General features: G+C 47.4%; 3 protein-coding genes across 4 annotated transcripts; 2 read left to right on the top strand and 1 right to left on the bottom strand.

The window, feature by feature from the left end:
• The first annotated feature begins 37487 nt into the window (after positions 1–37487).
• Positions 37488–45756, top strand: LOC125525241 (wall-associated receptor kinase 3-like). 2 transcript variants are annotated; one of them, XM_048690246.2, is made up of 3 exons: positions 37488–38523; positions 41992–42135; positions 44402–45756. In XM_048690246.2, exons 1-3 carry the CDS (start codon positions 37569–37571, stop codon positions 45610–45612), a joined length of 2310 nt encoding a protein of 769 aa, XP_048546203.2. In that variant the 5' UTR covers positions 37488–37568; the 3' UTR covers positions 45613–45756. The 2 variants fall into 2 exon arrangements, with proteins under 2 accessions (XP_048546203.2, XP_087384594.1); XM_087528468.1 differs by lacking the exon at positions 37488–38523 and having other exon boundaries at positions 42015–42143.
• A 195-nt stretch (positions 45757–45951) lies between these two features.
• On the bottom strand, positions 45952–49481 carry LOC125525249 (YebC-like protein). The gene is made up of 7 exons (XM_048690255.2): positions 49242–49481; positions 49042–49157; positions 48636–48697; positions 48117–48273; positions 47352–47632; positions 46955–47075; positions 45952–46454 (listed from the first exon to the last, which is right to left on the bottom strand). Exons 1-7 carry the CDS (start codon positions 49336–49338, stop codon positions 46362–46364), a joined length of 927 nt encoding a protein of 308 aa, XP_048546212.1. The 5' UTR covers positions 49339–49481; the 3' UTR covers positions 45952–46361.
• Positions 49482–52348: 2867 nt separating this feature from the next.
• Positions 52349–54206, top strand: LOC147992195 (uncharacterized). The gene is made up of 6 exons (XM_087538960.1): positions 52349–52573; positions 52666–53024; positions 53120–53193; positions 53277–53380; positions 53588–53704; positions 54162–54206. The coding sequence occupies exons 1-6, from the start codon at positions 52349–52351 to the stop codon at positions 54204–54206; spliced, it is 924 nt and encodes a 307-aa protein (XP_087395086.1).
• Positions 54207–72089: the final 17883 nt, after the last annotated feature.

The following is a 72089-nucleotide window of genomic DNA, read 5'->3' as shown; positions in this document are numbered from 1 at the left end:
TGGAACATCTCATATGCTCCATGACGTTCAAAACGTCGTTGAAGACTCGGTTCTAAGCCGTAAAGCATGGCACATTGAACTATTGAGTAGTCATCAGCTTTGCTCTGCCAGACGTTCATAACATCTGGTGTTGCTCCTGCAGCAGGCTTGGCACTTAGCAGTGCTTCCAGGACATAATTCTTCTGTGCAGCAATGAGGATAATCCTCAAGTTACGGACCCAGTCCATGTAATTGCTACCATCATCTTTCAACTTTGCTTTCTCAAGGAACGCATTAAAATTCAACGGAACAACAACACGAGCCATCTATCTACAATCAAACATAGACAAGCAAGATACTATCAGGTACTAAGTTCATGATAAATTTAAGTTCAATTAATCATATTACTTAAGAACTCCCACTTAGAAAGATATCCCTCTAATCTTCTAAGTGATCATGTGAACCAAATCAACTAAACCATGTCTGATCATCACGTGAGATGGAGTAGTATCAATGGTGAACATCAATATGTTGATCATATCTACTATATGATTCACGCTCGACCTTTCGGTCTCCGTGTTCCGAGGCCATATCTGTTATATGCTAGGCTCGTCAAGTTAAACCTGAGTATTCCGCGTGTGCAACTGTTTTGCACCCGTTGTATTTGAACGTAGAGCCTATCACACCCGATCATCACGTGGTGTCTCAGCACGAAGAACTTTCGCAATGGTGCATACTCAGGGAGAACACTTATACTTTGATAATTTAGTGGGGGATCATCTTAAAATGCTAGCGTCAATCAAAGCAAGATAAGATGCATAAAAGATAAACATCACATGCAATCAATATAAGTGATATGATATGGCCATCATCATCTTGTGCTTGTGATCTCCATCTCCAAAGCACCTTCATGATCACCATCGTCACCAGAGCGACACCTTGATCACCATCGTAGCATCGTTGTCGTCTCGCCAATCTTATGCCTCCACGACTATCGCTACCGCTTAGTGATAAAGTAAAGCATTACAACGCAATTCCATTGCATACAATAAAGCGACAACCATATGGCTCCTGCCAGTTGCCGATAACTCGGTTACAAAACATGATCATCTCATACAATAAATTTAGCATCATGTCTTGACCATATCACATCACAACATGCCCTGCAAAAACAAGTTAGACGTCCTCTACTTTGTTGTTGCAAGTTTTTACGTGGCTGCCATGGGCTTAGCAAGAACCGTTCTTACCTACGCATCAAAACCACAACGATAGTTTGTCAAGTTGGTGCTGTTTTAACCTTCGCAAGGACCGGGCGTAGCCACACTTGGTTCAACTAAAGTTGGAGAAACTGACACCCGCCAGCCACCTGTGTGCAAAGCACGTCGGTAGAACCAGTCTCGCGTAAGCGTATGCGTAATGTCGGTCCGGGCCGCTTCATCCAACAATACCGCCGAACCAAAGTATGACATGCTGGTAAGCAGTATGACTTATATCGCCCACAACTCACTTGTGTTCTACTCGTGCACAACATCAACGCATAAAACCTAGGCTCGGATGCCACTGTTGGGGAACGTAGTAATTTCAAAAAATTCCTACGCACACGCAAGATCATGGTGATGCATAGCAACGAGAGGGGAGAGTGTTGTCTACGTACCCTCGTAGACCGGCAACGGAAGTGTTGACACAACGTAGAGGAAGTAGTCCTACGTCTTCCCGATCCGACCGATCCAAGTACCGAACGTACGACACCTCCGAGTTCTGCACACGTTCAACTCGGTGACGTCCCTAGAGTTCCGATCCAGCAAAACCTTGAGGGAGAGTTTCGTCAGCACGACGGCGTGATGACGGTGATGATGTTCTACCGACGCAGGGCTTCGCCTAAGCACCGCTACGATATGACCGAGGTGGAATATGGTGGAAGGGGGCACCGCACACGGCTAAGGAACGATCACAATGATCAACTTGTGTGTCATGGGGTGCTCCCTTGCCTCAGTATATAAAGGAGGGAGAGGGGGAGGTGCGACCGGCCCTAAGGGTGCGCCTGGAGGAGTCCTACTCCAACCGGGAGTAGGACTCCCCCCTCTTGCCTTGTTGGAAAAGGAAGGAGGAAGGGAGAAAGAGGAAAGGGGGGCGCCACCCCCCTTCCTTGTCCTATTCGGACTAGGGGGGGAGGGGGCGCGCGGCCAACCCTAGCCAGCCCTCCTCTTTCCCCTTATGGCCCATGTAGGCCCAATAACCCCCGGGGGGGGGGGTTCCGGTAACCCCCCGGTACTCCGGTAAAATCCCGATTTCACCCGGAACGTTTCCGATATCCAAATATAGGCTTCCAATATATCAATCTTTATGTCTCAACCATTTCGAGACTCCTCGTCATGTTCGTGATCATATCTGGGACTCCGAACAACCTTCGGTACATCAAAACACAAAAACCCTAATTACGATTGTCACCGAACTTTAAGCGTGCGGACCCTACGGGTTCGAGAACTATGTAGACATGACCGAGACACGTCTCCGGTCAATAACCAATAGCGGAACCTGGATGCTCATATTGGCTCCTACATATTCTACGAAGATCTTTATCGGTCAGACCGCATAACAACATACGTTGTTCCCTTTGTCATCGGTATGTTACTTGCCCGAGATTCGATCGTCGGTATCTCAATACCTAGTTCAATCTCGTTACCGGCAAGTCTCTTTACTCGTTCCGTAATACATCATCCTGCAACTAACTTATTAGTTGCAATGCTTGCAAGGCTTGAGTGATGTGCATTATCGAGAGGGCCCAGAGATACCTCTCCGACAATCGGAGTGACAAATCCTAATCTCGAAATACGCCAACCCAACAAGTACCTTCGGAGACACCTGTAGAGCACCTTTATAATCACCCAGTTACATTGTGATGTTTGGTAGCACACAAAGTGTTCCTCCGGTAAACGGGAGTTGCATAATCTCATAGTCATAGGAACATGTATAAGTTATGAAGAAAGCAATAGCAACAAACTAAACGATCAAGTGCTAAGCTAACGGAATGGGTCAAGTCAATCAAATCATTCTCCTAGTGATGTGATCCCATTAATCAAATGACAACTCATGTCTATGGTTAGGAAACATAACCATCTTTGATTAACGAGCTAGTCAAGTAGAGGCATACTAGTGACTCTCTGTTTTTGTCTATGTATTCACACATGTATTATGTTTCCGGTTAATACAATTCTAGCATGAATAATAAACATTTATCATGATATAAGTAAATAAATAATAACTTTATTATTGCCTCTAGGGCATATTTCCTTCAAGAGAGTCTTCACATAGTTGCATAATTATTCAACTACTCATTGATCTTCACTTATATCTTTCGGAGTAGTTCGTCATTTGCTCTAGTGCTTCACTTACATCTTTTAGAGCATGGTGGTAGCTTTATTTTGAAGAAATAGATGAACTCTCATGCTTCACTTATATTATTTTGAGAGTCTTAAGTAGCATGGTAATTTTCTTAAAATCCTAATATGCTAGGTATTCAAGAATAATAAATTCTCTTATGAATGTGTTGAATACTATGAGAAGTTTGATACTTGATAATTGTTTTGAGATATGGAGATGGTGATATTAGAGTCATGCTAGTTGAGTAGTTGTGAATTTGAGAAATACTTGTGTTGAAGTTTGTGATTCCCGTAGCATGCACGTATGGTGAACCGTTATGTTACGAAGTCGGAGCATGATTTATTTATTGATTGTCTTCCTTATGAGTGGCGGTCGGGGATGAGCGATGGTCTTTTCCTACCAATCTATCCCCCTAGGAGCATGCGCGTAATACTTTGCTTTGATAACTTCTAGATTTTTGCAATAAGTATATGAGTTCTTTATGACTAATGTTGAGTCCATGGATTATACGCACTCTCACCCTTCCACCTTTGCTAGCCTCTCTAGTACCGCGCAACTTTCGCCGGTACCATAAACCCACCATATACATTCCTCAAAACAGCCACCATACCTACCTATTATGGCATTTCCATAGCCATTCCGAGATATATTGCCATGCAACTTTCCACCATTCCGGTTATTATGACACACTCCATCATTGTCATATTGCTTAGCATGATCATGTAGTTGACATTGTATTTGTGGCAAAGCCACCGTTCATAATTTCTTTATACTTGTCACTCTTGATTCATTGCACATCCCGGTACACCGCCAGAGGCATTCATATAGAGTCACATCTTTGTTCTAGTATCGAGTTGTATCATCGAGTTGTAAATAAATAGAAGCGTGATGATCATCATTCAATAGAGCATTGTCCCAAAAAAAGGAGAAAGGCCAAAAAAAGGGAGGCCAAATAAAAAAAATAAAGGCCAAATAAAAAAAGGAAAAGCCAAATAAAATAAATAAATAAAAGGGATAATGCTACTATCATTTTTCCACACTTGTGCTTCAAGTAGCACCATGATATAGCGAGTCTCATATATTGTGCTTCAAAGTAGCACCATGTTCTTCATATAGAGAGTCTCATATGTTGTCACTTTCATATACTAGTGGGAATTTTACATTATAGAACTTGGCTTGTATATTCCAATAATGGGCTTCCTCAAATTGCCCTAGGTCTTCGTGAGCAAGCAAGTTGGATGCATATCCACTAGTTTCTTTTGTTGAGCTTTCATACATTTATAGCTCTAGTGCATCCGTTGCATGGCAATCCCTACTCCTTGCATTAACATCAATCGGTGGGCATCTCCATAGCCCATTGATACGCCTAGTTGATGTGAGACTATCTTCTCCCTTTTTGTCCTCTCCACAACCACCATTCTATTCCACCTATAGTGCTATGTCCATGGCTCACGCTCATGTATTGCATGAAGATTGAAAAAGTTTGAGAACATCAAAAGTATGAAACAATTGCTTGGCTTGTCATCGGCGTTGTGCATGATTTAAATATTTTGTGTGGTGAAGATGGAGCATAGTCAGACTATATGATTTTGTAGGGATAACTTTCTTTGGCCATGTTATTTTGAGGAGACATGATTGCTTAGTTAGTATGCTTGAAGTATTATTATTTCTATGTCAATATGAACTTTTGTCTTGAATCTTATGGATCTGAATATTCATATCACAATTAAGAAGAATTACATTGAAATTATGCCAACTAGCATTCCACATCAAAAATTATCTTTTTATCATTTACCTACTCGAGGACGAGCATGAATTAAGCTTGGGGATGCTTGATACGTCTCCAACGTATCTATAATTTTTGATTTCTCCATGCTATATTATCTACTATTTTGGACATTATTGGGCTTTATTATCCACTTTTATATTACTTTTGGGACTAACCTATTAACCGGAGGCCCATCCCAGATTTGCTGTTTTATGCCTATTTCAGTGTTTCGAAAAAAAGGAATATCAGACGGAGTCGAAACGGAACAAAATCAACTGGAGAAGTTATTTTTGGAAGGAAACACACCTGATGGACTTGGACCCCACGTCAAGGAAGGAACGAGGTGCTCACAAGGGTGGGGGGCGCCCCTTGTCTCGTGGGGCCCTCGTGGCTCCCCTGACGTACTTCCTGCACCCATATATACCTACGCGACCTAAAACTTCCAGAACGCAACAATAGATCAAGAGTTCTGCCGCCATAAGCCTCCGTAGCCACCGAAAGCCAATCTAGACCCGTTCCAGCACCCTGCCGGAGGGGGCAATCCTTCTCCGGTGGCTATCTTCATCATCCCGGTGCTCTCCAAGACGAGGAGGGAGTAGTTCTCCCTCGGGGCTGAGGGTATGTACCAGTAGCTATGTGTTTGATCTCTCTCTCTCTCTCGTGTTCTTGAGATGATACGATCTTGATGTATCGCGAGCTTTGCTATTATATTTGGATCCTATGATGTTTCTTCCCCCCTCTTCTCTCTTGTAATGGATCAAGCTTCCCCTTTGAAGTAATCTTATCGGATTGAGTCTTTAAAGATTTGAGAACACTTGATGTATGTCTTGCCGTGGATATCTGTGGTGACAATGGGATACCGCGTGCCACTTGATGTATGTTAAGGTGACCAACTTGCGGGTTCATGAACCTATGCATAGGGGTTGGCACACGTTTTCGTCGTGATTCTCCGGTAGATCGTTGGGGCACTCTTTGAGGTCCTTTGTGTTGGTTGAATAGATGAATGTGAGATTGTGTGACGCATATCGTATAATCATACCCACGGATACTTGAGGTGACATTGGAGTATCTAGGTGACATTAGGGTTTTGATTGATTTGTGTCTTAAGGTGTTATTCTAGTACGAACTCTAGGGCTGTTTGTGACACTTATAGGAATAGCCCAACGGATTGATTGGAAAGAATAACTTTGAGGTGGTTTCGTACCCTACCATAATCTCTTCGTTCGTTCTCCGCTATTAGTGACTTTGTAGTGACTCTTTGTTGCATGTTGAGGGATAGTTATGTGATCCAATTATGTTAGTATTGTTGAGGGAACTTACACTAGCGAAAGTATGAACCCTAGGCCTTGTTTCAACACATTGCACTACCGTTTACGCTCACTTTCATCACTTGCTACCTTGCTGTTTTTATATTTTCAGATTACAAAAACTATTATATACTATCCATATTGCACTTGTATCACCATCTCTTCGCCGAACTAGTGCACCTATACAATTTACCATTGTATTGGGTGTGTTGGGGACACAAGAGACTCTTTGTTATTTGGTTGCAGGGTTGCTTGAGAGAGACCATCTTCATCCTACGCCTCCTACGGATTGATAAACCTTAGGTCATCCACTTGAGGGAAATTTGCTACTGTCCTACAAACCTCTGCACTTGGAGGCCCAACAACATCTACAAGAAGAAGTTTGTGTAGTAGACATCAGTAGCAGAGAGGCACTTGACATGTAGTTTAGGGAGGGCCTGCAATTCATCTTCAACCTGCACCCCTTGAGCCGCCAGCCACCACCGGCCGAACCGCCGGCCCCAGCGCCGCCTCGCCGCCCCGAAACAACTCGCCACTGCCGCCCCGGCCAGCCCTCTAGGCCCCCCGCCCCCCACCCGAAACCCTAAGACAGATAGTGGGGTACCTCTCCGGCCAGCCCCCGTCCCCGCTGGGGGTGGTTCTTCCTTAACTCCGGCGTGCCCCCCAACCCCTGAAAATCGACTGACCCAAAAGTCGATTCAGTCGACTGAAGTGTGGCTTAATCGGAGCAGAGCAGCAGCACGAGCAAGGGGGAGAGCAGCAGCAGCACCTGGGCTAGCGAGCGATCGAGCGAGAGCCGGAGCAGCAGCAGATCCGGCTGGTATGGCCGCCGCCACCGAAGGGGCCTCGCACTGGGGGAGAGCCGCCGTGGAGATGTCGCCCGCGGCGCCGGCTTCAAGGTAGCCGCTCCATGGGGGTGCGGGATGGAGCACCGTCGGCGCCGGGAGGTCGAGTTAAGGAGAAGGCGCGATGCGATGAGTGTACAACCTCTTTGGTGGCGCCGAGTAGGCCTCGACTTCGTCCGAGGAGTCGGTGAGGATGCTGCGGTTCCGGTGGAGCAGGTTAAGGCGGCGTTGTGGGGATGGAGCAGCCGCGATAGACGAGGCGATCGTCGGAGCAGCTCCTTGGAGGTGGAGGACAGGGCGGCTGAACCGGCAGGACAACGGGATGGACGACGGATCCTCATCCGGGGAGGTGGACGAGGGACGTCGATATGTTGCGGTGGACGACGTCGTCGGGGAAGAGGCTCTGGCTGGGCAGCGGTGACGTGGCGGACGGAGGAGGGTGGGGTTTCGCGGCTGGAGCGGAGAGGTTATGGCGGCCTAGGATTTCAAATGGCGAAAAGGGGGCGATGGGAGGGGGTGAAGCATGACTTAGGAACGCGCTTGTCCAAAATGTAGGGCGTGTTACAAAAGTACCCCCCCCCCCCCACCGATTTGAACTAGCGGCCCTTTCGGCTCAGGGTTAGAAGGGGGATTTCGCGTGTCGGGATTTGGCAGCTGGAGGGAGTTTTCGCGCGCGTTGTAATTTCGGGATAGCAAGGCGCGGGTTGTGAAGGCGCCAGTTTGCGGAGCACGATATCTGAATTTTCGGGATATAACAAGTCGCGGGTTGAATTTTAGGGACAAGCCTAACGTGTAGTAATATTGTACTTGTACGTACCAAATCAATTCGCACTTTCCTCAACCAAAAAGAAAACAAAAAATTAAAACTATTCACACCACATAAAGAGAGAGTCTTGCCCCGTTTTACTATACAAATGCTATTCAAAGCTACTCCCTCCTTCCATCTATATAGGGCCTAATGCATTTTTCGATGCTAACTTTGACCAAATATTAGAGCAATGATATATGACATGCAACTTACACAAAGCACACCGTTAAATTCGTTTGTGAAAGGTTCTTTCAATGATATAATTTTCACACTGTGCATGTCATGTACTATTAATCTTGTCAATAGTCAAAGGCGGTCTTAAAAATCTCATTACGCCCTATATAGATGGAAGGAGGGAGTATGAATCCATGTTATGTCCGATTAAATTTTTTTGCTTGCTGTATAATGCATGTAACCTACTCATACCAACATTTTAGTGCATTCCAAATGTCTATACTACCGCTGCAATTCGAACTAAATTTGAATTCGTTTCTCTATTTCAATAAGAATCTACAATCATGATTGTTGCCAACTTCAACCATCATAGTTTCCTTGCTATCCGCCAGATATAAATCAGACGGCCTATAATGCAGGATGGCAGGCACATCATCATCAACAACTCTGTTTTTTATAAGAGTAGAGATAAAATATATTAAATGTAGTATACCATGTTCATAACCACACCATGTGTATCACCGTTATATATATTCACACATCCGTCGGTTTGAAACACTATGATAAATTCTTCAAATATCCGAATTCGCTTTTTATAATGAAGTATATATGATCTCTATTCGTCTTTTACACCCACACAACCCTCTTATCTTTGTAGCTAGCGCTAACTTTCTCTTGTGCATGCACACGCCCGCATCCCTCTCACCCTCCCTCAGCATTCTCTAGCTCCATCGCGCAAATTCGTCTTTTCACTTTAGGTCGTTCACCCACGATGTGTGTAGGCCCCCAGCTCCTTCTTTACGGCACACATCGATCGATATGCCTCTCTAGCCAGGTGTGCCTAGCACAAACACAAGCTTCCCCTCTTCTCTTGTCACCGTCCATGCCTCACTCCCACCACTCTTTTCATCGTTCTCGTACTCGCACACTCCTCCCCCTCGATATAGTATGCCTCTCGTACCACCTCCTACATGCATCCCTCTCTCTCTATCCTTCTCCTCGTGCCTCATTTGCTTCTAACACACACATGCATGTATACCGATCGATCTCCCAACATATACCTAGATCGACTTGAACTACCCCTCATCGATCGACGTACCTCACAAGTTATGTCTCTCCTTTATCTTACCACAGCCACATCGTCCCCCCTCATCATTCGTGCATGCCTCCTGACCCGTCTCTCACACGCACGTGCACAGACAACAAGCAGCCATCTCCTCTCTTATTGATATTGCGGGCGTGCCCTCCGTTTGTCTAGAAAGCCTATCCCACCATTTGTTAGAAGCAACTCCACTACCACCCCCTCCAACACTCTAGCTCTGGCTCTCTCCCAACCTTATTCATCTCCTGCACATATGCATGGATGCCGATCGATCTCCCTTAATACATGAGGCAGATCGATCTCCTTAATACATGAGGTAGGCCTCTCTCCTCCTCCACACATATACCAGCCATTGTACCTCTATAGTTAATTGGGCCTACCTCTTCCCCCACCACACACTGATAGTCGAGCGCTGTAGGTAGGTATCCATGCCACAGAGACAAACTGCACATGTCCCATCTCACGTTCTAGTAGGCCAGCCACTCTATATCTTTGATGTGGGCACACACAAATTCGATGGCACTCTTTATCGATCGCGCGCGCACACACACACACACACATCATCCCTCTCTTCGATTCTATGGACACCTCAAGCCGATGATACCTCCACTCTCTTCTCGTGGATCGCCCCCTCTATATATATGTTATATCCAGGACTCTATTTCACACACATTGCATATGTTACATTTTTTGATTGACCCCCCCACAAAAAAACTCTCAAGAACCCACACACTATATCTCTCTAGGTTTGTATCTCTCTCACACAACCCCACGTAGGTGGTGTACGTATACAAGAAGAGAATAGGTGCACCGTGCACGTACTCATGCTTCGTGCCCAGCCACACCCGCGCGGGTACACGATGAAGCTCATTTCTCCGCAGAAGCTGAATTTGTTTTTGAAACATCAAGTGGCCAGAGACTCGAAAACTTATTTGCCCATTAGTGACTTGTCAGGGCGGCGGATTTTAGTTTGTACGATAATGTTGCATCCACCTAAAGTAACGAAAGTTCTTACGTAAACTTCCTAGTAATTCCCTCTTCATAGGTGCAACATTACTCCTAACATTTGTAATGTCAGTTTGAAACTTGTAATATTGCCGTGTCCTATTCCTGCGTTTTCAAAATCCTGCGAATCAAACAGGTCCTGAGTTGGTGATGATGTTGTGCCTCCCATCTTTCACCAATAGCCATCGGATCTAGATCTCATGCATAAAAACCAAGCTTCTCCATTTTTGCAAAAAGATGCCTGCACTTGTTCCCTATTTACAAACAACTCCTTGTCTCTCACAATCAGCTTCATCTCCTCCCCACCACATCTAGGAGTAGAAGGCCGTGGAAAAATCTGGCGCGATGGCCGCTGCCGGAGCCGTCCACCCCCAATCTTGGTGTTCCGTGCAATGCACGGGCATCTACACACGGGAAATTATGTCGAACAGGGCTAGTTGTAAGCAGGCTAGCTCTACAGCCATGATGATAGTGACTGCAGACGGTGAGGCTGACTATGGTATGCCGAACACGGCGCCTATACTCAGGTGTCATCTCCGGCGCAGGGTCTTGTCACTTCACTGTGAGGAGCAGCACGTAATAATTTGACCAACGGATAGTACAGTGCTAGTACTCCTACTACTACTCCTACATTGGTAGTACTACTACTAGTACTAGTAGCACCACCGTCTGGATTTAGGAGTACTACCACATCCATCTGGATTTTAGTATTTGACTAGCAATATCTAGTAATGCATGTCACCAAAAATGTACTACTCCCTCTGTAAATAAATACATGGTGTTTTATTCCTATCGGCGAGAGAACTTAATGTTTTTTTGCTACTCCTAACTAGAGTACTAATAGGATTACATGCAATGAACTAAACACTGCATGTCATGTTTGGTAGTCTCAAGTCATTGAAAGCATGCACGGCCCACATCTCTCATTGGTTGATATGTCATGAAATAAGAAACAAGGAGGGAGTTAATGCACCGTGCCTAAGTATTTTGGGATTATTTGGTTTTCGTAAGGTGACTTACACAACATTTTTGTTTACATGCATTAACATTTTATTAGTTAAATCAAAGGTCAAAACTTGGCGCAAAATGCAAAGGGGACCAATAAACCAGTAAACATCAAACTTCTCTCGTTTGGCCCCAACTAGAGGTCCGGTGAGATGACTATACTGCACCGGCACAGAGGGGGACGCAGCTTCATTGACTTACGGCAACTGCCTTTGGGTGAATGACACGTGGCCCCAGGGGGTGGCTGGCCCACCTATCATACAGCCAAAGGCAGGTGCAGTAGAGGGCCGAGGAGTAGTACGAAATCCTACGCACCTACGCACGCTAACCAAGGGCTAAGTGATCACTCGAATCGCAAGATCAGTTACCTAGAAGCTACGCTAGACCCATGGAGGCGATGAGCGTGAGCATCAGCCGGCTGTGCAAGATGGTCCACGACGCCGACCTACGGACCGGCACCGAGGAACGTCTCCAGGTAGTATTGCTTGAGGCTGCCAGGGCGAGGGGCCGCTTGGACGACAGCTTCGTCTCCTTGTTCGACGAGGTCCTCGTTGGTTTCCTCGACAAGTTCACCGTCGTCAAGAAGCTTGCGGACGACTTTGACGTAAGCCTCCAGCCGATGCGCCCAGGCTCTGCGATGCCCTCCACCCTCAACGACCACTATGGTAACAACCTCTTCGACGCACTGGTGGCCCTGCGACTGCCCGCCGTCGCGTCGGAGAATGTCCACCTCGAGGTCGCGCTCGCCGCGCAGCGCTTGGCGCAGCAAGACACCATCGACATAATCACCCAAGTCTACGCGCAAATCGTCCACAAGGACTACTACATGCAAGAGGAGGACGATAGGACGCTAGCCTTCTTGGAGCGCAGGGCAACCTTGGACTACACTATTCAGAAGCACCTTAAGCTCGCCGCCAACGCCGCTGCTCCTCACACGTCGGTTGGTGACCCGGCGCACTAGGGCGTGAGGATGTCGTTGAACATTGATGGATCCGTATGTATTTTTATCTTTCCGTCAAATCCATGTAGTAGTATATGATACTACAATAATTATCTTACCTTTCGCATCAACTTCATAATTTTCGTACGTACTCCATGCATGAACGGCGCCAGAACCAAACTTCTCATTACTCTAGGCAAAATCGTTATTTTCTATCTATCGGTTGCGCCACGGAGCAGAACCAAATTTTACAAGTTACGAGTTTAAAAGGAAAAGCCTACCGTGTTCGCGTCGCACCCCCACACGGTTGGTCCGGCACGCCGCTCAAGCGGGAATGCGTGCGGTGTTGCATTTTCACTTACAAGTGGGACCGCAGTTGAGCAAACCGAATATCGGCAAACCCCCACCCCTCCCACCACGCGATGGCTGAGAAAACAGGAGGGAGAAGAGATGGCTGTAGCATGGACTCCAAGAAAATTGGTGTCGGATGGGACTCGTGTGGGTGGCATGTGCCGTACTGCTAGACGTGAATGCTAGTTATGGCCCATGCCACCCCACTATATCGAGCCTATATCGAGGTACGTAGAACAAATTTCCTGCAGTCCGTGCTCAGCCCTCCTCTATCTCTCTTCTCAGCCAGCCAGCGGACGCGCGGAGCCCATCGTCTGTTTGCTCACATGCGGCCCCACATGTCAGTGAAAACGCAAGAGGACCCACTGAACCTGCACATCTTTCACCTCAACGTGCTGGTGATGAAAAACAAATCCAATAAAGATCTTCGGTGGCCGCTTTTGGAGTTACTCAAGAGTAGTAAGATTCTATTTACAGTTTAACCCAAGATGCACATCTCGTGGCTTCAACTACCACTCTATTTTCTTTCATGACACGACCTGGATGCTGGATGTCCCACGTGTCGGCAAAAGGAGGAAGAACCCGACCAAATCTTCGGTTCTGCTCTCGGATGAGATTAGTGCACTTGTTGATACTCCTACTAGAATAGAGGCTAGACATGAGAGTAGATGCGAGGAAGCAACGTCTACTTCTTTACACTCGAAGAAGAAAGAAGCATGCAAGATCGAGCCTCCGCAGATCAACAATGAATGCATCGAGAAGGCACTAATCCAACTTACAGGAGTAGTAAAATGTATTCTTGTGGTTCTTGTTTTCTTTGATCTTGCTTTTCTATTCAAAATTATCGTTGGAGTTTGTGCAAAACGAAGGTCCGTTTGGGGTCGTGCGTTGGAGTTGGCCTTACAAGTGGGACCGCAGTTAAGGAAACCGACTATCGGTAAACACCCACCTCGCCCGCCGCGCGATGGCTGAAGTTAGAGAAACGACGAGGTTGAAGAGATTGCTCTAACACGGACTCCAAGAAATAATATGGTGTCAGATGGATGTCGTGGTGGTGGAGTGTGCCGTACTCCTGGACGTGAATGCTTGTTCTGGCCCATGCCACCCTACTACTCCTACTACTTACTACTACTATATAGTACTAGTATCGAGGATTCGAGGTGCTGGTTACGTACAGCGAACACATTAACATATGGCTACAATAAAAACACCCGCCCGATGCGCGAAGCATGTGAAGCTAGTACAAATAGTGTACTACTATTGTTGATTGGCCTCATCCGATAACCTGTTGCAATGTACGTACAATTATGTATTCGGAAAATATTTTTTTGCCTCGTCGCACCACTCACTTAGAGTAGCGACTCGAAAGCCATTCATAAATTTAATAAGTTTATCGCAGGCATATCATTTTATTACATACAACAGGTCATCAACCCACATCGACAACAAGGATACATTATAAATACTAAAGTTTTCACCACACAACAAATAACAAGCCATGAAATGAACTTCAACTCAACCATTCTGCGGCATTGAAAACACTTGCTTTGAACCACAAGTGATTCTCTAGGAAGGGCCATCCGTTGTCGATCTGGAGACCAACGCAGGACTGATCATCTAGGCTGAAGCGGCCTACTATATCAGTACCAGGGTAGGGAACCACCCAAATGTCCAAGGTATAGACACAGTTGCTTCTCATAAATGTGTCAACAGCAGTTGGATCGCCTTTCACCATCATCAGATAGTTTTGTCCAAGGAAGAGCGAGTTTTCTCCAAGACTATCAATTCTGTGCCAGGGAGAAGGAGTTGGCGCTAGCACACTAGTATCCATCCCGAATACCATGCAACGGGTGTTGGAATAGGTTCGGAGAGTGCGACCATGGGAGACACCTGCTTCCTTAGCAGTAACATCATCAGTGGGTTGTATACACACAAGAAGAGGTGATCCATCGGAATTAGTTGCCAGGCGCCACAGAGTATATGGGCGCTGCTCGTGATCATCACCATCGGCATCTCCCCCTTGGTTATAAAAATTTTCAAGTATAGGTGGTGGGATGTTCACAGGACCTTGGAAACACAAGAAGAAGGTTAATTAGTAAAGGAAAACTTGCTAACCTGCATGCATGTGGATGAAACAATTATAATTACGGTGGAAGACAAACGTACCGAAACTATGAGGATACCATGCAAAAAGAGTGCCATGAGTGGTGGCAGCAAACACAAGGCCCTCGTATTGAATTGCATCACAGTACTCATTCGTGCACAAAAACTGAGTTTTGAGCAATGTACATCGAGTCAAACCACTAAGGATGGCAACAAGCTTGTCGAAGATAGCAACAACTTCATAGTTGTTGTAATTCCAAGAGCGGTTGGGAACTTGACAAATTGCTATCTTCCGTAGAAGACAGTCACCATGATCGTATTTGAACGCGCGTACATTACCGGTGTGCTCAACCTCTGGGCAGTGTGCTGAGATTTTTGGAAGTGGAACCCGGTGATGAGTGTACACATTCACAAGTTCCCACTCGCAGTTGGACCCAATGTAAACAACCCAATCTCCATTTGCGCCCGCCCAAACCTTGCCCTCAAGCGATGGCATCTTAACATCATACTTATCATTATCAAGCGGCATCAACTTGCACAGGGCGAGGCCTCCGTCGTGCCGGCGCCAGTCATCAGGGTCACGGCGAAGAAGATAGGGGAGATCAAACCGCTCCTTGACTCTTGGGTTCTTTGTAATGATGTTATTAGTTGAGTCGAGAATGGGCTTGAACGAACCTGCCATGCTAGCCGAGGTGATGATGTCGCACCGATCAATGAGTTCCTGCACCACGTCATCTTTCAGATCAGGGCAAGAATAACGGGGTCGTTTCCAGCATGTTCCCTCCATGGAGAAGACGATCGAACAATGGCAGAAGAAAGGGTGAAGGGCTGAAGGAAAATGGAGGAGGAAGAGGAAGAGCGTGCGACAGCAGTTCCAAATCGAGAGGGAAAGGCGAAGAGTCGATGGACGGTTGCGAGTTTGCCACGGTTCACGAAGGGGCGCCCCGGACTACACGTCCGTTCGGAAATACTCCTACTACTCGCCGTCGTCTTACTGATATGTTGGAACGGGACCACATGTCAACGAAACATGGTGTGTAATCTCTCGTGCAAAATGTGATCTGGCCGCGTTGGCCCGAGGTGCCGCATTAGTTATCGACCTTTATTTTTTTAATGGCGTGCCGATCAGTTTTGAAGCATGACTAACTGGTACTGTACGTGGAGAGGATGACAGCAGGGACCCGCCATGGTCATGGCAGTACGCAAGCAAGTGCCTTCTTATTTCAAGCCAATAAAAAATGGCTCCTCCTAGTGGATTTCTGACATCTGGGTCCCATGCCATTGTCAACGTAGTCAATAAACGAGAGAATTGCACAACGAGCGGCTGACACCAGGGACCCAGCAGCTCGCCCAGTTATTTTTGTTTTCGGTTAATTTGATAAATGGCACTCCAAATCTGGTGTATCCGAGAAATGCCACTGCAATTTCCAAACTTTGAAAAATGCCATTTCATGCCATTTCTAGTGGCATTTTTCGAAGTCTGGAGTGGCGTTTTTCAAAGTTTGCAAACTTCAGCGGTGTTTTTCAAAGTTTGCAAAAAATGCAGTGGCATTTTTCAAAGTTTGGAAATTGCAGTGGCATTTTTATGAATCGCCATAATTGGAGTGGCATTTATCTAATTTGTTTTTGAGACGGAAGCAGGGTGTCAACTGGGCTGTGTGGGACACTCTGGCCTGTCTAGACAGCCTTTTCTTTTATGTTTACCACATACCAGCCCAGTATTTTTTTTTCTTTCTGAAAATGGCTAGCCCAGTTCTTTTGTGATTTGTCAAGTAAGTCGCTTTATCAGGCCTGCTGGGTTGCAAATCTTTCAAGACGATGAGAGCTTCATTCGGCTGACCGAGAAAATGGCCTATCAGTAATGAGAAATGGGCTGTACATTTTTAAAACACATCAAACTGGCAATTATTTTCAAATATCTTTTTTTCATTTCGAGATTTAAAATTGCATTAATTTTTATGCGTGGACAATTTATTGGATTTTATATTGATATACATTTATTTTTAAAATCAGTCTGAATGTGACTCGAAATTTCGGGATTAAAAACAGTTTAGACCGCACCAACTTATGCAAAATTTCGTATAATTATTTAACCGTGGCCACAATATGGGCTGTAATGCTAACATAAAGAATATGAGCTCAAAAAAACCCATAAGAATTAGCAAATGGGCTGTAGATTATTTGAAATAATGGCAGATGGGCTGTATGTTGTTTTCCATAGATTTGAGGCTTTCCACAGACGGCCTGTATACTGTTGGATGTCCATCCAACGGCCGTCGTGCTTCTTCAATCTCCGCTCTTCCTGCTCCAGCCGCTCAAACAAGCGCCGACGGGACTGCCTGCTCCCTCCTTCATGCGGCCGGCTGTGCTGCCGCGCAGGCCTCACTACCCCCACCGTACTCCCATCGCTGGCCTAGCCATCCCTCTACTCACCCACACCTGCTGTTATTCTCCGGCGACGGCAGACGAACCAGTAAACCCTTGTACAGTCGTACTCCCCTCCGCGTGGGAAACAAAAACAACGGTCGAGTCTTCCCTGCCTTCGTGTCGTTCCCTTCCTAGGCCTCGCCGTCGTCCACCGCCCTGGTGCTCTCGGCGTGGCGTGGTCAGCGTGGTCAACGACCGACATGCATCTGAAGTGGAGTGTACGTGGAGAGGCTGACAGCTGGGTCCACGGCCGCACGCAAGGAAATGCCTCCTTATTACGCGCAAAATAATGATTTCCTCCACCTGACATCTGGGACCCACCGAAACGGCCTCTGTATTTCGCGAAAAAACGTTACCGCCGCTGACAGCTCGGACCCACCAGCTATATCTTCGCATGCAAAGAAGTGCCTCCTTATTACGCACAAAAAAATGAATACTCCCCCTGCTAGCTGGGACCCAGTATAGTTGGCCTACTAAGTTGACGGGGACAATGGGCTTTGTCAACTTAGTCAATATGCACGATTCTAGCTCGACTGACCGTACGATATCCATCCAACGGCCGTAGTGCTTCTTCAACCTCTGGTCTTCTTGCTCCAGCCGCCCAAAGCAGCGCCGGTCGTGCCGCCTGCTCCTGCCTCCCGTGGCCGGCTGTGCTACCGCGGAGGCCTCACCACCCCCATACTACTCCCACCGCTGGCCAGGTCATCCTTCCGCTCCACTCACCCACACCCCTTGTTATTCTGTGGCGACGACAGCGCAGTCGAACCAGTGAACCCTCGTACTCCTCTCCGCGTGGGCATCCACTGCCGCGTCTTCCCCGGCTCCGCGTCGTCCCCTTCCTAGGCCTCGCCGTCGTCCACCGCCGTGGTGCTGTCGGCGCGGCATGGTCAATGTGGTCAACGACCGAATTCCATCGGAAGAATACTGTATGTGGAGAGGCTGACAGCTGGGTCCACGGCAGCCGCAAGGAAGTGCCTTCTTATTACGCGGAAAATAATTATTCCTCCACCTCACAGCAGGGACCCACCGGACGCCCACCAGTATATCGCGAAAAAAACGTTTGCCCCTGACTGCTGGGACCCACCCGACGGGCCACCGTATTTCGTGAAAAAAACGTCCCCCCTGCTGTCAGCTCGGACCTATCGGAAGTGCCTCCTTATTACGCACAAAAAAATGAATACCCCCTGCTAGCTAGGACCCACCTTAGTGGCAGGCTAACTTGTGGGCCTACTAAGTTGACGGGGACGGAGGGCTTTGTCAACTTAGTCAATATGCACGATTCTAGCTCTAGTGACCGTACGATGTCCATCCAACGGTCGTAGTGCTTTTTCAACCTCTGGTCTTCTTGCTCCAGCCGCCCAAACCAGCGCCGGTCGTGCCTCGTGCTCCTGCCTCCCGTGGCCGACTGCGATGCGGCGGAGGCCTCACCATCCCCTACTACTCCCACCGCTGGCTAGGCCATCCCTCTACTCACCCACACCCCCTGTTATTCTGCGGCGACGGCAGCCTCACACCGCAGTGAACTAGTGAACCCTCGTACTCCTCTATGCGTGGGCATCCACTGCCGCGTCTTCCCCGGCTCCGCGTCGTCCCCTTCCTAGGCCTCGCCGTCGTCCACCGCCCTGGTGCTCTCGGCGCGGCGTGGTCAACGTGGTCAAGGAACGGCTTCCATCGGACGTGGACTGTACGTGGAGAGGCTGACAGCTGGGTCCATGGCCGCAGCAAGGAAGTGCCTCCTTATTACGTGCAAAATAATTATTCCTCCACCTAATAATGGGGACCCACTAGACGGGCCATCAGTATTTTGCGAAAAAAATCGTTTCCCCCTGACAGCTGGGACCCACTGGACGGGCCACCGTATTTCGCGAAAAAAACACCCCCTGCTGTCAGCTCGGACCCACCGGAAGTGCCTCCTTATTACGCAAAAAATGAATACTCCCCCAGCTAGCTGGGACCCACCTTGCTAGGAGGCTGACTTGTGGGCCTACTAAGTTGACGGGGATGAAGGGCTTTGTCAACTAAGTCAATATGAACGATTCTAACTCCAGTGACCGTACGATGTCCATCCAATGGCCGTAGTGCTTCTTCAACCTCTGGTCTTCTTACTCCAGCCGCCCAAAGCAGCGCCGGTCATGCCGCATGCTCTTGCCTCCCGTGGCCGGCTGTGCTGCCATAGAGGCCTCACCGCCCCCTACTATTCCCACCGCTGGCCAGGCCCTGCGGCGACGGCAGCCTCACACTACAGTCGAACCAGTGAACCCTCGTAGTCCTCTCCGCGCGGGCTTCCACTGCCGCGTCGTCCCCTTCCTAGGCCTCGCCGTCGTCCATCGCCGTGGTGCTCTCCGCGCGGCGTGGTCAACGTGGTCAAGGAACGACTTCCATCGGAAGAGTACTGTACGTGGAGAGGCTGACAGCTGGGTCCACGGCCACAGCCCAGTTTTTTATGATTTGCCAAGTAAGTCGCTTTGTCAGGCCTGTTGGGCTGCAAATCTTTCAAGACGAGGAGAGTTTTCATTCGGCTGGCCGAGAAAATGGCCCATCAGTAATGAGAAATGGGTTGTACATTTTTAAAACACATCAAACCGGCAATTAGTTTCAAATATCTTTTTTTTCATTTCAAGATTTTAAATTACATTAATTTTTATGCGTGGAGAATTTGTTGGATTTTATATTGAGATATATTTATTTTTAAAATCAGTTTGAATGTGAGTCAAAATTTCGGAATTAAAAACAATTCGGACCGGACCGAAATATGCAAAATTTTGTATAATTTTTTAACCGTTGCCACAATATGGGCTGTAATGCTAACAAAAAGAATATGGGATCCAAAAGAACCTTAAGAATTAGCAAATGGGCTGTAAATTATTAGAAATAATGGCAGATGGGTTGTATGCTGTTTTCCACAGATTTGAGGTTTTCCTAAAAAAGGTTGACGCACAAGCACTGACTATTGGATGTCCATCCAACGGCCGTCGTGCTTCTTCAATCTCTGCTCTTCCTGCTCCAGCCGCTCAAACAAGTGCTGGCGGGACTGCCCGCTCCCTCCTCCTCGCGGCCGGCTGTGCTGCCGCGCAGGCCTCACCGCCCGACCGTACTCCCATAGCTGGCCTAGCCATCCCTCTACTCACCCACACCTGCTGTTATTCTCCGGCGACGGCAGACGAACCAGTAAACCCTCGTACAGTCATACTCTCCTCCGCGTGGAAAATAACTGTCGAGTCTTCCCTGCCTCCGTGTCGTCCCCTTCCTAGGCCTCACCATCGTCCACCGCCCTGGTGCTCTCGGAGCGGCGTGGTCAACGTGGTCAAGGAACGACTTCCATCGGACATGGACTGTACGTGGAGAGGCTGACAGCTGGGTCCACGGCCGCAGCAAGGAAGTGCCTCCTTATTACGTGGAAAATAATGATTCCTCCACCTGACAGCTGGGACCCACCGGACGGGCCACTGTACTTTGCGAAAAAAATGTTTCCCCCTGACTGCTGGGACCCACCAGCTACATCTTCGCACGCAAGGAGTGCGTCCAGGCAAAAAAAAAACGATTCGCCACCTGACTGCTGGGACCCACCAGCTACATCTTCGCAAGCAAGGAAGTGCCTGACAGTCGGAACCCTCCTGGTCGAAGCATACGTAGCGTTGTCATTCTGGTCGCGAACGTGTACGTACATACTGGTCGATGTAGAGGCGCGCACGTGTCGTAGTAGAGGCGCGCACGTGTCATAGTAGATGCGCGCACAGAGCATGTACACGTACGTACAACGGCCAGGGTGCAAGAAAGAAAATACGGCCACATATGTGTACATACGGGCGGGGTCTCGAACGCCTACTCGCACATACGTACGGCCAGGGCTCGTGTACATGGCTGGGTCGGAACGGAGAAACAACATCGTCGTCGTGTTCATGGGGAGGCAACGGAATGCGTCGTGTTCATGGGGAGGCAACGGAATGCGTCGTGTTCATCGGGAGGCAACGGAACGTGTGGGAGCCAACCGGCTGGGTCGGAATGGAATGCATAGTCGTGTTCATCGGGAGGGCTTGGACGGAACAGGCGATGGAAATGAGGCATGGCGTACCGCACAATGGAGGAAACGGACCTCCTACGTTCGGAACAGGGTCCTGTTGATCGGGAGGGGTATGGCGTACCGCAAAACAGAGGAAACGGACCTCCTACGGTCGAAACGGGGGTCCTGTTCATCGGGAGGGGTGTGGCGTACCGCAAAACGGAGGAAACGGACTTGTATTGGAGCGCTATGGTCGAAACGGGGGTCCTGTTCATCGGGAGGGGTGTGGCGTACCGCAAAATGGGACTCCACGGGATACTCTTCATCTCTACCGTCGACCCCCTCCAGCCTCCACGAGCTACTGTTCATCCACCGTCGACCTCCTCCAGCCTCCACATGCGACTGTTCATCCACGGGCTCCTGTTCATCCAGCCTCCACCGCGCGCTACTCCACCGGCTACTATTCAACCAGCCCTCTCCACGGGCTCCTGTTCAACCACCCCTCCATGGGCTACTGTTCATCCAGCCCTCCATCGTCTACTCTTCATCCAGCCCTCCACGGGGTGGTCCTGTTCATCCAGCCCTCCACAGGGTCCTGTTCATCCAGCCCCAACTGGCTCGATCGATCAGGGTCCTGTTCATCCAGCCCCAACTGGCTCGATCGATCAGGGTCCTGTTCATCCAGAGGCAACACCACGGGGTCCTGTTCATCCACCCCCACCAGGAACTGTTCATCCACCCCCCCGCAACGCTCACTATTCATCCAGAGGCAGCATCGATCGGCTTCAGTTAGCAGCAGTAGCGAAGGAATCGCTAGATCGGGTTCAGTTAACAGCCATCGATCGATCGCTCGGGTTCAGTAACGCGTAGCCTGCAGTGCAATCGCTCGGGTTCAGTTAGAGCCCAACGCCTCGCTCGGGTTTAGTTAGAGCCAACGCCTCGCACACACACGCGCGCGTGTACGAGAGAAGCGCGCATCGCTCGGCCCCCGACCTCCCACCGTAATCGGGAACTCCCCGAAATTTTCCTCGCCCTCGCTTCTACCATGGTTTTTTCCGTCATGGACGGCCCAAAGAATGTCATGCAGCTGCGCCTCCGGCCCGCCCAGGACGAAAAGCCCATTTTCTGTCATGATTTTTTGCCATAGAAGTAGGATCCCACCACATCTATGATGATACCGGGTTTTGTCACAATTATCGTCATAGAAGTGTCATATGTATGACAGAAAAAATTTCGTTCGGCCCAAAAATGTCACGGATGTGTCTTTTTTTTGTAGTGAAGGGCAGTGTCAATGGAAGACAAATGGACTTCATTGAGAAACTACAGAAAATCTAAGGGGTTGTGTTTCATTTGTGGGGAGAAATGGTCCAAAGATCATCAGTGCAAGTCCACGGTTCAGTTACATGTGGTACAAGAACTCATTGAACAGTTGCACAGCTCTTCTACGTTCCTTGAGGAATCAGATAGTGACTCTGATAATTTAATGTTGTTGTCTGCAGCTGCTACTGGTGATACAGCTTCTTTGTTATTCCTGTCTTTACCTGTCATCATCAGGAATACCGAGTTTAAGTTTCTGGTTGACTCGGGCAGCACTCACTCTTTTTTGGATAGTTCCCTGCAACACATTCTTCCAGAAGTTACTGACATAAAGGCAGTCACTGTCAAGGTAGCAGGTGGGGGAAAATTGACATGTTCTCAACAAGTGAAGCAGTGCCAATGGGGTTGTCAAGGGCAGGAATTCTATCATGATTTCAGGCTTTTGTCCCTGGGTGGTTATGATGGTATTCCGGGCCTCGATTGGCTAGCAAAACACAGTCCCATGTATATTGACTGGGACCAAAAGTGGCTTTCATTCCAATACAGAGGTGCTACAGTTACTTTGCAAGGAGAACTACCTGAGGAGTGTGCTTTCACTGTCATGGCTATTTTCCAACACAACTGTTCTGAACAAAGGAAGCAACTGCCTGAAATTCAGGCCTTATTGGACAAATATGCAGTGGTTTTTTCTCCACCCACTGGGTTGCCTCCCAGAAGGAAATTTGATCACAATATACCCTTAATTCCTGGGGCACAACCAGTGTCAATCAGACCCTATAGAATTCATCCCCACTTGAAAGTTGAGATGGAAAAACAAGTGCAAGCAATGCTGCAAGAAGGTCTAATCCAGGTGAGTAATAGCCCATTTTCTTCTCCTGCCCTGATGGTCAAGAAAAAAGAAGAGGGAGATTGGAGGCTGGTCATTGATTTCAGACATGTCAATGCACTTACACTGAAAAGTAAATATCCTATTCCTGTCATAGATGAGTTACTGGATGAACTTGCTAGGGCTTGTTGGTTCTCTAAGTTGGATCTTAGAGTTGGATACCATCAAATCAGATTGGCACCAGGAGAGGAATTTAAAACGGCCTTCCAAACACATTCTGGCCACTATGAGTTCACTGTAGTGGCTATGGGTCTGACTGGAGCACCTAACACATTCCAAGGGGCAATGAACACAGATTTTGCTCCAGTCTTGAGAGGAGAGGACCAGTGTGCAGTATGTTTCTTTGATGACATTCTTATATTCAGCAAAACCCTCAAGGCGCATTTCATACATCTGAAAAAAGTGCTGAGCATTCTGTTGGAAAAACAATTGGGAGTCAGGTTGAGTAAGTGTGACTTTGCTAAGCAAGAAATTGCTTATCTAGGCCATGTCATTAGTGACAAGGGAGTTTCTATTGATGCCACTAAGATTGCAACTGTCAAGAATTGGCCAGTGCCTGTGGATGTCAAACAAATCAGAGGATTCCTGGGTTTAACTGGATACTACAGGAAGTTTATCAAAAATTATGGAATGATTAGCAGGCCCTTGACTGACTTACTGAAAAAGGGCACTATTTTTGTGTGGACACCAGCTACAGAGCTAGCTTTTCAAACTCTGAAAGAAGCTCTTATTAATGCCCCTGTGCTTGCTTTACCTGATTTTTCCAAACAGTTTGTGGTTGAAACTAATGCTTGTGATGTTGGTATTGGTGTTGTACTCATGCAACAGGATCATCCCATTGCTTTTGTTAGCAGAGCATTAGGTCCTAGGAACAGGGGTTTATCTGTTTATGAAAAAAGAATACTTAGCTATTTTGTTAGCTATTGAACAATGGAGGCCATATCTGCAGTTCCAGGAGTTCATTACCAGGACAGATCAGCGGAGCCTAGTTAATCTATCTGACCAGAGGTTGCATACACGTTGGCAACAAAAGGCACTTACAAAAATGATGGGGCTTAATTACAGAATTGTTTACAAGAAAGGGGCTGACAAATCTGCAGCTGATGCTCTCTCAAGGAGACCTCAGGCATATTCCATAGTGCTAGCAATTTCTGGTGTTAAATCTAACTGGCTTGAGGAAATTGTTGTCAGTTACAAGCATGACCCCAAAGCCCAGGAACTTCTGCAGCAGCTGTCAGTGAAACCTCAATCCAGCAGCAATTTCAAACTAATCCAGGGAGTGTTGAGATACAAAGGATGCATCTGGGTGGGTAATGACAATGAGTTGCATGTCAAGATTTGTCAAGCCTTTCATGATACTCCTCCGGGTGGACATTCAGGGTTCCCTGTTACTTACCAGAGAATTAGAGCACTTTTTAAGTGGGTTGGTATGAAGAAAAAGATACAACAGTTTGTACAATCTTGTCTAATTTGTCAGCAAGCAAAACCAGAAAGAGTAGCTTATCCAGGACTGCTATCTCCTCTACCTGTCCCTGCTAGGGCTGGGGAAACTGTCACTATGGATTTCATATCAGGGTTGCCCTCCTCTGACCAATATGACTGCATTATGGTGGTTATCGACAAGTTCACTAAATATGGGCATTTCATTCCTATCAAGAATCCATATACTGCCCAGAAGATTTTTGAACTATTTTTGGACAATATCTACAAACTCCATGGCATGCCTCGTTATATTGTGTCAGATCGAGATCCTGTGTTCACCAGCAACTTTTGGCAGGCCCTGGTGAGAAGAACAGGGGCTGTACTTAACATGAGCACAACATATCACCCAGAAACAGATGGACATACAGAGCGTGTCTGTAACGCCCTCGATGCGGCTATATCTCCCACATGTCTAAGCACGACTTAGAGGCATAACCGCATTGAAAGCAATGTCGCAAGTGAGGTAATCTTCACACAACCCATGTAATACATAAGGGAAAAGATACATAGTTGGCTTACAATTGCCACTTCACACAATTACATGAATAAATCATTACATCAACCAAATACATACAAGGTCCGACTACGGAACCAAAATAAAAGAAGACTACCCCAAAAGCTACACAGATCCCCGATCGTCCCGACTGGGCTCCACTACTGATCAACTAGAACGAAACAACACAAAGGGCAAGATCTTCATCGAGCTCCTCCTTGAGCTTGGTTGCGTCATCTGCTCGGTTCAACGACACCTGCAAGCTGGTTTTGGAAGTATCTGTGAGTCACGGGGACTCAGCAATCTCACACCCTCGCGATCAAGACTATTTAAGCTTATAGGTAGGATAAAAGGTATGAGGTGGAGCTGCAGCAAGCGACTAGCATATATGGTGGCTCACATACGCAAATGAGAGCGAGAAGAGAAAGCAAGGAACGGTCGAGAAAACTATGATCAAGAAGTGATCCTAGACTACTTACGTCAAGCATAACTCCAACACCGTGTTCACTTCCCGGACTCCGCCGGAAAGAGACCATCACGGTTACACACGTGATTGATGTATTTTAATTAAGGTCAACTTCAGGTTTTCTACAACCGGATGTTAACAAATTCCCATCTGCCCATAACCGCGGGCACGGCTTTCGAAAGTTCAAATCCCTGCAGGTGTGTCCCAACTTAGCCCATCACAAGCTCTCACGGTCAACGAAGGATATTCCTTCTAGCGGGAAGACCCGATCAGACTCGGAATCCCGGTTATAAGACATTCTCGACAATGGTAAAACAAGTCTAGCAAGACCACCCGCTGTGCCGACAAATCCCGATAGGAGCCGCACATATCTCGTTCTCAGGGCACACCGGATAAGCTAAGCGTACAGGAGCCAACGTAACCCAAGTTGCCAAGGGACGGCCCCGCACGGTGCTCTGGGTTGGACCAACACTTAGAGAAGCACTGGCCCGGGGGGTTAAAATAAGATGAACCTTGGGCTGGCCGATCCAAGGGAAAGAAAAAGGCTAGGTGGCAAATGGTAAAACCAATGTTGGGCCTTGCTGAAGGAGTTTTATTCAAGGCGAACTGTCAAGGGGTTCCCATTATATCCCAACCGCGTAAGGAACGCAAAATCCGGGAACATAACACCGATATGACGGAAACTAGGGCGGCAAGAGTGGAACAAAACACTAGGCATAAGGCCAAGCCTTCCACCCTTTACCAAGTATATAGATGCATTAATTAAATAAGAGATATTGTGACATCCCAACAAGTAAACATGTTCCAACGAGGAACAACATCTCCATGTTCCAACAAGGAACAAACTTCAATCTTCACCTGCAACTAACAACGCTATAAGAGGGGCTGAGCAAAGCGGTAACATAGCCAAACAACGGTTTGCTAGGACAAGGTGGGTTAGGGCTTGGTTCAATAATATGGGAGGCATGATAAGCAAGTGGTAGGTATCGCAGCATAGGCATAGCAAAAGAGCGAGCATCTAGCAAGCAAAGATAGAAGTGATTTCGAGGGTATGGTCATCTTGCCTGAAATCCCGCAAGGAAGAAGAACGAGTCCATGAAGAAGACAAACGGACGTAGTCGAACGGGTCCTCACAAACGCGACGTTAACGGAACCAACCCGAAGAAGCAACACCGGAAAAGAAGCACACAACAAAGTAAACAACCAACACATGAATATGGTATGATATGCGGGATGCGGTATGCGATGCATATGCATGATTTGACAAAGAATGATTGAACCTGGCCTCAACTTGGAAATCCAAGAGTGCCACAGGAAAGGTGAGGTGATTTCGGTTGAAATCGATATAAAGATCGCCGGAATCAGATGCACGGTTTGAAAATGGCAAGCAAAACAAATATGGCACCGGTCTGCGATAATCAGCAAGTAGCCAACTAAATGCACCAAGATAAATATACTACAACACTCAAACATGGCAACAAAATACATGGCAGGGATCCACTCATAATGCTTGACAAAAGGTGAACACTGAGCTACGGTTAATTCACTCAATAACCGGTTCAAACAAGTATGGCAAAAGTGTAAACGATAACAGATTTCAGACTTAGTGAAATTAACACAAGCCTGGAATTTCAGATCAGGTAGCACACTTTGGAGCATAAAAACTATATGCTACAGGAACTTAACATGGCAAAGTAAAGCATGGCATGAAGCTACTCAAAGAGCTTAACAAAAGTCCCTTAGAGACCTTGAGCCAAAAGGGATCAGAAAATACAATTGCAAGCATGTGAACATGGCAAAAACATAATCAGATTACAGACTTAGAGAAAAACTGGAGCATGCAAATCTGTTAACGAGTAGGCATGTTTACGAGCTCGATGCACTCACTACAGAGCAAGGCATGACAATCTAAGCATACACCCATCAATAATACACATTGTATAAGTTAGAAATGGCAAGAACAACAACATAACATGCACGGATCAACAACAACATCCTCGGCAAAATCGCTAACAAGTAGACAATCTGCCAGGAATTACGAAATAGCAAAAATAGAGCTCGATTGACTCAAGCTAGGGTGCTCCATAAATGCAAACAAAAACATGGATGGATAGATAACCACAAGATTAACAAAACATCATTACTGATCATCCTCAAAAGAGGCACGGATCACTAGGAAACAACATGAACATATGGCATATTGATAAAAACAGATCAAGGACTTAGAGAAATTCTAAGTCCCTGAAATCAGCATTAACGAATGCACTACTTTGCAAGCTTGTGCTAGTCACCACACATATCACAAAAATACATGTAAAGCACCTCTGTAAAGATGGCATGGCATATAAAAAAACACATGTAGAGCTCAGGATCATAGCATGCACACATTAAACATGGCAAAATGACAAATAGCCATTTGGTGCAGCAGATCTGACAATTAACTCAAATAGCTCTCTTCCAATAGCATTTCGGGCATCAAGGTGAGCTCAAATGAAAATGATGCAATGAGATGAAATGATGTACTCTCTGAGATGAACATTTTGATATGCTACACGCGCAAAACGGAGCTACGGATGCAGAGTTATGGCACGATGAACATGGGCATTTGAATCTGGAAATTTCGGGGACTTTAGAAATTCAGTGAGCGTCAAATAGTAAAAATCGCATGGGGCGGAGAATAGCTGGGCTGCTCACCACTGGGCTCGGCCCACGGGAAGAGGAGAAGGCCGGCCGGCGGGAGCGGCTGCGCTGGGCCGGATGCGGGGCCTGGCGATGGGGCCCACGAGGAGGGGCTCGTCGTTCTCCTCCCGCAGCGGAGCAGAGACGAGATCGGCGGCGCAGGATGGCGACGAGGGCCGGCGGCGGCGCACAGGGAGGCTGGCGACAGGCAGATCCATGCCGGGCACGCAGAGGGGAACCCATTCCCGGCGGTGGGAGGCGGATCCCGCGCGGAGGAGCTTGGGGTCGTCCTGCAGAAGGCGACTCCGGCGAGAAGGATACGACCGCGGGGCAGATCCGAGGCAGGAGGCGGAGTTCGGCGGGGTAGGAGGCGACGGCGGGATGCTCGTCGGCGTGCAGAGCGAGGATGGCCGGCGACGGGGTCGTGAAGCTCGGGCGCTCGGGCGGCGGCGGGATCTGGCCCGGTTCGGCCCCGCGCGGGCCGGATCTGGGCCGGCGGGTGGCGCGGCGAAGTGGGGAGGCCGGTCGGACACGTGTCGGCTCCGGATTGGACGAAGGCGGCAGCGGACATGTCCGGGCGGTGGGAAAAATGTCCGGCGACGCGGAGGGAGTTAGATCTAGGCTTTGTACCGTGGAATTTTCGGGGGAGGCCACATATTTATAGATAGAGGGAGCCAGGAGAGTCCAAATGAGGTGCAGTTTTCGGCCACGCGATCGTGATCGAACGACCGAGATGATGGAGGAGGTTTAGGTGGGTTTTGGGCCAAATTGGAAGGGTGTTGGGCTGTAACACACACGAGGCCTTTTCGATCCCTCGGTTAACCGTTGGAGTATCAAATGAAGTCCAAATGGCACGAAACTTGACAAACCGGTAGTAAACCCAGGCCGGATGACAAGTCTCGGTCCAATCCGAAAACGTTTAACACCCGTACATGAAAAGAGGTAGAAAGGGACACCGGGTGACATAGGAGCGCCGGATTGCAAAACGGACAACGGGGAAAATGCTCGGATGCATGAGACGAACATGTATGCAAATGAAATGCACATGATGACATGATATGAAATGCATGACACGCAAGCAAAGACAACGCAACAACAGCGAATAACTGGAGGACACCTGGCACATCGGTCACGGGGCGTTACAGTGTCAACCAGCAAGTGGAATGTTTCCTGAGGTGTTTTATCAGCGCTCACCCAAAGAAGTGGTTTAAATGGCTTTCTCTTTGTGAATTCTGGTACAATACAAACTGGCATTCAGCACTCGACAAATCACCCTTTGTGGTTCTTTATGGCCATGGTCCGAGGCACTTTGGCATTTCAGCTTCGGATGCAGTTGATCCTGTTGATCTGCAACAATGGTTGGATGCCAGAGAAGTCGTTCAGCAGTCTGTTCGCAAGCACTTGTTGCGTGTTCAACAGAGAATGAAACACCAAGCTGATAAGAAGCGCACGGAAAGATCATTTGCTATGGGCGATCGAGTGTTCCTCAAACTCCAACTATATGTGCAATCGTCTGTGGTGCATAGGGCGAACCACAAGCTTGCCTTTAAGTATTTTGGACCGTTTTTGATCCTGGAGAAGATCGGAGAAGTGGCCTATCGCCTACAGTTGCCAGCATCCAGCCGCATTCATCTAGTTTTCCACATTTCACAGTTGAAACGATGGGTGCAACCACACCAGGAGGTTCTTAGATCGCTTCCTTCTGTTGACGCTCATCTTCAGTTCCCTGTTCAAATTCTGCAGGAGCGCATTCGCCGCGCGAACAATCGATCAGTGGCGCAGGTTTTGGTCCAATGGAGTGGAGGGGATGTTTCTTCCGCAACCTGGGAGGACAAGGACTCACTTCGTCAGTTATTCCCGCGTGCGCCGGCTTGGGGACAAGCCGGTCCTGAAGAAGAGGGGAATGTCAGCGATCAAGGCATCGGTGCAGTACAACCTGGAAGGCGCGAAGGAAGGGAATCAACTCGTGGGCCGGCGGCTCGACCCACTCGTGACCGGAATCTTCCCCGGTGGCTTGCATGTCCGAACTGGGCCCGCTAAGGGTGTACGCGTTGATATAACCGTTGGGAACAGTAGCGTGTGGATCTGGGAATTGACTGGTGGCTTCGGCCGAACCTCGCCGGTCGCGTGTGAGCTTGTAAAGCCAGCAATGGCGGATCTCTTCCCCTAAATTCGATATCCCCTGTCGGTTGTTCACACGCCGCTTCCAGCCCAGGTGGTCGCCAAGATCGCTGATATGATGACGCCGGTCGTCGTGAACTTGCCTTTCGATGAAGTCAACACCACTCTCTGGAAACGCTGTTTCCTGGTGGAATCCGCCGGAGAAACGCTGGTCGTCTTCAAGCTTGGGAATCGCGTGGAGGTTTTCAAGTTGGACAAGGAGGGAACTACCCTCGAGCGCGTGAAAAGCATCGGCAACCATGCTGTCTTTATCGGCGGCTGCTATAGGTGCCTCTCTCTCGACGCCGATAAGTTTCCGTCCATCCAAGCCAACTGCATATACTTCACGGAACGTCTGGCCTCGCCGTCCACTGACATATATCACCTCAAGGATGGAGAAGGAGAACGAGGCCCCATTGGAGCCGCGCCTTCGGCAAACCTGCCAGCCTTCCTGTGTAATCATTTGACTGCGCATCCTTTAACCATCATTCTGCTGCTCTCCGTCTACACTTTCAACCGCCAGTCTGGCCAAGTGTCCAAGGTGTTGGAGTACGAGGATCGTCTTCTTGAGCAGCTCCGATCTGGTGAACTGTCGCTTGAGGATCTTCTTCACCGGGCGTCTCAGGAGGGGATACTGATTCGGAGGATTGATTCAGTTTAGTATCCTTATATACATACGATGATGAATCCATTGCAGTACTTTTGTATTTTCTGTCATGTGTTCTTGATGTCCTGTACTGCAAGTATGCAACAGACGGCTGGTTGCGTCTTGAAAAGTCTAATATCAATGCAGTGCTTTATCACTTTTGTTCTGCAAAGTTATTTTATCATAGTACTTCAATCTGGTGCATTTGCTGTAGAAAATGTTTGGTGAGAAGAAAAAACAGTAATGTGTGGTGTGTTTTGATGACAGGTTCTGATAGTTATTAGAAACACGCGACATTACACCGTGTGAATTTCGGCGACTTGTGCTATCCATTTGTAAACTTTACAGCGTGTGAATTTTGACAAGTTGCTATCCATTTGTAGCGTACAGCGATGCCAACATTGAACCTAGAATGCATCACATTTGGCGTAAAATTCCATGTAGTATAAATAAGTTAGGTCTGTATTTTGAATTCTTAACAAAAATGTATGCCCTTCAATGAATCATTCGGCTGCTCTCCGTCTACACTTTGAACCTGCAGTCTCATGAAGTTTCCAAGGTGTACGAATACAAAGATATATAATGATCTTGAGCAGATCAGACGAACTGACTATTTCTAACCTTCTTCTCCGTGTTCGAAAGCCGATATGGGCTCACGCTTCAGGTGTGTGTATATCCTCTTCTGTTGCAACTGAACTCCGGTGTGTGTATCTCAACACCCATATGTACAATCTATGGAATATAGACGGAGTTCATCAATCTATATCAGATGTCTCTCGCTTCCTCCCTGTCGCTTCCGACTTCCGCTCCGTCACACTCGCTCGTTCGGAGACACCGACGATAGTGGCGAAGTCAGCCTCAAGAATATGTGGGGTCATTGTCAATTTTTTTTAAAAAAGTTCTTCACAATATTGTGTTTTTGGTTGTTTTCCTCAAGTGGGGTCAGCTGACCCGGCATAAAATCTGCCACTGGCTGACGCCCCCTTCATCCTGCCATGCATCGCCCCCAAGCCCGTGCCGCAGTCAGCCCTCACAGACGTGCCCTTGCCCTCACTCCACTTCAGGTGCACGCTGCCCCCGCCCCGTCGATGCATCATATTAACATTTCCTCGTACATCCCCTTCAAGCTCTGCGTGAAAGCCGGCAACTAATCAAAGTGGCACCATCTTTTCAGGTCCGACACTGCTGCAACTCTCTTAAACTTCTTCCCTTACATTCACACACAATATAACCTCTATTAAATGTGTGAATGTGACAATGGTGGTGAATTCTTCCCCTACTTCCTCCGTGACCACTTCTCTCGCCATTGTGTGATCTTCCGCTTGTCATGCCCCCACACCTCTCCCCAAAATGGCAAAATTGTGTGTCTCTTGAACACAACCAATGACGTACTTCGCACCCTACTCATCCACGCCCACATGCCACCCGAGTATTGGGTCGAGCCCCTCCATACGGCAAAGCATCTCATCAATAGGCGTCCCTCCTATGTCGTCAGTCAGCTCACCCCTACCACCTTCTCCACGGACAACATCCCACATACGATCACTTGCGCGTGTTCGGTAGCCTCTGTTTCTCACCATGTAGCACACTAACTAGCCCCTAGGTCCGCACCTTGCGTCCTTCTTGGCTATCCCCTAGAGCACAATGGGTACTTGCTTCTTTTCATTAGATTCTGGAACTGGTGTTGGGTACAATGGCGGAGACAGGGGGGCAGCAGGGGCCCTAGCCCCCCTAATGTCACTGGTTTAGGCCTAATATTAGTGTAAACATTGACTTTTTTGCTGTTAAAACAATGCATTTTAATGATCTGGCCCTCCCAAACAAGGTTTATCAACGTTTGGCCCTCCCAATTTGATTTTCCTGGCTCCGCCACTAGTTGGGTATGAGCCTTACTTCAAGGAAACTTCAGAGGAGCATGCCTATCACCAAGCTAAAGGTCTTCCAGGCAAGGATGATGATTATCTTGGATACTTGTACACTAGATTTACTTGCAATAGTTGATGCGATGCTTTCGTGATTACTTTATTACCTATCCACTGTCAAAGCCTTTATTATGCCATGATAAAGCCATAACTCCACCTCCTAGCGAACCATGATACATGCTGCTATGTTATTTTGTATGATGTCATTTCAGCTCTTATATCATGCTTACTTGGGTTATGTTTATGTTAGCATGGGACACATATACACGATAAGCTCTTGGAGGTAATTAATTGGTAGGCCAATGACAATGGTTGGAGGACGGGCATTTAGGCCTTGGTGTTTTGTTCCAGTCGAACCCCATGAATGAATGCACTAACCACTTGTGGGAGGTTTTATCAGGCCATCCTCATCCTTTTCCTTGATAACACACTATGTCCAGACTAGAACCTGGTTTTCTTGGTTTGGTTCTTCCGCATGCAGTTAGTGAGGGGAACATCACCTATAGGTGGACTGCATGCAAGTTGATCAAGGGGCTAGTCTGGTCATGAGCTAGTCACCAACCTCTCACCACGGTTAGGACTGGATCAGGGTCATGGCCGGACTTACGATCTGGCGGGTGGCCATGAACTTGTTTGTTATGTACGAAAACGAGTTGAGTCGTTATAGATCTTTTGGCTCTAGTCCATCAAATGGGCGCCTGCAATGGGCAGAATCTAGTTGGGAAGAGTGAACGTGTATGGATACCTATAATGGGTCAATGGTGCCACCCTGCAGGGTAAAATCTTTTCGAAAAGTTGTGTCCACGGTTATGGACGACTTGGAGCTTGGTAACAATTCGTATAACAACTTCAACCTAATAATTAAAACTTGACAACATGTGAGTGCCTTGACTTTCTATTCTTCGTGGGGTTACACGAAAGGGAGGACACGGTAGTGTTAGCATGTGAATATGATGAATAGGTTGCTATTATGTTGTGAATAGGATGAATAGTACACGAGCTACCGATGTTTGGATTACGCTGCTCATCTTATATCTGTTTAGACGTAAGTTGGTAGTCGATTCTTAGTGCTTGCAGCTTCATCACATATCCAATCCGTACCCAAATGTATTGTTAGTGCTATAGTACAGTTGGTAATGAGAGTTGTTGAGTACCCGCGTACTCACCCTGGCCACAAAAACAACAAATTGCAGGATGTTCTACAACTGAGATTTTCAGGTTGCTATTATGTTGAGTTCGATGACGATGACAAGTAGAATAGTGCATATATAATATGAACTCATATGTTTCGACATTATTATATGTGTTTCTATTGAAAATATGTTTTCTAACCATTCTACTAATTGTTTGTTCAAAATGGCCGCGCTTTTGCAGCAATGAAAGCCACTTGCTAAGGTTGTGGATGTTGACGCCATATCTATGATAATTTCAAGATCCGTGCCTTTGCCAGCCTTTGGCACCGCCTTTGGCATATCTTGATTGTATTTTACTGTTCTCATGGGTGGCCTACTGGCCTGTTCACTCGACAATGTTTTTATCTGTACTTGGCCAATGCACCGATTTATCATGTTGCTACATACTCCCTCCGTCTAAAAATATTTGTCGGAGAAATGGATGTATCACCTAACTATCATTTATTGAACGACTTGTCGTTATACCCCCGCAACCTTCGATCCATCTATCTTAACATCGTTCTACTTCAGAACTGAATCCAGTGACTTTACCACTCGCTTTTGATATCAATTAGATGGATGGAGTCTTTCTTATTGATGTGGGCAAGGCAGGCAGCTCCTCTCAAATAGGTTGATCGGTGTCTTTCAAAAAAAGAAAATAAAGTTTCTTACTCCCTTTTTCTGCATGGTAAGTTTCTTACTCCCTCCAAAACATGTTATTTGACGCTGGTCTAGCACAAAGTTGTAGAAGATCAGCGTCAATTAATATGAATCGAAGATCTACGTCAATTAAAATGAATCAAAGAGAGAATAGTAGAATGGACTACTGACTGAGATTTCTGTGACCGCATGTGCGGCGTCGTGGCGTGTTGACCAATCAAATGTTCGACGGGGAAAAAAGACGTTCGGGTCAGAGTTTCCCGCAGCTCTTTGCGTCGGATACACGATCCACGACAGTGGTGAGTCGGCGAAGCTTATGGACGCGCGTTGGTCGCGTACGTACTAGCAGCGTGGTTGAACAAGAGCCCTGTGCTCTTCCACTACATTGGCAGCAGCTGATAAAGATCTCCATCAAAGGAGGGACTAGCTGTATAGGAGGTCAATTTCAAAAAACAAACTGTATAGGAAGTCGTTGGTTTATACGGTGTTTTTGGACGGACTAGGTAACAAAGTTCAACGTGATGTAACGCCACAGTTGACTAGCATGATGGGTGTGCTTGGTTTGTAGTATGTAGTTTGTCATATCTCCCCGGTAATATTCCGGAATCAGGCAGCTATACTATGCAAAATGCTGAAGGCTTGCAGCGTCTAGCTAAACTGCTTGGAGTTTAGATCCTGCCGGCTAATTAACATCTCCGACCTTTGATGCATCCGAAATAGGGATGGCACCCGTTGGAGTAGGGTACGGGTTGGAGCCATGCATACCCTTACCTGTCTCAGTTGAGCTTAATTACCCATCATCTGTACCCATATTCGTCAATAGATACGATTCTTTTTTCTACCCATCACCCGACAGGGTAAACGGGTACCATGGGTAAAAATACCCATGTTTGCAAACCATTAATTTGATCATACATAGTCATAAACATCAACATATAATCATAATATGTAAACAACAACACATTCTATAAACAACAACACATCCTCATAAATAGCAACACCTCAAAACAACAACACAAACTCATAAACAATAACACATAGTCACACATTTTAATTTCAAACCCACAACATAATGTGTAGGTAATTTGTGCGTGCTATTCAGATTTTATACGGGTATATGGGTATGAGGGTATGAGTTATATGATCCCTTACCTATACCCGCTCTATCCGATGGGTACGAGATATCTCTCTGTTTATATACCCATGAGTAATTTTTTGTCCCATACACTTACCCTATTAGGGTTTTTAACCACCGGATACGTGGGTAATGGGTGCCTATTGCCATCCCTAATCCAAACTGCTAGCAACCATGTGTTTCTGTAGATCCTGAATTGCGATCATGGTTTTCTTTTGAGCGACTCTTAGTTTAATTACCGACCATTTAATGAACACGGACTATCTGATCCCGAGCTCAAACGCTCCATGATGAACAGTAAAATCACAAATAAAAAAGGAAACAAAATAAAAACACATTGTGAGAATTTTTGACAAATGTTTTGTGTGCTCGAAACATTTATTCTGAAATGACATTCCTGGAAGTCGTGGCAAGAAAAAAATGCTTCAAAAATATTGTTTTTGAAGCATCTTGTAGTGTTTTTTTAAATGCCATGACTTTTGCTAATGTCATTAAAAAATCCAAACACACAATACATTTGTCAAAGTTTGTCACAATACAATTTTACAATTTTTTTTGAATATTTATTATTATTATTTTTGGATTGTTCATCCTGAGATCATTTGAGCTCGGGAGCAGAAAAGGACTTTTGCCAAATAATTTTCTTTGGTGTAGTGGGCTCAACTCCCAGATGGCAGATGCAATGACACGCCATGTGAGCCATGAGTGATAGACGACATAAAACACAAGGTCTATATTTTTGCAGCACCCAAGCATCGAGAATTTTGTTGTTATGCGCGTCGATGACCTGGCTAAAAAAGGACAAGAGTCCATGCAAAAAAACAAAGGGCAAGAGTGAGGCCTTTTTTTTATCCTAATAGTTGACGAACGTTTGTTAGGAGAGGTTGGCATTTGCAAACGTTTTCGATGGCAGTTTTAGTTATCGACATTTTCTTTAGAAGAGCATAGCAATTTTTGGTATAGAAGGTAATTTTTCACAAGAAAATGCCATCACTTGATCACGATCCAATGGCTGTGAGGGCCTTCGCTGGGACCCCCTAAAAACCAGACGTTCGCCTGATAACAGCTTAACGATTTGGGGCTGGAAAGTTTCCTAGGAACCGGGGTTAGGTAACTTCTTACGAAAGCAGCATGACGTGCCTAATTCTGATATTCCGGGAACTTGCGTGATTTAATATGAAACAAAATTCCTCTACTTATCACTCTTGACGCGCAAGGTTGACTTGCCGTGCATAGTCTCTCGCTAGCACTATCACTTCAGCCTTGAAATACCGGGAGTAGATCAGTACTGGCATGAGGCATGACCGAGTACTGGGGAAGTAATAAGCAGTAGGTAAGAGAAGAACACTAGCTCGATGGCCATAGCCTCAGCGGCGGCAGTGCTCGTGTTAGCGATCGCGGCCGCGGCCACGGCAGAGACTCCAGCGCCGCCGATAGGGCTGGCCGGCTGCGCCACCAGCTGCGGGGACGTGAGCGTGCCGTACCCCTTCGGCTTCGGGCCGCCGCGCTGCCACTGGCCGGGGCTCAACCTCACCTGCGACACGAGCGGCCCGCTGCCCCCGAGGCTGCTCCTCGGCGACGGCGCGCTCCGGGTCGCCGCCATCTCCCTCCGGAACGCCACCGTCCGCGTGGTGCGCGCGGGCTCCATCGTCGACAGCGCCAGCGTCACCTCCGACCGCAACGTCTCCTTCGGCGGCGGCTTCGTGGACGCCGGGTACATGCTGTCCAACGGCAACGAGCTCGTGCTCTCCGGCTGCAACCTGCTGGCGACGCTGGTGGAGGACCTCGGCGTGGGGCCGGGAAGATCGGGCATCATCAGCGGCTGCGCCTCCTTCTGCTCCTTCCGCAACAAGAAGGTGGACAGCGTCGGCCAGCTGGCCGGCAAGTACTGCTCCGGCATGGCGTGCTGCCAGGCGCCCATCAACTACCACAGCTCGCCCACCGGGGTGCACCTCCGGTGGCTGGACGCCGGGAACCACAGCGAGGCGCTGACGTTCCTGCCCACCTACGTGTTCGTGGCGGAGGAGGGGTGGTTCGACCGGAGGCCGCTGGCCGACGAGCTGCTCAGCGTGAAGCAGAGCCCGTCGGAGGCGGCGCTGGAGGTTCCCTTCGTCCTCCTGTGGGGCGTCAAGCAGGGGCTCCCACCGCTGCCGACCTTGACGGCCAACACGTCCACCGCTTGCTCCGACGACGCGCACCGCAGGCTCTGCAAGAGCGACCACAGCGTGTGCGCAGTCGGAAACCTTGGCTATACGTGCCAGTGTCACGGCGGCTACGACGGGAACCCCTACCTCACCCATGGGTGCCAAGGTTAGTCTGTAGCTGCGTGCACATCACCTATAATTTCTAAACCTTTTGGATTCAACGTCTACCTCGTACAATAGGCCGCAATTCATGGAACGCGCATGTGCCTCGCAGGAAAATGAACCAGGGACAGTTCACCTACCACCTCGTTGCGTAAAATAAGACTATATTCTGTTGACCTTAATTTTCTCTATCTATACTTATATCAGTAGATTAGTAGATAGTACTCCCTCTGATTCATATTACACTTCTTAAATATAAGACCATTTTAGAGATTTCAGTAAGGACTATATACAGATGTATATAGACATATTTTAGAGTGTAGATTTACTCATTTTGCTTTGTATGTAGTCTGCATTGGAATCTCTAAAAGACTTATATTTGGGAACGGAGTTACTTGTCTTAGTTGTCTAGATAAGGATGTATTAGACACGAGTACGAGTACGTTCTATTGGCAGTTGGATAGTTATCGGTCGGAATGACAAGTTTATCCAGCCAGAGGTAGTGGAAACCATCTCAAATGGGTTTAAATAAAACAGTACTAATAATATATGAGATTCTCTATTGCAGTAATAACAAGTTTATGACAGCTAAAATAACAATTTTAACAGAATCAAGCGTGTGGTGGTGCCAAAAATGATACATGCACAGGCCTTTTACTGAGTGTTATGGGCCTTTCCTTAAATTCTCTTCACCCTCCCCCCCCCCCCCCCCCCACACCCCCCCCCCCCCCCCACACACACACACACCCACCCTCCTTGATTTTCACCCTGGCGGGCCACGTCACCCCCTAATCCAATCAAAACATGCCAATTCAACACCAGCCCGTAAACGTTAAGCAATTTTTCATCGATGTAGCATTTCTTGGGTGGTGGACCAGGGGAAACGAGTTTTGCTACACCTAAGGGATGTTGTGGTTGTTTTTAATCGGACTTTGTTGGGTGTGCATCTTCAAAGTGAGGTGCGTATGTCTACCAATTTTGGGGGGAAACAAGGAGCCGCTATTTCTCACTTACCTGATAATTCTCGGTGCATTGTATTTAGGTATAAATATAATATTGAATTAAACCATGATTTATCTGTCTATAATTGTATAAAAAAATACATTTTATCTGATAAACACTTATTTAATAAGTATTTATTGACTTGTCATGAAAACATAATTTCATTTGGTAAGTCGATAAGAGATGATACAACTAAATGACCCTATCAACACTTTAAGGTTTATTAATGGATTAAATACAATATTATGTGTACTCATTTGATCTGGGTCAGTTTTTGAAAGTATCTTAAATATCCCGGTTATTACTGCGAATGAACCGATAAGTCAGCACTCCGATCGGTGAACCTGAACTAGCAGCCTCACAAAGTCACAGGATTGGCTGCATGTTTTGTTTCTCAAAGTATGTTTGTCACCCGGTGCTAATAGAACTGCCTTGTATAGATGAATATTAAAAATGATTCAGATGTGTGTGTGACCTTCAGCTAGAAAATGGAATTCATACAATCTCCCAACAACGCGAGGCACGTCTTCTGTAGGAGCTGCACACTATTGTCGGCATTTTCTTTCCTTTTCTCTTTTCCCTTTTTACCTTTATAAAATACACACACAAAAAAAACTCAGTTCCCAATTTTGAAATACACAATAAATAATTTCTAAATACACATTGATTTTTAAACACATGATAAAAAATTAAAATATGGGGTGTTTTTTTTAAAATACAAAGTGAACATTTTTTGCTGCAAGATGAACATTTTTTAAATATGAAACATTAATTTACATATGAACTTTTAAGATACAGGATGAACGTTTTATAAATGAATGAAGGTCATTTTAAATTAGACGATGGACACATTTAATATGCAATAAGAATTATTAATACACAAGGAGTAATTTATAAATACATGATGAATCTTTTTCGAATTCAACAAGAATATCTTTTGAATGCAAGATGTTCATTTCAAATGCATCATGAAGAAGAAATAAGAACGGAACAGTAAAAGGAAAGACAGAAAATAAAATAATGAAAATAAGGAACAAAAAGAGAGGGAAAAGAAACAAGAAAGTGGTTGCATTTTTGTAAATACGCGATGGACATTTTTTTAAATTTCGGCTATCTTTTTTGAAATACATGAGAAACGTTTTCCAAATACATGTTGAAGTTGCAATCCAAACTATTCTAAAAACTACATGTCGAAGTTTTATAAATACATGGTAAACATTTTATAAATATATGATGGAGACTTTTAAATACACGATAAACATTTTGTGTACATTATGAATATTTTTGAAATGCACACGATTTTTTACATATACATTTATATTTTTCAAATACATTATGAACATTTATAAAAAATGTACATGATGATTCTTTTCTAAAATACATATTTTTTAATACACAGAGAAAAGTAAGAACACATAAAAAGTAAAATTACACACAAACACACACACAAAGCATACAAATAAAATAAAATGAAAATTATTATTATTATTATTTAAAATAGTAAAAATAAAAGGAGGACAAAAAATAGAGAAATAGTAAAATAAAATAAAATTGCACCAAACTGAGAAAAAACCAAAAAAACACTATAGTTCAATAAAACTAATCCCCAAGGTCGAAAACAATCGGTCCCAAGAGAAACCAGAAAATGATGAAGCATGGGTTTGAAAAAATCAAACGAACAAACGTCTCCATCCTCTTCTCTCTACCTGTTGATCGTGACCATGGTTCTTAATAGTGTGCAGCTCGACAACAACAATGGAAAATAAATCCATGCGTGGGAGTGCCCGGTCCGCGGCACCCATTGAAGCACAATTAGAAAACCTAACTAGGCACAATTGAAGCACAATTAAACACAATTGAAGCCAGATTTGACCATCTCACATTCTACTTTAAGGAAGTCGACACAATATTACTTTGACAGAGTGACTTATCGCCACCGTACCCAAGTTGTGTGCTGCCCAACCTCTTAATTTAGTGCCAATGCCCAATGGGTACTCACGCTACACTTTTGACTAGGTTGTAATGCCATACATCAAAGAAAAGTACTCGTATATAATAGATGGAGAAGGCAAACTGTCAAACTAACTAGTCGAGTGTCAGGTATTTGCGCAGTTGTAGTTAACTGAAGCATTCTAGCACTGATCTAACAGAAGTTTCATGGAAAGGGGGGAGTTTTTCACTAAATGCCATTGTAACAATTCATCATTTTTATGGTATAAAAAGGGAAATGAGAATGTTTTGTTGGAGAATAAGAAAATTATACCGTCCACATCCAAATTCAAACTACAAATCATTTTTTAAAAGATGTAATCTGGATTCAATATTTTTCGGAGATCCAAGTTAAAACAAATGAGCGCTAGTTATATTGTTATAAATTGATCAATCAGTAATGCAAGTTCCCACAAACCAGCGCTTGTATGTTTTCAGGAAGGTCTTTATGATGTACTAAATAATATATATTTTTTCATAGATGTCAATGAGTGTGAGCAGCCACATGACTATGGGTGCTTCGGCAAATGCATCAACACAATTGGAGGGTACAAATGTCAATGCCCACAAGGAACCCACGGCAACTACACCATCAAGGATGGTTGCATCAAGTCAGCGGCTACAGGTTAGTATGTATGTTTCAACTTCTTCAACTTCATTGGTAGCTTTAGATAATTTAGTATTTCATCATTGGTTGCACAATACACATTTATTGTTTCATTTGACCATTAGTCCTTTTAGGTATTTGATATTTTTGTACAAAATACACTAGGGGCATGTCAATGTATATAATAGCATATTAAAATAGGGTTACAAGAATTTACATACATAACGAGGGTCTAGATTATTAAAATAGATTCTTATGAAATAGATAAACATATATCTTTTTTATGCATTTAACTTGTCTCCATAACACATAGACAAACATAACTAGTTGTGAGGCTAATCTTCCACGATATATTAAGGGATACTTCTATGAAAATGTTACTAAGGAAATTACATTTTGCATCAACTCTTACATTACCTGGCTGAGTGGCGCACGAAGCTAGTGATAAGAAAATAGGAAGTTTTTTGATTAAATTAATTCATGAATAAATCATGAGCATGACATGGACAACATTGATAACATATTGATTACGATCTAACAGAGCATGTACTACGCATATAGTAGAAACATCTACGCATATCGCTAGTACTGCTACAACAGAAAGAAACACGAGAAGGATAAACGATGTATACCCTCCAATCGGCCACGCGGCGGTGGTGGCGGTGGCAGCAGCCGCGGCATCCTCGGCGGCCTCGGCCTTCTCAGCGGCGGCACGGTCGGCGTCGGTCGACATGGTGATGACGAAGGTGATGCAGACGTAGATGAACAGAAGCGAGCAGTCGCGTAATCGCTACCCAAAAACCTAATCGCCCCTCTCCCGTACAGGATCCGGAGAAGCGGGTTTCGAAGGCCTGCTCTCCCGTCAACCGTGTACGCGGTGAACGGGACGGAGTCGCCGGCGGCGGCAGCAGCAGAGGAACGACGTGGGCGTGGAGGCGGAGATGCGTTCTGTTTCGTGGCGTCTAGGGTTGGCAGTGTCCCACAGCGTCGAGAGACGTGGGCTGAACCCACGTCCAACCTGTCAAAGACTCTCCGTTCCTGTCCGGCAAAAAGAAGCGCATAGGAGTGAGCTCGGCTCGGCTCAATCCTGCCCGCGCCGAGGCGAGCGAAGGAGTGCGCGAGGGCCTCATCTCTTCTCAAGCTCCAATAGCATGAGGAAGAGGATCCCTTATAAACCACTCCAACTCTCCTTCCACTTTCGGGGTGGGACTAAACTTCCCACCACCTTGTCATGCCACCTACATGGGCCCTTAGAGATCAAATCTGAAATTGTCATATGGGCTCTAGGCCCATCTCATATTTCAACAGCTAGTGGTCTTACACCTTAAGGGCATGCACAATGAAGACGATTAATCATGGGTGTCTAAAATAAAGAGAGGCAATATTGCCACATCATTAATCATATGCATAATAGTTAATCTCTGTAATGTAATTTGGTGGTTAGGTATACTCATTTTCCTTGTTAGCACACCTTAAAGCACATGTTGTGAACTTAATTAAGCATGTCTCCTTATAAGCACATGTGTATCATGTGAGAAACAAGACCTTTTTACAACGCGAATATATTCTCCTCTTGAATTTCAAAACAAATGTTATTGTCATGTTGGGAAAAATTGCATAAATTTTAAAATCCAATGTCATCAGGAATAATCCCATAAAACTACATTTTCTCACACCTTTTAACCAACGAATAAAACCTTGTAGGGCAGATTTTTTTTAAAAGAACAAGGAACTTATTAAAATTTTGCTTCATATATGAAACTTCGGTATATAGTCTCAAACTTAATGAGAAAAGGTTTGGAGTATATAGGGAAGCCCTTGCTACCCAAAATAAGAATTTCTAATAAATATTGATTTATAGCCCTGCTCATTGCACCCTATTGATTCCATCAGTTAAAACACTGTCTTTGTACGTGCTCTAATATAAAGTACTTTTGTTACATATATATTTTAACTATATGAGCTTACAGTCATGAATATTCTTTTTTATTTGAGGCTCAGATTAGGTGGGTAAGGTTTTTATTCTTGCTGCACACTACACGCAAGTATTGCAATCAAATCTACAAATATTAGGGAAATATATACAAATTCCTTGTAGGCTAGAGCATAATTTTTTAGTTTCTCGGGATCTGGTTCACTGCATACACCGTGTATGTCACTTAAAAGGTCATGGTTGTACTCGCTAAGCTTATTTCATTTCATGTATTTCCTTCTAAAGATGTTGATGTTGATTTCGAGTTCTCGGTGTTGAGAGTAATACTAATATTAACCCACACATATACAGGAACAAGCATCGGTATAGGAGTTGGCAGTGCAGTAGGATTTATGCTTTTGGTTCTCGCGACAATCTTTGTGGCCCAAAGGTTTAAACATAAGAGACAAATACTTTTGAAACAAAAGTTTTTCAAGCAAAATCGTGGGCAGTTGTTGCAACAATTAGTGTCCCCAAGGATAGACATCGCAGAAAGGATGATCATTCCCATAGATGAACTTGCAAAGGCAACAAACAACTTTGACAAAGCACGTGAGCTTGGCGGTGGAGGCCATGGTACAGTCTACAAAGGGATCTTGTCGGACCTACACGTTGTGGCCATCAAGAAATCAAAGATCACAGTCCAGAAAGAGATAGATGAGTTCATAAATGAGGTGGCCATCCTCTCACAGATCAATCACAGGAATGTAGTGAAGCTTATTGGATGTTGCCTAGAGACAGAGGTACCATTGTTGGTTTATGAGTTTGTTTCTAATGGAACCCTCTATGACCATCTCCATGTTGAAGGGCCAAAATCCCTTTCGTGGTTAACTAGGTTCAGGATTGCAACTGAAATTGCAAGTGCTCTTGCCTATCTTCACTCGTCAGTTTCAATCCCAATTATCCATAGAGATATCAAGTCTAGTAACATACTTCTGAATGAATCTATGACATCGAAGGTGTCAGACTTTGGAGCTTCAAGATACATTCCAACGGATAAAACGGGATTAACAACAATGGTTCAAGGAACAATTGGATACTTGGATCCTATGTACTTCTACACAGGCCGCCTCACAGAGAAAAGTGATGTGTATAGCTTTGGTGTCATTCTCGTTGAACTGCTAACAAGGAAGAAACCATTTTCATATTTCTTCCTTGATGGAGATGGTCTTGTTTCCCATTTTGTCAAGTTGCTTGCTGATCAAATGTTGGTCCAAATACTAGATCCGCAGGTCATAGAGGAGGGAGGCAAAGAAGTTCATCAACTCTCCATACTTGCAGCATCATGTATAAAGTTAAATGCTGAGGACCGGCCTACAATGCGACAGGTGGAACATACACTCGAAGGCCTTATTGTATCCAAGAAATTTGTCCAAAACAACGTGGAAGTTGAGAAATTTTCGGAGAATGACATTACTATGATGAATTGTTCGCTGGAAAAAGAAAGAAAAAGCCCGCCGGAATGCAGCAGAAGATACAGCATGGAGGAAGAAATATTGATGTCTGCAAGGTACCCTCGGTAGAGACGCCAGCTTTGTACCACATGCATCGCAAAATATAAGGATTACTCACTTGTATAATTGTATTTATGTGTGCTGTTCTAGACTAGAACCTCTGTTACTGTCGCTTTTTCTTTTATGATAATATACAGTTGTCATACTTCTGATTTTGGCCCGCTGGATAGCTACCTAGCTACACATGCATTTTTTGATAAAGGCCAATTTTTATTGACCGATAATGCAACAAAGGCATTACAAACATCATCCTTGTCAAAAAAAAAGGAAATACAAACATCATGAGTACATAACCCATCTCTGTATGATTACGATGCACACAACCAACACCAACACACACACAAAATATAGGAAGAAAAAAACAGACTCCAAAGTCCATGCATAGGTCAGTTTTACTTGTATTGCTTACAATCACATGAAAAGATGCAGCTACAACATTCGTTATATGAGCAGCGTCTAGCAGCTCACTGAGACACGGACAAGGTGAAGAGATCAGGGACAACAAACGTAAGGTAAAAAAACTCTGAGTATGAGACGGCAGAATGTGGGGAAAAGTACCCCCAAAAGGAAACTGCTGCGTTCACCAATTTTCATTTTGGACACTTGAAGCTGATGATACGAGTGCAGGCTTCGTAATCGGCGCAAACAGTGCTGATAAGAAATCCTAAATGGACACGAAGTTGAAAACAAGCCCTACCCAAATGGAGTCATCGAGCAGCGTCTTGAGAGCTGAGAGAGCCTGTGGGTTCCAAATTGGCTCACTTCTGGTCTGTGTAGACAGCATCAACATCATCCAATTCAAGCAACTTCAATACAAGGTCCTTGTTAAGTTCCATGGCCTCGTCATCCACCTGTGATAAAAAAGTGAAAATGGGTACTGTCAGATCTATTTCTATATATAGTCGTTGAATACATGACAATTTAATGTTGCTAATGTGGATAGCATGATGCAACGATCTATGAGTTGCTTTCAGGCATGTTTTATCTCATTCGGGTATGCTATACTGAAACTCGACTGGACGATAAGGTAAACCTAAAGTGTCCAATCCTAATTTTATCACATCCTGCCAATGATAGGAGCAACTCATGAAGATGCAGTAGTCCCGCTTCCTATGTAAATTGTCTGATATTGTGAACTTAATTCAACCAACATCAATAGGACAACAGCTGCATTATTTGGAGCTTGGCAGCATACATAGTACATCATAAATAAACCATCCAACTCTAGCAATATATCAATTTCTCGAATATATGCATAGAGGATTAAGGTTTCAGAGAAATATGTGGTAGCATGTGTTCATTAATTTTCAACTCGTGCAGACTTGACTACGATAAAAGGAAAACCAAATACCTCAATCGGATTGAGAGGCAGCAGTTCATAACCGTTATCCGTTTCAAATTTCAGCCCTTCCTCTTGTAGCTTTGATAGCACAACAGGATAGTTTTCAGATGTAGTAACTATCTTGTAAAACCTGGAAGGAAAGAGAGCAATTGTAAGAGCAGTCTGTGCTCTGAAGAGATATCTGTGGCTAAATGTAGTGAACTAGAAAGAAAAGCACCAGGAATATCACATGCAGGTCTCTGACATTAAACATAACTTCTCTGCATGCCATACAGTGTTTTATGAAAGTGACAACAGCAGACAGTATCTAACTTGTGTTAATTTACCAGTTGTAAGATACTACAAAAATGAAGATCAAATCCACTGGGTCGGCGCGTAACATTTCTAGTTGATATCAGTAGGGTACCTCTCTAGAACCTCTTCTTCAGAGTCATCTTCATCATCAAAATTTGGTTCAATAACATCATCGGCGCCAGCATCCAAAGCAACAGAGAGTAGTTGGTCCTTATCGGCATCTGTAACTTTTATGTTAACCACTCGAGCTTGTCTGAATCTGAATGTAACAGATCCAGGATCAGCCAATTTTGCTCCACAGTCTTTTACAACATTTCTAATATCCGCAATAGATCTTGTAATTTTGTCTGTAAGGACCTCAACGACCATACCTACTCCACCAAAACCATAGACCTGTTGAAATGTTTCAGGCACTTAAAAACTTTCGCAAGATTCAAAATATGACCTGCATACTTATTTACTCCTGAACACAATTTACCTGAGATCTTTTAATAGTATTGCCTACCAACATCATATATTCATTTATTTTGGAAGAAAACTGTAGAAGTAGGAACCCAAAATTGGGTCCATGAGGGTTAAAACCTACTCCCTCTGTTCCTAAATATAAGTCTTTCTAGACATTCTACTAAGGACTACATACGGATGTATATAGACATGTTTTAGAGTTTGGATTCACTCATTTTACTCCGTATGTAGTCTGTAGTGGAATCTCTAAAAAAGACTTATATTTAGGAACGGAGGGAGTAGGTGGTAAGGTTGTAAATCCATTTCCCCAACAAAATGAGATAGGCACACTTTCTAACAATTTCATATATCATACTGCCAAATGAGAACCTGATGATAAGGTCCATATTAAACAAGTGATAGATAATTGTACCTCATAAATCTTTTCTGTGTAAGTATCTTGACCCTTTTCTGAAGCTCTTTTGATGTTACGCTCAACAACTTCCTTGGGGACATCAAGCTCTCTTACTTTCTCTAGTATCGCTGCTAAAGCTGTGTTGGACGAAGGACTTGGACCACCCTTCTTGATGCTGCATGATATCCATATGAATATATAAGGGGCCAAATTAATTAAAATATATTATAATGCCTGATCTTGTCATGCCATTTCAAATATACTTTTAAGATTTTATGGTCAAAAGGATATGAAAGCTCATCTTTAAGGGACTAGTAACATTCAATGGGTAATATAGAGGTAATGACCAATCACAACAGGCAATGGCAATATACCCTAACAAGATATCCACAATTAAAACACATTATGCTACTCAACAAGGACATGTTAGTAGACATATTGGGAAATTATAGGCAAGTTCGTGGATCAAAAAAAAAAAACAGGCTGCGGCAAAGATAATTTTAGGCAATACAAGCTCACAGGGACCGTAACACCTACGCAGCAACGATTTCTTTTCCGATTTTGCTGTTGCGCTTCATCTTTTTCAAATTCTGAGCACCCTGAGCCAAAGAAACAGCTGGTATAAGAATATGCATTAAGAGGCGAAAGATAACTGCACTTTTTTGTGTGAGAAAAGATAACTACATTTAGCTAGCAAGCGTCAAATGTTGTTCCAGTTAATCTCGTCAACATCTGTCCTTGTGCAATGCACAATGAACATGAATATTAGTATCAGAGCCAAGTCAGAGACAACTAAAAAATGACAGTCTTTTGTAGAGTACAACACAGGACGCTTATATGCACTCCCGTAGAAGCTAGAGACAACCAAAACGTGCACAGTGGGTTCACCGTGAATCTGAACTACTGCGACATGATACAAAAGAGCGTGCCAAGAACAGATCACCTTCCTCCCGGCGATCTTGCAGGAGCGCCGCCCCATACAGAGCGGCTGGAACGTCCAAATCCTCCGCCTAGCCACGTGCCCCTGGAACAAGCTGGCGCCACCAGTTGGGCTATTCCCTGATGGCACCCGAAAACATAATCAAAAAGACCAAAATCCAAGGGGCTGGATCGGACGAGGGAAGCAGAGGGTCGGCGGCTTACTGTGTACAAGGGAGGCGCTCCTGAGAGCAGAGGCGGAGGACGAAAGCGACGAGGCCCTGTGGAGGAGCGCGCCCAGAGCCCGCGCGGCGGACGCCATGGACGGCGGCGGCCGCAGGCGCAGCGGAGTGGAGCGCGCGCGCGGCTGGTGCTCGACGGATTGCCGCCCCGGGCAGCGGCTGGGTGGGAGGACTTGTGCTGGGAGCGAGACTGGATCCGGGGGATTGGAAAGGCACGGTTGAGATTTGTCCCGGTCTACCCTGAGTCGTCGGATCAACCTTCGGTCTTCCGCCCTCCGAAGCCTTTTACAGTAACGTGCAGCACTCTGGCTATTGTTTTTGGCTCGCAATATGCTCCTGCATGTCAAAAATGTATTTACAAAGATTATTTTTTTGAAAAATAATAGATGTGTTCATTGTCACATTCAAATACCTTTAAATTTTTAGGGGGAAGCTTAAGCAAGCTGACCTGTGCAAAAGAGAACGAACGATAAATGCTTCCTTCAAATGGTATACTTAATTTTGTTTTTTTGGCCGATCAATCACTGCTATCCTGTTTTGCATGAAAATTGACAAACACGTTTGTTACACTAACATAAACATCTAAAAAAATTCAAAAAAATAAAATTTATTTCTTATTTGTTTTAAATTTACTGTACATGGCATGCATGCTTTGAGACACGCGAACGTGCGCGGCACTCTTTTTTTTGCAAGGGGAACGTGCAGCACTCAGCCATGCTTTGAGACACGGGTTATATGTTTGTCCAAGAAGCTAGCGACTTTTCGTGAATCTCAACATTCTTCTTTGTTTCTATAAAATCCAAACCTTTCCAAATATGTTCCGCGGTGAAGTTTCACATATTATGTTGATATGAAAAAGTTCTAAATATCTTCCACCTATAATCATCTTGAAATATTACGTTTCTAATGGGTTTTAAAAGCGATGCAAAAAAAATGGGTTTTAAAAGATTGGTTGTATCCAAAATTTATGTTTGCGAAGTGGGCACGCAAGTGTGGTGGTGTGGATGTTTGTTTGCGTCTATGTTATAATCAGTGTTTCTCGTTAATGTTTCTTTCATGTTCTTTACTTTTTTTTAATTGAGTCATCTAGTTTTCACTAGCTTCTCTCACCTCCTCCTCCTCCAGCAGCTTCATTGGCTGGATTTAGGATGGCAGGGGAGGTCGGGGTGGTCGACCTATGCAATATCTCTAATTAGGAGTTGCCTTGGGGGGGTGTCGTGGTTCTAAGACTGACAGTAGAATGGGGGTAGGTATGAGGAGGCAAGATTTTAGCTATGGAGTAGTTGTACACACGAGTTTTACGAGTTCAGGCCCTTCTCGGAAGAAGTAACAGCCCTACGTCTCGGTGCTCTGAGGCGGTCGACTGGATTATGTGTGTGTGTGTGTGTGTGTGTGTTTACAAAAGATGCGAACCCTTGTGCCTGTGGAGGGGGTGGCTTATATAGAGTGCGCCAGGACCCCAGCCGGCCACGTTACAAAGGGTTTAAGGTACATTAAAGGGGAGACGTTACTGGTAACGCTAGTAAATAAAGAGACATAATGACCATTAAAGCTATGAGGTGATGTCCGACCGTTGTGGTCTGGAGTGGCCTTAGACCTTTTGGTGGTCGAGTGACAGTCCCTGCAGTCGAGTGACTTCAAGTCTTCCGAGTGGAAGTTCTCATGGTCGAGTGGATGATGACTCCTCTTCGAATGCTTCTGGTTTTAAGGTGACGTCCTAGGGGAGGGTGTCTAGGTCAGGCCTATGACCCTACCCTAGGTACATATCTTCATCATTAGCCCCCGAATGGTTTAGGGTTCGAGTGGAGAAGGAGTTGATAACCTCTCTGATTCAGCTTTTGCGCTTCGGAAATGTCTTGTCTAGAGGTCGAATGAACATCCATGATGACTTCAACTGCTTGTTCAGTCGCCTTGATCCATTCTTGGTTTTGTCGAGTGAACTTTCATTGTTAAGCTTCGAGTGTTGATATGGGGAAAATCCTCCGCCTGACGGGTTGTTCTGCTGCCTGCGGATTTCGGGGGATTCGAATTTTGAGAAGCCCGCCAGGCAGAGGAGGCCGCTTTAATCGGGATGGATTAGGCAGACCGCCTCGATCACCGCGCCACCTTTTTTGTCACGTATCGCGTGCGCGACTGTTGCGGGATTTGATCGGATCGCCTGGGCCCACGAGTCAGCCACTCGAAAATGACTTCATATAAGGCGTCGGACGGGGGTTTTCGCACAGTGCGTTCCCATTCTTCCCCTTCCTCCTCTGTTTTCTCCACCGCAACTGCCTCCGTTCTCGGCGTCGTTGCTCCGTTCGAACTCGATCCGCTGCCATGGGGAAGGAGAAGACGGTGGCGTTGGAGCGTGCGAAGAAGGCGGCGACGAAGGCGAAGGGGAAGAAGTCTGGCCGGGGTGGATCTTCTTCGAGGGTCGGCTTGCCACCGGGCTGGATCCAGGGCGACTGGATTCGCTCGACGATCCGCCAGGACGACATCGACGATCTGGTCGAGAGGGGATTGATTCCCCACGAATCGGCGCGACTCCCAGGGTACGAGACCGAGCCGCAACAATAGGAGGGTGAGCGCGTCCTCCTCGCTATTCACGTCGACCGTGGGTTTTCCTTGCCTCCCCACCCTTTCTTTCGAGGTTTCTTGAACTTCTCCGGGGCGCAACTCCACCACTTCACCCCGAACACCATCGTATATCTTGCTGCTTCTGTGTCCATGTGCGAGAGCTTTCTGGGCTGTAGGCCACACTGGGGGCTCTTCAAGCACATATTCACCTACCGTTCTCAGTCGGTCAAGAAGGCCAACCCGAGTGACGAGAGAACGCAAGTGATTCAGATGTGCGGGGGTCTTGGGATCCAAATGAGGAGTAAGAGTACTTTCCCAGCCATGATCCTTCCTGAGTCGGTTCGAGGGTGGCAGTCGACCTGGTTCTACTGCAAGGACCAGCCGACCCCAGGTCAGTCGACTGGACTTCCCCCCTTTTCCATGGCCCGAGTGGAGAAGCCCTCTGCTTTGAAAGTGATCCCAGAGGAGAAGGCGCAAGTGAAGGTGTTGGTCGAGCGAGTAGTTCAATTTGTTCGTGATGGGGTAACCGGTATGGATCTGTTGGAGGTCTTCCTCAGGCGACACATCCAACCACTTCAAGCTCGTGACCATCCGATGTGGATGTATTCGGGCATCGACAACACCACTCGGATCCATCCAGAGGAGGTCGATGATGCTACGTTGGAAGGGTGGCTGAAGAGTATCACTGGCAATAAAGACAACCCCCGGGGATCTCGGAGGATTCCTCCACTCAATAACTCATACGAGACTGACAAGGTATGACTCCACATGGTCGAGTGTTTTCTTGATTTATCAAGTTGTTGTCTGCTGTCACCCGACTGCCTCTTGTCTTGTTTGTTGTCTTCTAGGCCCGAACTGAGATGTACTCGATGCCCAACGGGGAGCAGGAGCAGGACCCAGAGGGAGAAGCGAGTGGAGGTGAGAGTGGCGAATGGCGCTCTGACAACGAGGAAGACGAGGACAGTGACGACCCGAGTGATGAAGAAGAGGTCGACTCTCCTCCTCGTAGGGAGAAACGATCCAAGCTTTCTCATGATCCAGCAAGTGCCCGCGGCAAGGCGACCGCGCAGACTGGGCAGTCATCGAAGCGCCCTCGAACGTCTTCTCCAGCACTGACCGAAAAGGCATCGAAGCAACCGAAAGATGCACCGTCTAAACTGCCAAAGGCCTTGCCGAAGATCAAAGTGGCCATCCCCATTACTTCCGGGTATTAGTTGGACTCGATTTCTTGCTTTAGTATGAATCTGGACTTGAGTCGATTCATTTCGTCAGACATGACCGACTGAACTCTGAAATTTGTAGTGCCGCTACCTCTGGGACTTCCACTCGCCAGTATGAAGACGAGGACATGGAAGATGCGGTTACCTCCAATCCAGGTATAAACCTCGTGATCTCGTTCACAATTGTATGGTCGATTAACTTCTGGTGACTCATCTGGAGTCGTCTGACTTTTTTGCAGCCCCTCCCAATGTCATTGAGCTTCCGGATGACGACGAGGACGTGCTGCTAAGGCCCAGGAAGAGCAAGAAAACAAAAGCTGGCAGGATATCTCAGTCGGAACAGGCAACAGAACCAACAGTCCAACGGCCCAAAGATGCGAGTAGAGCCTCTGTAACCTTTGTCATCCCAGTGTCGAGTGAGCACCCCGCACCGTCGACTGTACCAATGCTTTCTTTAGCTATCCAACCTCATGCCTTGGAGCCCCAAGCTACTGCGTCTGGACTGTCTGTCCCCTTCTTCACCACCTATCATGTTCCGGAAAGCCAGTAGGACGCCGCCGCGGAGGCTATCCGTCAGGCTAGTGTAATGATGGAGCGGATGAAGGCGGTGCACGACAATAGTCAGGCTGCTTACGACGCCAGCGCGGCTCTTCGAGCCAATGTCCAGGTAAGTTGACTTCTGACTGAACTTATCTTGTTAGGATATGCTACCTGAATATTTCCCTTCGCACAATCTCTTATTGTCTGCTTTGAATCTGTACACCCACTGGGTGTTTTCTCGTCTGTATTATTTGCACTCTTCCACTCGGTCTGGTCGAGTGAGATCTGAACCAGTGGGGGCATGCTAAGTGCACCCACTGGGTGTAGTCCCCGAGACCGCAGTCGACTACTGGCAGTCGGCTGGGGTCTAAGCACTTTTTTTCAGTCTGGGTGGACCAGCCGAATGGAATCCAAACCAGTGGGGGCACGCCAAGTGCACCCACTGGGTGTAGTCCCCGAGACTGCAGTCGACTGCTGGCAGTCGGCTGGGGTCTGAGTACTTTTCTTTTAGTCTTGAAGCTTTATTCACTCGGAAGTAAATAATCTTTGATCTCGTCGATTGATATGTCTTTTACTTACTGTAGAAATCTTGTACCCTCATTTCCAAGCTCGCCGAGTTTGAGAAGTAGAGGCAACTCCACCTTGACCTGGAGCTGGCCCAACAAAACTTGAAGAAGGCTCAAGATGACGTTGCCGGTATGGAAGGTAATAGCCTGTCGACTGCTCATGTCGATCGTCCTTTAAATTATCCCTTCGATCTTCTATTTGATCTAAATGTGTATTTTGCAGAGAAAATAAGGCTAGCCCTGGAGAAGAAAGACTCGGACCTTGCAGCTGCGCAGAAAGAGGCTCAAGAGAAGGCTACCCTTGCTGACCAGAAACTGGCTTCAGTCGGCGTGCTAGAGGAAGAAATCAACAAGCTGAAGTCGTCCCTCACCGAATCCAATCGAGAGGCGACTCGTCTGAAGAAAGATAAGGTGGCTCTGACCGACCAGCTGGAAAGCATGACGCGTAGGAGGAACGATCTGGAAGCTTATTTGAAGGCTCTCGTGAAGAAACTCTTTCTTATGCTCGAAGGTATCCTCTTTTACTCGACTGTTTTACTGTTTGTAGGTTAGTCTTGGCCAGTCGACTCATTAACTCCTTGACTGCAGAATTCTGCCAAAACTTTGAAGAGGAGACTGGACAGATCGAGACGGGATTGGACCCAATCCTTTCTCCAGTCAGCGACGAGGCTGCTATGAATGTGCTTCGACTGGAATCCCACGTCGCCAGTGTTACAAGTTACCTTGCCCGTCTGAAGGTGGCAGTTTCGCGCATTGACTCATCGCTCTGGCCAAGGGCAACACTTCAGAATGATCTCGAGTCTCTGATGGCTCGACTCAATGAGGTCCATGGCCGAGTGCAGGAATGGAAGAAGTCCTCTGCCCGCTGTGGTGCTGACGTGGCTCTGTCGCTGGTCAGGGTCCACTGCAGAGAGGCTCGAGAAGAGAAGCTGGCAGCGATCAAGGTCGCCAACACAAAAGGCACGACTTCCAGTCCTTCATGGAAACTTTCATTGCTGCTGCCACTCGGATCGCAGACGGGATCGACTTGGATGAGTTCGTCGAGCCTGCCAGTCCACCTCCTGCTGAGTGAACCAACTTGATACTCAAACATGCTTTAAATTTGCCTCGGTATGCCGAGTGGTTATTGTAACCGTTAAACTCTTTCGGGTTCGACGCCCGAGTACTTTTGTCTTCGTCCTGAGACCTTTGAGATTTTATTTGATCTTGGTTTATCTTTTGCATGCGCTTGCATTTATCTTCGAGTGGAGCTTATTCTTCACTCAGAATATTCTTTGAGATGCAACTCTGAGGAGGATATCGCAGTCGGCCTGCACCTCGTCATTCTTGCGGATAGAGATGGAGCGGACATTGTACTTGTAGCGCAGCTCCGTAGAGAGGATTGCAGTCGACCTGCACCTCGTCGTCCTTTCGGATAGGGATGGAGCGGGCATTGTACTTGTAGAGTAGCTCCGTGGAGAGGATTGCAATTGACCTGCACCTCGTCGTCCTTGCGGATAGGGATGGAGCAGACATTGTACTTGTAGCGTAGCTCCGTGAAGAGGATTGCAGTCGACCTGCACCTCGTCGTCCTTGCGGATAGGGATGGAGCGGACATTGTACTTGTAGCGTAGCTTCGTGGAGAGGATTGCAGTCGACCTGCACCTCGTCGTCCTTGCGGATAGGGATGGAGCCGACATTGTACTTGTAGCATAGCTCCATGGAGAGGATTGCAGTCGACCTGCACCTCGTCGTCCTTGCGGATAGGGATGGTTTTTTAAACTTAGGCGAGCACCGGGCTGCAGCTAAGCTCCCCGAGTGTGAGGTTTTCTCATCACTTGGTAGGATTTTTGAAACTTAGGCGAGCACTGGGCTGCAGCTAAGCCCCCGAGTGTGAGGTTTGCTCATCACTCGGTAGGATTTTTGAAACTTAGGCGAGCATTGGGCTGCAGCTAAGCCCCCGAGTGTGAGGTTTGCTCATCACTCGGTAGGATTTTTGAAACTTAGGCGAGCATTGGGCTGTAGCTAAGCCCCCGAGTGTGAGGTTTGCTCATCACTCGATAGGATTTTTGAAACTTAGGCGAGCACTGGGCTGTAGCTAAGCCCCAGAGTGTGAGGTTTGCTCATCACTCGGTAGGATTTTTGAAACTTAGGCGAGCATTGGGCTGTAGCTAAGCCCCCGAGTGTGAGGTTTGCTCATCACTCGGTAGGATTTTTGAAACTTAGGCGAGCATTGGGCTGCAGCTAAGCCCCCGAGTGTGAGGTTTGCTCATCACTCGGTAGGATTTTTGAAACTTAGGCGAGCACTGGGCTATAGCTAAGCCCCCGAGTGTGAGGTTTGCTCATCACTCGGTAGGAGTTTTTAAACTTAGGCGAGCATTGGGCTGCAGCTAAGCCCCCGAGTGTGAGGTTTGCTCATCACTCGGTAGGATTTTTGAAACTTCGGCGAGAATTGGGCTGCAGCTAAGCCCCCGAGTGTGAGGTTTGCTCATCACTCGGTAGGATATTTGAAACTTAGGCGAGCATTGGGCTGCAGCTAAGCCCCCGAGTGTGAGGTTTGCTCATCCCTCGGTAGGATTTTTGAAACTTAGGCGAGCACTGGGCTGCAGCTAAGCCCCCGAGTGTGAGGTTTTCTCATCACTCGGTAGGATTTTTGAAACTTAGGCGAGCATTGGGCTGCAGCTAAGCCCCCGAGTGTGAGGTTTGCTCATCGCGCGGTAGGATTTTTGAAACTTCGGCGAGCATTGGGCTGCAGCTAAGCCCCCGAGTGTGAGGTTTGCTCATCACTCGGTAGGATTTTTTTCAACTTAGGCGAGTACTGGAGTGCAGCTAAGCCTCCGAGTGAGAGACTTGCTCATCACTCGGTAGGATTTTTTCAACTTAGGCGAGTACTGGACTGCAGCTAAGCCCCCGAGTGAGAGACTTTCTCATCACTCGGTAGGATTTTTTTAACTTAGGCGAGTACCGGACTGCAGCTAAGCCTCCGAGTGAGAGACTTGCTCATCACTCGGTAGGATTTTTTCAACTTAGGCGAAACGGATTCGCAGCTAAGCCTCCGAGTGAGAGACTTGCTCATCACTCGGTAGGATTTTTGAAACTTAGGCGAAATGGATTCGCAGCTAAGCCACCCACTAGGGGATTTCAGAAACAAACATAAACAATCGACAATCATTTTCATAAGATTGTAAAAACTCTTGCCTTTGATAAACAAACTACAAAGGCGCTTCTTATTACATCTCAACAGACTGAGTGTTTAGGTATAAAAGGGGCGGAGCAGCTCCGCATTCCAATCGCGCGGCTCGTCTTTCTTGTGCTCGACGTCGTAGAGGTGGTATGCTCCATTGCGGAGTACTCTGGTGATAACGAAGGGGCCTTCCCAAGAGGGAGCAAGCTTGTGTGGTTTCTGCTGATCCACTCGGAGAACCAAGTCCCCCTCTTGAAATGCTCGACCCCTCACGTTTCTGGCATGGAATCGACGTAGATCTTGCTGATAGATGGTCGATCGTATCAATGCCATCTCTCTTTCTTCTTCCAAGAGATCAACTGCATCTTGTCGTGCATGTTTTGTTTCTTCCTCTGAGAATAGCTCGACTCGAGGCGCATTGTGGAGCAAGTCACTCGGAAGTATAGCTTCAGCTCCATAAACCAAGAAAAACGGGGTTCTGCCAGTCGACCAATTGGGAGTTGTCCTCAATCCCCACAATACTGATGGAAGTTCGTCGACCCAGGCTCCTGCTGCGTGTTTGAGGTCACGCATTAGTCGGGGTTTCAATCCTTTGAGAATCAATCCATTTGCTCTTTCAGCTTGTCCATTCGACTGGGGATGGGCAACTGAGGCATAGTCGACTCGAGTACCTTGTGAAGCACAGAAAGTTCTGAACTCATCAGAGTCGAAGTTTGATCCGTTGTCAGTGATGATGCTGTGCGGAACACCATATTTGAATGTTATCTCTCTGATGAAGCTGACAGCAGTGCTGGCATCAAGGTTCTTGATAGGCTTGGCCTCAATCCACTTGGTGAACTGGTCGACTGCTACAAGCACATGAGTGAATCCACTCCTACCAGTCCTCAGAGGTCCAACCATGTCGAATCCCAAACGGCAAAGGGCCAGACAAGTGGAATGGTCTTCAGGGCCGACGCAGGCTTGTGAGACATGTTGGAGTAAAACTGGCAACCTTCACATCTGTCGACTATTTCTTGTGCCATCTCATTTGCCCGCGGCCAGTAAAATCACGCTCGGTATGCTTTGGCCACAATGGTCCGAGAGGACGCATGATGACCACAGATCCCCGAGTGGATGTCATTCAGGATCACTCGACTTTCTTCAGGCGTTATGCATTTCTGGCAAACTCCAGTCACACTTTCTCTGAACAACTGTCCTCTTATCACAGTAAAGGCTTTAGATCGACGGATGATCTGTCGAGCCTCTTCTTCATATTCCGGAAGTTCCCTTCTAAGAATGTATGTGATATATGGTACTGTCCAATCGGGGGTGATGACCAAAACTTCCATGATCAAGTCGACCACGGCTGGAATCTCGATTTCAGTCGGATCGATGGCACTCTTCGGCTGTGGGGGCTCTTCAGTGAAGGGATCTTCTTGAACTGAAGGTGTTTGAATATGCTCCAGGAAAACATTGCTGGGAACAGTTTCTCTGTTTGAGCCTATCTTTGACAGATCATCGGCCGCTTGATTTTTCAATCGAGGGATGTGAGATGGAGCTCTAATCCCTCAAATCTCTTTTCTAGTTTTCTCACCGCATTGCAATAACTAGTCATAGATGGGCTTATGATATCTCACTCCTTCATTACTTGATTGACCACCAAATCTGAGTCGCCATAGACCATGAGGCGACGGACGCCGAGTGAAATGGCCATGCGCAACCCGTACATAAGTGCCTCATATTCAGCTTCATTGTTGGAGGAGTCAAAGTGAATCTGGAGAACATAGCTGAGTTTGTCACCGCAGGGGGATACCAACACCACCCCAGCACCGGAACCATTCAGCATCTTGGACCCATCGAAGAACATGGTCCAATGCTCCGAGTGGATTTGGGCTAGAAGTTGTTGTTTGATCCATTCGACGTGGAAATCGGCTATTGCTTGGGACTTGATGCCCTTCTTTGCCTCAAATTTGATGTCCAGGGGAAGGAGTTCAATCACCCACTTTGCCACTCGACCAGTTGTGTCTCTGTTGTTTAGAATCTTTGATAATGGAGCGTCGCTGACGACTGTAATGGAATGATCAGAGAAGTAGTGTGCAACTTTCTTCGTGGTCATGTAAATCCCATAAACAAGCTTCTGATAATGTGGATATCTTTGTTTCGACGGAGTCAGAACTTCAGAAACATAATATACCGTGCGCTGAACTTTATAGGCTTTTCCTTCTTCTTCCCGCTTGACCGTCAATACTGTACTGACAACTTGTCCAGTGGCTGCAATATAAAGCAGTAAAGGCTCTTTGCTGATTGGTGCAGCAAGCACCGGCTGGGTGGAAAGCAGGGCTTTGAGCTCTGCAAATGTTGCGTCAGCTTCGGGAGTCCACTGGAACTTATCAGACTTCTTCATCAGTCGGTAAAGAGGCAATGCCTTTTCACCGAGGCGAGAAATGAATCGACTCAAGGCAGCCAAACAACCAGTAAGCTTCTGGACATCGTGCACACGCACAGGGCGTTTCATCCGAAGTATAGCACCAACTTTCTCTGGGTTAGCGTCGATCCCTCGTTCGGAAACGAGAAAACCGAGTAACTTTCCGCCAGGCACTCCGAATGTGCATTTTGATGGATTAAGCTTGATATCATATCTTCTGAGATTGGCAAAGGTTTCAGCAAGGTCAGCCAATAGGTCGGAACCTTTACGTGACTTGACCACAATGTCATCCATGTATGCTTCCACATTCCGACTGATTTGAGTGAGCAGACACTTCTGGATCATCCTCATGAATGTGGCTCCGGCGTTCTTCAAGCCGAATGGCATAGTGACATAACAAAAGCATTCGAATGGAGTGATGAAAGCCGTTTTTATCTCATCGGGACCATACAGTCGGATCTGATGGTACCCGGAATAGGCGTCCAAAAAAGACAAACGCTCACACCCCGCAGTTGAGTCGACGATTTGGTCGATGTGGGGGAGAGGGAAATGATCTTTCTGGCAAGCCCAATTGATATGCTTGAAGTCAATGCACATGCGAAGTGAGTCGTCCTTCTTGGGGACCATGAAAACATTGGTGAGCCACTCGGAGTGGTAGATTTCACAGATGAACTCAGTTGCTAGGAGCCGAGCCACTTCCTCGCCGATTGCTTTTCTCTTCTGGACGGCCGACCGTCGAGATGTTCCTTGACTGGTTTTACCTTTGGGTCGACTCGCAAACGATGCTCAGCCAGTCCCCTGGGTACACCCGGCATGTCAAAAGGTTTCCATGCAAAGATGTCCCAGTTCTCACGGAGGAACTGGATGAGCGCTTCTTCCTATTTGTTGTCGAGTGTTGACGATATATGGGTCGGAGCAGCATTGGGGTCGGTCGGGTGAATATGAATCGGCTTCATTTCCCCTGACGACTGAAATGCAGAGTCTGTGGCAGGCTTCTTGGCTCGCAGCAAATCACTCGGATTTGCATTCTTCTGATACTCTTGCAGTTCTACTACTGTCATCTGTGCATCGACAATTTTTGAGCCCTTTTGGAAGCACTCTTCTGCCTTCTGCCGATTGCCAGTAACAGTGATTACTCCTTTAGGACCGGGTGAGGGAGTCCTGGATTAGGGGGTGTTCGGATAGCCGGACTATACCTTCAGCCGGACTCCTGGACTATGAAGATACAAGATTGAAGACTCCGTCCCGTGTCCGGAAGGGACTTTCCTTGGCGTGGAAGGCAAGCTTGGCGATATGGATATGAAGATCTCCTACCATTGTAACTGACTTTGTGTAACCCTAACCCTCTCCGGTGTCTATATAAACCGGAGGGTTTTAGTCCGTAGGACAACATACACATCAACAATCATACCATAGGCTAGCTTCTAGGGTTTAGCCTCCTCGATCTCGTGGTAGATCTACTCTTGTACTACCCATATCATCAATATTAATCAAGCATGACGTAGGGTTTTACCTCCATCGAGAGGGCCTGAACCTGGGTAAAACTTCGTGTCCCTTGTCTCCTGTTACCATCCGGCCTAGACGCACAGTTCGGGACCCCCTACCCGAGTTCCGCCGGTTTTGACACCGACATTGGTGCTTTCATTGAGAGTTCCTCTGTGTCGTCGCCGTCAGGCTCGATGGCTCCTACGATCATCAATAGCGATGCAGTCCAGGGTGAGATCTTCTTCCCCGGACAGATCTTCGTCTTCGGCGGCTTCGCACTGTGGGCCAATTCGCTTGGCCATCTGGAGCAGATCGAAAGCTACGCCCTGGCCGTCAGGTCAGATTTGTAAGTGTAAACTACACGGATGACATCCGCGGGGACTTGATCTTCGACGGATTCGAGCCATTGCCGAGCACGCCGCACTGTCACGACGAGCATGATCTAGCTCTGCCACCGAATAGTGCCCTGGAGGCCGCACCCGCATCGGCTCCGACCCTTAATTCGGAGCCAACTGCGCCGATCGAGGATGGGCGGCTGGACGCCACCCCGGGGGCTGCGACCCCAACGGCGATTGAGCCGAACACCAGCCCCGTACTTTGCGAGACTTGTGACTCCAAGGAGCCGGACTCCTCTCCGGACTCCGAACCCTCCACGCCCCTGCCAATCGAATCCGATTGGGCACCGATTATGGAGTTCATGCCGCGGACATCTTTCAGCACTCGCCTTTCGGCGATATCCTGAAGTCACTGAAGTCTCTCTCTTTATCAGGAGAGCCCTGGCCGGACTATGGTCAGCGAGATTGGGATGCGGACGATGAAGAAATTCAAAGCCCACCCACCACCCACTTTGTAGCCAATGTCGACGATTTAACCGACATGCTCGACTTCGACTCCGGAGACATCGACGGTATGGACGCCGATGAAGGAGACAATGAAGAACCAGCACCTATTGGGCCCTGGAACGCCACCTCGTCATATGACGTATACATGGTGGACGCACCAAAAGATGACGACAAGGAGCGGAAGGACGCACCGAAGGCTTGTTCCCTCGAAAAGCAGTCAAAGCAGCGACGCAAGCGCCGCCCCAAATCCCGCCTCGACAGAAATAGCGATCACACAGACCCAGCGCTGGAGCAGGGCGAACCTCTGCCCGAACAACGGCAATCCGGATAATCAAACCGAACAAACAAATCCTATCAAGGATAATGGTCCGGACGACATAACGCCGGACAGACACCCGGAGCAACAGACTGCGCGTAAAAGGCTTGTTGCCATCGCGAGGAGCCTGAAAAAGCAGAAGCAAAGGTTCAAGGCCGCGCAAGACACACTCCAATTCAGATGGAGTAAAATACTCAGCACTGCAGCAAGGTACAGCGACAATCGCCCCTCCAAGAGCTACCCAAAGCGGAAGCTGCTACCCGAATTCGATGAGGAGGCCTCGGGACCCCCACAACCAAATATCGAAGTAGCCACCTGGTCGGATAGACGACCCCTCTACCAATACAGAGCGGCATACAACGCCGCTCACCATACAACACGCAACCAATGCGAGGGCTCGCACCCAAAGGACGGTGTAACAAGATCCATCTATGGACCACGCAAGTGCGCCCCAGCATACAATGCAATACAACAAACATCCGAACAACGCAGTACACCCAGCTACAGGGGTGCCGCACACCCCCTATGTTTCACCGATGAGGTGCTGGACCACGAATTTCCAGAAGGATTCAAGCCCGTAAACATAGAGGCATACGACGGAACAACAGACCCTGGGGTCTGGATTGAGGACTACATCCTTCATATCCATATGGCTCGAGGAGATGATCTCCACGCCATCAAGTACCTACCCCTCAAGCTCAAAGGGCCAGCTCGTCACTGGCTCAAAGGCCTCCCCGAAAGCTCCATCGGAAGTTGGGAAGAGCTCGAAGACGCCTTTCGGGAAAATTTTCAAGGGACTTATGTCCGACCTCCGGATGCGGACGATTTGAGTCATATAACTCAACAGCCTGGAGAGTCAGCCCGAAAGCTCTGGAACAGGTTTCTTACTAAAAAGAACTAGATTGTCGACTGTCCGGACGCCGAAGCCTTAGCAGCTTTCAAGCATAGCGTCCGTGACGAATGGCTCGCCAGACACCTCGGCCAAAATAAGCCGAGAACGATGGCCGCATTAACAAACCTCATGACCCGCTTTTGCACGGGGGAGGACAGCTGGCTAGCCAGATGCAGCACCAGCGACCCTAGTACATCTGAAGTTAGAGATGGAAACGGGAAATCACGGCGCAACAGCAATAACAAACGCCGGAATAAAGAAGACAACACGAAGGGCACGACAGTAAATGCCAGATTCAAAAGCTCTCGGCCAGGTCAAAAGCCGCCTAAAGGCACCAGGGATGAACTGTCCAGCCTCAACAAAATTCTGGACCAAGTATGTCAGATCCATAGTACCCCTGGTAAACCTGCTAATCATACCCAGAGAGAATGTTGGGTCTTCAAGCAGTCCGGCAAGCTCAACACCGTACATAAGGGGGAGGATACACCAAGTGAAGATGAGGATGAGCCTCCCAAGCAAGACACGGCGGAACAAAAGAAATTTCCACCAGAAGTCAAAACAGTAAACGTGTTACACATAATCAAGGAAAAAACAATACGGCACTCCCAGGAAAGTATACCCAAGTGCCTATCACTACGAAGTCCTGCCACTGGTCATCTCAACCGATCACTTTCGACCATCACGATTACTCAGCAAGTATCCGACACGCAGGATGGGCTGCCCTGGTATTAGACCCAGTAATTGGCGGATATCACTTCACAAGGGTCTTGATGGACGGCGGCAGTAGCCTAAACCTAATATATCAGGATACAATCCGCAGGATGGGGTTAGACCCAACACAAATTCGCCATAGCAATACTACCTTTAAAGGAGTAACGCCAGGCCCAGGGGCTCGTTGTACGGGCTCCCTCTTACTACAAGTTATATTCGGCTCCCCCGATAACTTCTGTCACGAGCATTTAACTTTCCACATCGCTCTGTTTCAAAGTGGCTATCAAGCACTGCTCGGACGCGAAGCTTTCGCTCGCTTTAATGCAATACCGCACTACGCCTCCCTCACACTCAAGATGCCCGGTCCACGTGGCATCATTACAGTGCACGGAAATATCAGGCGATCTCTGCGTGCCGAAGAGAGTGAGGCTGCCTTGGCCGCCACACACTAAAGGCGCCCGGACAAATGAAAGCATCCAATAGGTCGTCAAGACCTCAGATACAACTAATCAAGTCCGGCGCCGCTGTTTATACGGAAATAAGTGGTCACACCCCTATTTGTCAATACAAGGGGCTCAATGCGCGCAGACAAGTGGCAATTTCTTATCATCTTGAATTACACATGGTTTCTTTAAAAACTATCTTTTTGCATGACAGCTTTTTCACTTAACTTCCTCTCTTTTACAGACGATCATCGTGCTACACCCGTCCAGGATACGGCACAACGGAGACACATGCGCAGATGTGCAGCTGGGACCCGCTCCAAGGATTCTTTTTAGATTAAGACCCTGCGTAAACCTTTTGACTGTCTCTTGTTGATACATATCCACCGTTGAGAAGGATGCTGACGTCTTGGCATGTGGCCACGCCAGAACAATGCACGTACCTAGACACAAGGGGCTTCTTACAAAGGCCATTATTTAGGCCCGATTTATACCACAAAGACCGAATACCTTAGGGAGTGTTCGGCGTCGCGAGTTTGGCCCTATATGCATTAGCTCCGAATCATTGTCTTTGGTCAAATGTTGGGTTTGCCCGGCTCTTGTGTTTTGGTGCCTTACGTTTCGCTTTACCGGCTAAGGTAGCACCAGGAGAACTACTGCGATTGTGCCCTGGTTCATCCGGACGAGCACCTCAGTAGAGAAAGCCGAAAACTGACTGTCATGATATAGCGTGAGACTGGTCAACCACTCAATGACCTATGGGAATGTTAGAATTCCTCCGCCTTAACGAAGGGCCATTTTCCGGCCAGGCATGTACGCACCCCGGAACCGGGAGAGTGCGGAGCCACCAGGGGCTATCTAGTAGCCCCACTGTCAAACTCCTATGGCTAAGTGAAAGTGCTAAAGCATTATATTCTGGTTGCCTCGCTCGCTCCGCCATCACCTCCTTAATAGGACCAAGACGTTGGGTTAAGTGTGAATGCGTGTTTTTGCGGGCACCTCCGCATTATATGCGTGGGGGCTGAAGCCAACGACTGCAATCTTTTAGGTTATACACATGTATACATAAACGGCCGCCCAGGAGACATCATATTACTTTCAGGAAAAAGTATAAAAATAGCCTTATAATTTTTTTAAAGCATTTCGCTTACAATGAGATTACATATCACTCAAACATAATATTTTTTGAGCACTGGGTCTCTATCAAACAGGCACCCTCAAGAACTTCTTCAAAATAGTGCTCAGCAGCCTTTCGACCTATAGCCGAATCCCTCGCTGCAACATTGGTAGCATCCATCTCCGCCCAGTATGCCTTAACACGGGCAAAGGCCATCCGTGCGCCCTCTATGCACGCCGACCTCTTCATCGCATTAATGCGCGGCACCACGTCAAGGAACTGCTGCACCAAGCTAAAATAGCTGTTCGGTTTTGACCTTTCCGGCCATAACTGATCCACAACAGACCTCATGGAGAGTCCGGACAACCTATTAAGTTCGGCCCATTCGGCTAATTGGTCAGTCAATGAAAGTGGACGCTCGGGAGAATGGAATTGTCTCCAAAACAGCTGGTCTACTCCACGGTCCGTCGGACCCTGGAAGTACTTGGCCGCATTGGTAGCGCTCGCCGCCAAATCCATATACACATCCTCCGAACTCCACAGCCGATCCAGAGGGGCATACCATGGATCTACGAATTTCCTCCGCAACATAAAGGATTTCCCAGCTACAATATCCCCGGCTTCCCGCAGCTCCTCCTTCTTTGCCCTCATAGCAGAGCGGAGATCCTTTTTTGTCGCAGCAGCCTTTTCAAGGTCCGATGCCTTCGCCTGGTTTTCTTTTTCAAGAACCCGACAATGGTCGGCGGCGGCTTTTAATTCTATAGCCATCTTGGCCATCTTGTCTCGGCTCTCGCCATGCGCGGCCTTCTCGGCTTGCAACTCTTCGGACGCCTTCAAGGCAGCCGCATTACCCAACCTCGCTTGTTCCTTGGCTCGGGCAAGTTCTGCCCGCAAGGCTTCAACAGTGGCAGCTCCATCTGCAGTCACAACATATTAAAGATGCTGGCATCATACTGCTCTTCCTATTGTGGCGTTTACCAGATAATGACACTTACCCTGTGCCTCGTCAAGCCTTTTGTTAACAAGCTCGATGTCGGCGTCTGCCGCATCCAACTGCCGTTCTAAATGGGCAAACTCGCTAGTCCGGCTAGCCACCGGAGCTTCCATCACCTGCACATAGAGGCAGTATGGTTATTGCCTGGGAATATGATCCTCTGTTTGTCGTCATTTCTGAAGACAACCAGAGTCTCAGGGGCTACTATATACACAGGGCACACCTAGCATGTGCAGGACTACCATACATTCTTTTACGTACCTCAAAGCCTGTCAGTAGACTCATAAAAGCTTCATGCAATCCGCTTTCGGCGGACGATATTCTCTCCATCACCGTATTCATCAGCACACGGTGTTCATCTGAGATGGCCGCTCGCCCACCAACTCCCTCAGAACATCCGATCGCACACTAGATGGTGCCGGACTCTTTTGTCTGCTCTCTTCGGGAGCCGGACACTTGGAGCTTCGGGGGTCAATGGGATTATCTTCTGGCCTCACCGGACTCGGAGAGGCCCTCCGCGATGACACTTCAGGGTCGCCCGCTTCCGGAGCGGAGGAGTACGGAGGAGGCATTTCGCTCTCCATCATCTCTGGAAGAAGCTCCCCCGAAGACGAGCTCATTTGAGAGGGGCTAAGGCCCGAACTGCAAAAATATATGCGGTGGTTATCTTCTCAGAGGAAAAAGATGGGATATCTGTACTGTTAAAGTATTTTGGGTCACTTACGACTCGCGGGAGAATTGATCCCCCCGCGGACTTCTTGCGGCAACGACGCCCCCCAAGGTAGGACCCTCTGTGGGTGACTTCTTCTCCCGTTTGGAAGCTTCGGCTTCCGAATCCCCGGGCGCAGTCCTTTTCCTCTTCTGGTCGTCTTCCTTCATGGAGACACTCGCTCCTTCGGTTAGAGTGGGCAGCGTTGGGGGCCCGCGTCCGCCCGCATTATCCTCCACGGTATCTTCCTTCAAGGGCTCCGGGCAAGGTGCGGTCTGGAGCATCTTTTCCAATACCGGATTTTCCAAACCCTCAGGGAGGGGGGCCGAACACCGAATCAACTTCGCCTTTGTTAGCCAGTCCTGGTCAAAAAGCAAACTCTCAGAAATAACTTCGTAACAAAGTAGAGAAAGTATGTTCGACCGGAAGATGCCTTACCTATTCGGCGGTGCGGTTACTACTCAGGCCCACGTCCTCGGTGATTTCCGGACACTCCGTCTGAGGTCCGAAGAACGACTTGTACATCTCCTCGTGCGTCAGGCCGAGAAAATTTTGAATAGCACGCGGTCCCTCAGGATTAAACTCCCACAGGCAAAGAGGCCGGCGTTTGCAAGGCTGGACTTGACGAACCAGCATAACCTGTATCACCGCGACCAAACTGAAATCTCCATTGAAGAGATCTCGAATGCGGCCTTGCAGTATAGGCACGTCCTTGACTGGACCCCAGCTCAGACCTCTGCTGATCCACGGCATCAGCTGTGGTGGGGGGCCCGAGCGAAACACAGGGGGGCCGCCCACTTGGCACTTCTAGGAGCCGTGATGTAGAACCACTCCTGTTGCCACAATTCAGAAACCTCTGGGATGGAACCTTTGGGCCATGGAGCTCCCGTCATCTTGCATATTGAGGCACCTCCACATGCTGCATATTGCCCCTCGACCAGCTTCGGCTTCACTTCAAAGGTCTTGAGCCATAGGCCAAAGTGGGGGTAACCCGGAGGAAGGCCTTGCACACGACAATAAATGTCGTGATATGAAGGAAGGAGTCCGGAGCTAGATCATTAAAATCTAGCCCGTAGTAAAACATCAGACCCCTGACGAAAGGATCTAGGGCAAGGCCTAGACCTCGGAGGAAGTGGGAAACAAACACGACGTTCTCGTTGGGTTCAGGGGTGGGGACGGCCTGCCCTCGGGGAGGCAGCCGATGCAAAATCCCGGCGGTCAGATATCTGGCCTCCCTCAACTTCTTGATGTCTTCTTCCGTGATGGAGGAAGGCATCCATTGGCCTTGAAGGCTAGATCCGGACATGATTGAAGGTTCGGGGCGCCTGACCTGAACTTTGGGCGTTTGAGCTTGAGGTGGGGGAAGGATTCGATTGAGCACGGGAGGGAAAAATAAAAGCCTTGTCCCCTTTATAAAGAGGGTGAATATCAAGCGTCCTCTCCGTGTCCGTTTGGACTTGCCTATAATCTAGGAGTCCTGGAAGCGGTTGGGTTACCCACGCCCGTATTGATGAGAATCCCGGGATAAGGGGACACAATCTCTGCTTTAACAAGACGTGCCAAGGAAACCGCCTCGCATGACGCGCTGAGGTGGGATAATGAAACGACTCGGATAAAGGCTTGGCCGTGGTGTGACACGCTACGGAATACGTCAGCAGATTAGATTGGTGTAAATATTATTCTCTCTATGGCAATATGTGGAAACTTATTTTGCAGAGCCGGACACTATCTTCGTGTTTGAAATCTTCTATGAAGTATTTGGAGGAGGAACCCGCCTTGCAATGCCGAAGACAATCTGCGTGCCGGACTCATCGTCATTGAAGCCTAGTTCAGGGGCTACTGAGGGAGTCCTGGATTAGGGGGTGTTCGGATAGCCGGACTATACCTTCAGCCAGACTCCTGGACTATGAAGATACAAGATTGAAGACTCCGTCCCGTGTCCGGAACGGACTTTCCTTGGCGTGGAAGGCAAGCTTGGCGATACGGATATGAATATCTCCTACCATTGTAACCGACTTTGTGTAACCCTAACCCTCTCCGGTGTCTATATAAACTAGAGGGTTTTAGTCCGTAGGACAACATACACATCAACAATCATACCATAGGCTAGCTTCTAGGGTTTAGCCTCCTCGATCTCGTGGTAGATCTACTCTTGTACTACCCATATCATCAATATTAATCAAGCAGGACGTAGGGTTTTACCTCCATCGAGAGGGCCCTAACCTGGGTAAAACTTCGTGTCCCTTGTCTCCTGTTACCATCCGGCCTAGACACACAGTTCGGGACCCCCTACCTGAGATCCGCCGGTTTTGACACCGACACCGGGCATCTTCAATTTGAGATACACGTAACATGGTCGAGCCATAAAACGTGCATAATCGGGCCTACCCAGAATAGCATGGTAAGCACTCTTGAAATCCACTACCTCAAATGTCAACTTTTCCTTGCGATAGTTCTTGGAATCACTGAAAACCACGTCAAGGGCGATCTGGCCGAGTGACGGGGCTTTCTTGCCAGGAATAACGCCATGGAAACTCATGTTGCTTTCACTAATCTTGGACATCGGAATGCCCATTCCCTTCAAGGTTTCAACATAAAGGATATTCAGGCCACTGCCACCGTCCATCAGCACTTTAGTCAGTCGAGTGCCTTCAACTACCGGGTCGACCACCAGTGCTTGCCTCCCAGGGGTGGCTATATGAGCTGGATGGTCTGACTGGTCGAATGTGATGGCAGTCTGAGACCACTTCAGATAACTGGGTGTTGCAAGAGCAACCATGTTTACTTCCTTGTTAATAACTTTCAACCAACTTTTGCTTTCAACATCAGCAAAAAATCATCAGTGTGGAATTGACATTGGGAAAACATCATCATCTTCCTCCCCATCCTCACCTCCGTTCGACTCCTTTTCCTTCTCCTTGGGTTGTTTCTCTCGGAACTGCTGGATAAGGAAACGACAATGTCGAGTGGTGTGTTTAGGGTAAATGATGTTCCCCTCTTCATCTTTTTGGTATGAATATGGCATGGTAAGTCCAACACATCATTCCCATCTTTATCCTTAACTTTTTTGGGAGCCCAGGGCCCCTTGGGCTTTCCTTTGAACTTTCCTTGGGTAACAGCTAAAGCTTCACCAGGATCAGCTGGTTCAGCCTTTCGCTTCTGTTTCCGACTGGAATTCCCTCCTCCGGTTTCTTGGGCGACTGTTTTGTGCTTGCCACTCCGGAGTCGGTCTTCCTCTTCACCATTAGCATATTTGGTGCCAATCTCCATCATCCGAGTCAGAGTCTGTTGGAGTAAATAGCCATGGGTAGCCTAGCCGTCTTCCCCTGGCCCTTCTGAAAAAATTACGAGCCCGTCCGGCTCTCAAGAATCCAAGACATGGGGCCGCCTTCCCCTTGCTGGCTGTCACCCAGGCCGGCTTTCGGAAGGCGGCCCGACTTTAGCCCTCATGAAGAAGCCACGGGGGGGGGGGGTGGAGACTTCGAGAAGCCGGCCGCGAGAAGGCCAACTCCAAGAAGCCGGCTCCCACAAAGCGGTCGAGACCGTACCCTCAAAGTTTGCATCCACCTAACGGCGATGTGACAGGGCGCGACTACAGTAAAGCCTGCCACCCCCAAATCCCGGAGCACGACCAGCACAGTGCGCCGTACGGGTGACCATGACCCGTCCGGCGCAACACTGTTGCCATGTTGACCCTGATGCCATCCACGATGGGCTGCCAGTACGGCCCACGGGCGGTGGGCCCCTTCGGGCAGAGAGACACCCGAAGGCGGCCACGCCTCCCCCAGTCGGCCCAAGAGAGAGCCGGCTCCCCGCAGCCGGCTTGCCATCTTCTTCGAAGGAGACGCCCCATTAAGGAGACAAGACGCGGTGAGGCTACAGCGATCGCCCGCCGAGCGGCGGCACTGTAGCCACGCCTACCTCGACGAAGCCCATGTCACCAAGATAGAGCAACAGTAACCAGCCGCCGACCAGGTCCTGGACAGTGGGGCCTGCCTATTGACCAAGTGGCCGGCAGCCGGCGGGACCCACCAGTCGGCGGGCCCCAGCAGCCGGCGCAGAAGCCGGCGAGCGCAGTCACAGACGGCTGGGCCCTGCGCCCAGTCGGATTACCATTGTACCCCCCGGGGGTAGGCCTATATAAACCCCCCGGGGCACCCATGCAAAGGGTTGGACCCCCAGCTAGTTTTAGACACCACACAAGGGGAAGAAGCAAGCTAGCCGTGCCCTTCTTCCTCCTCCCACCGAACAGCTCAAGGAGCATTGTGTAGCTACTTGTCCATCTAGTGATCATGCGGAGACCCCGCAGAGCAGCAGTAGGGGTGTTATCTCCATGGAGAGCCCCGAAGCTGGGTAAGATTCGCCGGCGTGCATGTCTTCGCCTCATCCCGTTTCCAGGCACCGGCGACGTCTTACTGGCTCCCACAATGATAAGCCACCCGTTGGCATATGTCGCACCTACCACCCGACATTTGGCCCCCACCGTGGGGCCAGGTGCACCGTCGTCCGGAGACCTGTTCTGGACGGGAACCCTCTATAACGCCCTCGATGCGGCTATAGCTCCCACGTGTCGAGGCACGACTTAGAGACATAACCGCATTGAAAGCAATGTCGCAAGTCAGGCAATCATTATAACATCCCATTTAATACATAATAAGAGGGGAAGATAACATAGTTGGCTTACACTCGCCACGTCACATCAGGGTACATAAATAACATCCATCAAGCAAACACTCATGGCCCGACTACGGCGCCAAAATGGAAAATAACCCAACATGTGACAAGGCCCTGAATCGAATCCCAACTAGGCACCACTACTGATCATCGGGAAAGGAAACATAATAACGCTGAGAGTCCTCGTCGAACTCCC

This window comes from Triticum urartu, chromosome 1A, assembly GCF_056163025.1.
Source record: "Triticum urartu cultivar PI428250 chromosome 1A, HENAU_Tu73, whole genome shotgun sequence".
Lineage (NCBI taxonomy): Eukaryota > Viridiplantae > Streptophyta > Magnoliopsida > Poales > Poaceae > Triticum > Triticum urartu.
Note: the sequence above shows the minus strand (reverse complement) of the source record. Positions and strands in the feature narration are given on the sequence as shown.

Excerpts from the sequence above, each read along its gene's own strand:
- LOC125525241 (XM_048690246.2), top strand. The coding sequence starts at position 37,569 with ATGGCCATAGCCTCAGCGGCGGCAGTGCTCGTGTTAGCGATCGCGGCC. Across the intron at positions 38,524-41,991 it reads CCTCACCCATGGGTGCCAAG|ATGTCAATGAGTGTGAGCAG; the intron begins GTTAGTCTGTAG and ends ATTTTTTCATAG. Across the intron at positions 42,136-44,401 it reads CATCAAGTCAGCGGCTACAG|GAACAAGCATCGGTATAGGA; the intron begins GTTAGTATGTAT and ends ACACATATACAG.
- LOC125525249 (XM_048690255.2), bottom strand. The coding sequence starts at position 49,338 with ATGGCGTCCGCCGCGCGGGCTCTGGGCGCGCTCCTCCACAGGGCCTCG. Across the intron at positions 48,698-49,041 it reads GCAAGATCGCCGGGAGGAAG|GGTGCTCAGAATTTGAAAAA; the intron begins GTGATCTGTTCT and ends TCTTTGGCTCAG. Across the intron at positions 47,633-48,116 it reads ACACAGAAAAGATTTATGAG|GTCTATGGTTTTGGTGGAGT; the intron begins GTACAATTATCT and ends ACATTTCAACAG.
- LOC147992195 (XM_087538960.1), top strand. The coding sequence starts at position 52,349 with ATGGATCTGTTGGAGGTCTTCCTCAGGCGACACATCCAACCACTTCAA. Across the intron at positions 53,025-53,119 it reads GCCATCCCCATTACTTCCGG|TGCCGCTACCTCTGGGACTT; the intron begins GTATTAGTTGGA and ends TGAAATTTGTAG. Across the intron at positions 53,381-53,587 it reads GGATATCTCAGTCGGAACAG|GACGCCGCCGCGGAGGCTAT; the intron begins GCAACAGAACCA and ends GAAAGCCAGTAG.